This window comes from Helianthus annuus, chromosome 1 (assembly GCF_002127325.2).
Source record: "Helianthus annuus cultivar XRQ/B chromosome 1, HanXRQr2.0-SUNRISE, whole genome shotgun sequence".
NCBI lineage: Eukaryota > Viridiplantae > Streptophyta > Magnoliopsida > Asterales > Asteraceae > Helianthus > Helianthus annuus.
Window position 1 is genome coordinate 90256030 of NC_035433.2, and position 72089 is coordinate 90328118.

The 72089-nt window shown below is 37.6% G+C and overlaps 1 protein-coding gene, 8 long non-coding RNA genes and 1 other non-coding gene across 18 annotated transcripts in view; 2 read left to right on the forward strand and 8 right to left on the reverse strand.

Annotated features, from left to right (window-relative positions):
• LOC110871876 overlaps nt 1-2509 on the reverse strand; it is a 3461-nt gene extending 952 nt beyond the window's left edge. The window contains exons 1-2 of the long non-coding RNA XR_002553988.2: nt 2155-2509; nt 1037-1125 (exon numbers count right to left, since the gene is read on the reverse strand). This is a non-coding gene — a long non-coding RNA (uncharacterized LOC110871876). The remainder of the gene's footprint in view (nt 1-1036; nt 1126-2154) is intronic.
• A 1836-nt stretch (nt 2510-4345) lies between these two features.
• LOC110871883 lies at nt 4346-7715 on the reverse strand. Its single transcript, XR_002553990.2, has 3 exons — nt 7361-7715; nt 6243-6331; nt 4346-4456 (listed from the first exon to the last, which is right to left on the reverse strand). It is a non-coding gene; the product is annotated as an uncharacterized LOC110871883 (long non-coding RNA).
• A 1916-nt stretch (nt 7716-9631) lies between these two features.
• On the reverse strand, nt 9632-12955 carry LOC118479554. Its single transcript, XR_004859719.1, has 3 exons — nt 12658-12955; nt 11540-11628; nt 9632-9662 (listed from the first exon to the last, which is right to left on the reverse strand). It is a non-coding gene; the product is annotated as an uncharacterized LOC118479554 (long non-coding RNA).
• Nucleotides 12956-14845: 1890 nt separating this feature from the next.
• On the reverse strand, nt 14846-18296 carry LOC110871865. The gene is made up of 3 exons (XR_002553984.2): nt 17942-18296; nt 16824-16912; nt 14846-14956 (listed from the first exon to the last, which is right to left on the reverse strand). It is a non-coding gene; the product is annotated as an uncharacterized LOC110871865 (long non-coding RNA).
• A 1916-nt stretch (nt 18297-20212) lies between these two features.
• Nucleotides 20213-23593, reverse strand: LOC110871859. Its single transcript, XR_002553974.2, has 3 exons — nt 23239-23593; nt 22121-22209; nt 20213-20243 (listed from the first exon to the last, which is right to left on the reverse strand). It is a non-coding gene; the product is annotated as an uncharacterized LOC110871859 (long non-coding RNA).
• Nucleotides 23594-25463: 1870 nt separating this feature from the next.
• Nucleotides 25464-28890, reverse strand: LOC110871851. The gene is made up of 3 exons (XR_002553969.2): nt 28536-28890; nt 27418-27506; nt 25464-25540 (listed from the first exon to the last, which is right to left on the reverse strand). It is a non-coding gene; the product is annotated as an uncharacterized LOC110871851 (long non-coding RNA).
• Nucleotides 28891-30726: 1836 nt separating this feature from the next.
• On the reverse strand, nt 30727-34179 carry LOC110871844. Its single transcript, XR_002553968.2, has 3 exons — nt 33829-34179; nt 32711-32799; nt 30727-30837 (listed from the first exon to the last, which is right to left on the reverse strand). It is a non-coding gene; the product is annotated as an uncharacterized LOC110871844 (long non-coding RNA).
• An 11699-nt stretch (nt 34180-45878) lies between these two features.
• LOC110871823 (GTP cyclohydrolase 1) lies at nt 45879-48909 on the forward strand. Of its 2 annotated transcripts, XM_022120590.2 has the most exons (3): nt 45879-46040; nt 46247-46498; nt 47455-48909. In XM_022120590.2, the coding sequence occupies exons 2-3, from the start codon at nt 46291-46293 to the stop codon at nt 48606-48608; spliced, it is 1362 nt and encodes a 453-aa protein (XP_021976282.1). In that variant the 5' UTR covers nt 45879-46040; nt 46247-46290; the 3' UTR covers nt 48609-48909. The 2 variants fall into 2 exon arrangements, with proteins under 2 accessions (XP_021976282.1, XP_021976269.1); XM_022120577.2 differs by having other exon boundaries at nt 45879-46498.
• Nucleotides 48910-54641: 5732 nt separating this feature from the next.
• On the reverse strand, nt 54642-54744 carry LOC118483026. The gene has a single exon (XR_004869479.1). It is a non-coding gene; the product is annotated as a U6 spliceosomal RNA (small nuclear RNA).
• A 16733-nt stretch (nt 54745-71477) lies between these two features.
• Nucleotides 71478-72089, forward strand: part of LOC110871811 — a 4556-nt gene continuing 3944 nt past the window's right edge. For 2 of the 8 annotated variants that reach the window (XR_002553954.2, XR_004859743.1), the window contains exon 1: nt 71478-71939. This is a non-coding gene — a long non-coding RNA (uncharacterized LOC110871811). The other 6 variants (XR_004859742.1, XR_004859741.1, XR_004859728.1 and 3 more) reach the window with 4 other exon arrangements.

The following is a 72089-nucleotide window of genomic DNA, read 5'->3' on the forward strand; positions in this document are numbered from 1 at the left end:
AGACTTAGCTTTATAGCTCATAAACATCTAAGGAACCATCAAAATCATGTTTGGAAGGTCCGCCGTAGACCACGGATGACAAACCGAAGCCTACGATACATAAAATAACTTAAATAACAAGATTTCAGCTTTTGGAACTTGGGGAGGCCGTCGCCGACGCCCCTAGGGCCGTCGGCGACGGGCCTTGCATTTACCCGTAGCCCAAAAACCCGTAGACAGGAGATTAACCCGTCAGCACAAAAATTCACTTTCTGGAGCCCGTCGGCGACGCCCCCATACCCGTCGGCGACGCCCTCTAGAAACTGCAGTTTTCTGCAGTTCCGTTTCGTCGTCCGTACGCACTAAAACGCGCATAACTTTTGAACCGTTTACCCGTTTAACCTCCCGTTTCTTCCTACATGCTTGTAAATTCACATTCTATCATATTAACTTAAAATCCTACCTCCGGAATAAGGAATTTCTTAACTTACGTGCATTCGACATATTACCCTTTTCTAACTATTTGACCCGTTCGTGCATTTATCAACATAATCTGATTACTTAACCTCGACTCCTCATGAACCTTTTAATATCAACGTCATTTATCATAGAGGATTAAATTCTTGGATGTCTTACCTATTTTTAACATATTTTTGGTCAGAAGCTTACCTTGACCCGTTATGGGTATTTATGCATTAAGTAGTTTATGACATACAAAAACATACTCCACATTTTCATGCTTGACCAAAGTATTATACTAATCGAATATCTTGATTCCAAACAACTTCTAAGGTCGTTTGCTCGATATACCTATCAAGGGCATTTTAGTCAATTATGCTATATCCTTAATAACAAAGGAATTTCTTGCATGAGTAACCAATCTCACTACTTAGCTACAATTTCTTAATCACACCTGCCTAGCTTGGTTCAAACTAAGATCCGTTTAATACTTTATTGACATCATACAACTCATTCCTATTTGACCTCAATTATCACATATAATTAGATTGCATATAACATTACATAACAACTAAGAAGTGATTGCGGAATCACTTACCTTAAGCGTCCGTGTTCAAGCTTGCTTCCTCACCTCCTCATGACCCGTTAACGTTCCGTTCTTGAGTCCATGCTAATGTGATCCCTCTCCTTTCATGTCATTACAATCACATTATGGTTAGCACAAATGCTCATTCATACTAACATTCATTTCCTTCCATTCATATATTACTTGCATTTTTATTAACCAAATACCACATACATAAGGCATAGACTAAAAGTTACCTTGTTCCACATTCACGCATCTCAATCATCATCGTACACGACATGTAGATCATCTAGTACATAACACATTACTTCTCTACTATTATAATTGTGTCCGAAAGGCTAACCATGTTATTCATTCATTGTTAACTTTCAAAAAGTCAACTGTCTTACTTACACACTTTCAACTTATGAACATGTATCCATCTTAATATGGTAGAGCATAGTATTAACATTATACGCATTTCATGATCGTATTATATGACATATTAAACTACATGATCACCTAATTATATACACATGTACATACATAATCCTTTTCTTCCACACCAACGTTTTCATATCTTCACAACTAACACCTTAACTCATACTTAGCTAACCCAACATCCTTTCAACATAGCCTCCGCATGAACTATATCTAAAACGCACTTCTCATGTTAGTTTACTATCAAATACATTATTATCACGTTCTATATATAATTACCTATTACTTGCATACAATTTCACACATCATTTCCATTTAGACATTTCATCAAACACTTGGTGTGCGTACAACTTTCTAAGCCTAATGTACAAGTATTTTATGCATAATATTACATGTTCATGTCAAGATCATCAAGTTCCACTAGAATCATAAAATTCTCATAATATACCCAAATTAACTAACAATTACTCATTACATACAACATCATACATGAATTTTACACAACAATTAAACATGTATAATTATCCATATCATCATCTTCACTACTACAAGTGGGTTTCATCCAAAATCATCAAATTACTTAGAATCTTGCATAGTTCATGTTCTATATAGTGATTCTAACACATGTACATGATCAATTTCGTACAATTTCATGGATTGTTCATAACCCACTTCATAGCAAGATCATTAAATCGTAAATTACAACTTACCACATGTTTAATAGGGCTAGATCATCAAGAAAACGTGTTCATGCATTAGTTTAGGCTGAAATCCTTCTTCAATTTGATGGTTTCTTGAGGGTTAGGGTTTACACCCCTCACTCCCTTCTCCTGATCGTTCTCACGCACACACACACCTTGTGTGTGTGAGATTTTTGTTTTAATTAAATTCACTTTCAACTTTGGCAATCCTAGTCCCTCAAGTTTATTACCCATCATAGTTACCACAAGTTTCAATCCTTTACTTAATTTGCTAGACATTTAACTAGGTTTACTAACCTAGTTATTATACCCCCTTTTGTTAAACATGATAACAAACTAGCAAATTAATAATTCGGTTTTGGGGCGTTACAAGTCTACCCCCCTTAAATGAGGTTTCGTCCCCGAAACCTTTCTCACTTCCATTTATACATACACCTATCATGTTTGACTTCTTCTTAACAAATCTATACTTCCCATGCCATACTTCCACGTAACCTTCTCATTTCCTTGACCGGTTAGTAATAGTTCATCGTCCCTATATATTCAAACCTATATTAATGCTTACTTATAAAGGCATTCATTACATCCTTTTATGTTTTAAATCCGTCCCACGGATTTAAACGTAACATCCATACCCTTCATTCCTTCTATGTTTGAATCCATCTAGCGGTTTCAAACATGTCATTCTTACCTTTTCTTTCTTACATGTGTTTAACAAAAACTTAAAGTTTTACCTACCTTCAGCAACAAGGTTTTAAGGTTAGTCATCTTAGTTGTCGAATCATAATTACTTCATTTTAGTTCTATTCATATAGGAGCTTTCTTCTTTCTTACACATTCAACTACCCAAGTAAATGGGGTTCGGCATAAACGCTCTCAATGAGAGTTAAGCATACACATTCGACTACCCAAATAATTGGGTTTCGGCATAAACACTCTCAACGAGAGTTAAGCATACACATTCCACTACCCAAATAACTGGGTTTGGCATAAACACTCTCAACGAGAGTTAAGCATACACATTCCACTACCCAAATAACTGGGTTTGGCATAAACACTCTCAACGAGAGTTAAGCATACACATTCCACTACCCAAATAACTGGGTTTGGCATAAACACTCTCAACGAGAGTTAAGCATACATATTCCACTACCCAAATAACTGGGTTTGGCATAAACACTCTCAACGAGAGTTAAGCATACACATTCCACTACCCAAATAACTGGGTTTGGCATAAACACTCTCAACGAGAGTTAAGCATACATATTCCACTACCCAAATAATTGGGTCTTTCGCTTTTAATCATAACTTCTTCTTTCAATCTGTATAACGGATTAAGCTTCTAGCATTCATTAGAGCATTCAAAATCACCCGTTCAAAACGGATGGTAGCTTATTCTTATTCGACTTGTTCGCTAGAACCGGTCGACTCGCATAACTTTTCATAACCTTCGTTAGCATAACCAAATCCGCAATGGATTTGCTTTTTCGCATTCGCTACAACATAGCGCCCACCTGCTACCCAGTTCTACCGGACATACCTGCAATAATTGCCACGGTCTCACGAACGTCATATGCTTCTTGCGTACTGGCCAGGTGCGCAATTCACACACTAGTTTCGTGCCTTCGTGTAATCATCGCCTTATGCCAGAGAAATGGGTTTCAGTTTCGTGCATATTTCTAAAACTTCCCCAAGACCACATCATTGTCTTTCGTTTAATAATTACCCTCCCAAGGAGACCCCTTCCTTTTTCTTTTGACATCGGTACTCATACATGTTAGTAGTGTGTACCTGGGGTTAATTTGCCTATTTGCACCTTTGCCCGCCTTAGCGTTCATCCTATTCTGCATTCACGGATCATCCTCTTCAAACTCTTAAGCTTACCTTGCACATAACATACTATTAGTTTCCTTCAAATACATAATCTAATACATACTTACATTTGCTTTTGCATTTAGGCCTCGATCGAGTCTTGGATTGTACGGGTTCTTGATTACGAGAGCACACCGGTTTGAGTTCAAGCATTTACTTTATATTACTTGATTCTCTCAAACCAGGGCTCTGATACCAACTTGTTACGCCCTAATTCGTATTTGTCAAAAGTCGCAGCGGAAATTCGTACCATAAAATTTCTTTCATTACAAACGTCTTGACTTACTTGAAAGTTCGTTTTAAAAATGTATCTTTTACAAAGATAAAATATAAGTCATGTTTACTAATAGTACATACTTAATTATTCCCGTACAATCTATCTCGTGACTCGGTCTTCGATCTCTAATTCTTGTGATAATCCGCCCGTTATCCGTATAACCTGCACTCACCACATACATTCATAACATTAGTACACATTATATAAACAAGATTCATTCGCGTACACTTCACATTTCGTCATCTTTCAAACTTTAAGCATTTCATATGCGTATCCATTTCCTGGTGAGGCTTCAATAATGTACCTGCATTACTTTTCATTCTCAAGGTGCACCATTAATAACGTTAGCCCTCAACGTGACTAAATTATGCATACATGCGTAATTACATACATACATACACATCTACATACGTACATATCTTCCCTACAATTTTACATACGTGTATACTCTCATACATGTCTTATTACATACATACATATACTTCTACATACGTACGTACCTTTCCTACATCTTTACATACATGCATACGCTCGTACATATCTTTATACATACATACATGCACATCTATATACGTACAAACCTTTCCTACATCATTACATACATGCATACACTCGTACATATCTTTTTACATACATACATGCACATCTATATACGTACAAACCTTTCCTACATCATTACATACATGCATACACTCGTACATATCTTTATACATACATACATGCACATCTATATACGTACAAACCTTTCCTACATCATTACATACATGCATACACTCGTACATATCTTTATACATACATACATACACATCTACATTTGTTCATACCCTTCCTACGTCATTACCTACATGCATACCTTTATGTACACGTGCTAGATCACGCGTACCTCTTACATAATCATACATTATTTACATGGGTCTTAGACTTAGCTTTATAGCTCATAAACATCTAAGGAACCATCAAAATCATGTTTGGAAGGTCCGCCGTAGACCACGGATGACAAACCGAAGCCTACGATACATAAAATAACTTAAATAACAAGATTTCAGCTTTTGGAACTTGGGGAGGCCGTCGCCGACGCCCCTAGGGCCGTCGGCGACGGGCCTTGCATTTACCCGTAGCCCAAAAACCCGTAGACAGGAGATTAACCCGTCAGCACAAAAATTCACTTTCTGGAGCCCGTCGGCGACGCCCCCATACCCGTCGGCGACGCCCTCTAGAAACTGCAGTTTTCTGCAGTTCCGTTTCGTCGTCCGTACGCACTAAAACGCGCATAACTTTTGAACCGTTTACCCGTTTAACCTCCCGTTTCTTCCTACATGCTTGTAAATTCACATTCTATCATATTAACTTAAAATCCTACCTCCGGAATAAGGAATTTCTTAACTTACGTGCATTCGACATATTACCCTTTTCTAACTATTTGACCCGTTCGTGCATTTATCAACATAATCTGATTACTTAACCTCGACTCCTCATGAACCTTTTAATATCAACGTCATTTATCATAGAGGATTAAATTCTTGGATGTCTTACCTATTTTTAACATGGTCAGAAGCTTACCTTGACCCGTTATGGGTATTTATGCATTAAGTAGTTTATGACATACAAAAACATACTCCACATTTTCATGCTTGACCAAAGTATTATACTAATCGAATATCTTGATTCCAAACAACTTCTAAGGTCGTTTGCTCGATATACCTATCAAGGGCATTTTAGTCAATTATGCTATATCCTTAATAACAAAGGAATTTCTTGCATGAGTAACCAATCTCACTACTTAGCTACAATTTCTTAATCACACCTGCCTAGCTTGGTTCAAACTAAGATCCGTTTAATACTTTATTGACATCATACAACTCATTCCTATTTGACCTCAATTATCACATATAATTAGATTGCATATAACATTACATAACAACTAAGAAGTGATTGCGGAATCACTTACCTTAAGCGTCCGTGTTCAAGCTTGCTTCCTCACCTCCTCATGACCCGTTAACGTTCCGTTCTTGAGTCCATGCTAATGTGATCCCTCTCCTTTCATGTCATTACAATCACATTATGGTTAGCACAAATGCTCATTCATACTAACATTCATTTCCTTCCATTCATATATTACTTGCATTTTTATTAACCAAATACCACATACATAAGGCATAGACTAAAAGTTACCTTGTTCCACATTCACGCATCTCAATCATCATCGTACACGACATGTAGATCATCTAGTACATAACACATTACTTCTCTACTATTATAATTGTGTCCGAAAGGCTAACCATGTTATTCATTCATTGTTGACTTTCAAAACGTCAACTGTCTTACTTACACACTTTCAACTTATGAACATGTATCCATCTTAATATGGTAGAGCATAGTATTAACATTATACGCATTTCATGATCGTATTATATGACATACTAAACTACATGATCACCTAATTATATACACATGTACATACATAATCCTTTTCTTCCACACCAACGTTTTCATATCTTCACAACTAACACCTTAACTCATACTTAGCTAACCCAACATCCTTTCAACATAGCCTCCGCATGAACTATATCTAAAACGCACTTCTCATGTTAGTTTACTATCAAATACATTATTATCACGTTCTATATATAATTACCTATTACTTGCATACAATTTCACACATCATTTCCATTTAGACATTTCATCAAACACTTGGTGTGCGTACAACTTTCTAAGCCTAATGTACAAGTATTTTATGCATAATATTACATGTTCATGTCAAGATCATCAAGTTCCACTAGAATCATAAAATTCTCATAATATACCCAAATTAACTAACAATTACTCATTACATACAACATCATACATGAATTTTACACAACAATTAAACATGTATAATTATCCATATCATCATCTTCACTACTACAAGTGGGTTTCATCCAAAATCATCAAATTACTTAGAATCTTGCATAGTTCATGTTCTATATAGTGATTCTAACACATGTACATGATCAATTTCGTACAATTTCATGGATTGTTCATAACCCACTTCATAGCAAGATCATTAAATCGTAAATTACAACTTACCACATGTTTAATAGGGCTAGATCATCAAGAAAACGTGTTCATGCATTAGTTTAGGTTGAAATCCTTCTTCAATTTGATGGTTTCTTGAGGGTTAGGGTTTACACCCCTCACTCCCTTCTCCTGATCGTTCTCATGCACACACACACCTTGTGTGTGTGAGATTTTTGTTTTAATTAAATTCACTTTCAACTTTGGCAATCCTAGTCCCTCAAGTTTATTACCCATCATAGTTACCACAAGTTTCAATCCTTTACTTAATTTGCTAGACATTTAACTAGGTTTACTAACCTAGTTATTATACCCCCTTTTGTTAAACATGATAACAAACTAGCAAATTAATAATTCGGTTTTGGGGCGTTACAAGTCTACCCCCCTTAAATGAGGTTTCGTCCCCGAAACCTTTCTCACTTCCATTTATACATACACCTATCATGTTTGACTTCTTCTTAACAAATCTATACTTCCCATGCCATACTTCCACGTAACCTTCTCATTTCCTTGACCGGTTAGTAATAGTTCATCGTCCCTATATATTCAAACCTATATTAATGCTTACTTATAAAGGCATTCATTACATCCTTTTATGTTTTAAATCCGTCCCACGGATTTAAACGTAACATCCATACCCTTCATTCCTTCTATGTTTGAATCCATCTAGCGGTTTCAAACATGTCATTCTTACCTTTTCTTTCTTACATGTGTTTAACAAAAACTTAAAGTTTTACCTACCTTCAGCAACAAGGTTTTAAGGTTAGTCATCTTAGTTGTCGAATCATAATTACTTCATTTTAGTTCTATTCATATAGGAGCTTTCTTCTTTCTTACACATTCAACTACCCAAGTAAATGGGGTTCGGCATAAACGCTCTCAATGAGAGTTAAGCATACACATTCGACTACCCAAATAATTGGGTTTCGGCATAAACACTCTCAACGAGAGTTAAGCATACACATTCCACTACCCAAATAACTGGGTTTGGCATAAACACTCTCAACGAGAGTTAAGCATACACATTCCACTACCCAAATAACTGGGTTTGGCATAAACACTCTCAACGAGAGTTAAGCATACACATTCCACTACCCAAATAACTGGGTTTGGCATAAACACTCTCAACGAGAGTTAAGCATACATATTCCACTACCCAAATAACTGGGTTTGGCATAAACACTCTCAACGAGAGTTAAGCATACACATTCCACTACCCAAATAACTGGGTTTGGCATAAACACTCTCAACGAGAGTTAAGCATACATATTCCACTACCCAAATAATTGGGTCTTTCGCTTTTAATCATAACTTCTTCTTTCAATCTGTATAACGGATTAAGCTTCTAGCATTCATTAGAGCATTCAAAATCACCCGTTCAAAACGGATGGTAGCTTATTCTTATTCGACTTGTTCGCTAGAACCGGTCGACTCGCATAACTTTTCATAACCTTCGTTAGCATAACCAAATCCGCAATGGATTTGCTTTTTCGCATTCGCTACAACATAGCGCCCACCTGCTACCCAGTTCTACCGGACATACCTGCAATAATTGCCACGGTCTCACGAACGTCATATGCTTCTTGCGTACTGGCCAGGTGCGCAATTCACACACTAGTTTCGTGCCTTCGTGTAATCATCGCCTTATGCCAGAGAAATGGGTTTCAGTTTCGTGCATATTTCTAAAACTTCCCCAAGACCACATCATTGTCTTTCGTTTAATAATTACCCTCCCAAGGAGACCCCTTCCTTTTTCTTTTGACATCGGTACTCATACATGTTAGTAGTGTGTACCTGGGGTTAATTTGCCTATTTGCACCTTTGCCCGCCTTAGCGTTCATCCTATTCTGCATTCACGGATCATCCTCTTCAAACTCTTAAGCTTACCTTGCACATAACATACTATTAGTTTCCTTCAAATACATAATCTAATATATACTTACATTTGCTTTTGCATTTAGGCCTCGATCGAGTCTTGGATTGTACGGGTTCTTGATTACGAGAGCACACCGGTTTGAGTTCAAGCATTTACTTTATATTACTTGATTCTCTCAAACCAGGGCTCTGATACCAACTTGTTACGCCCTAATTCGTATTTGTCAAAAGTCGCAGCGGAAATTCGTACCATAAAATTTCTTTCATTACAAACGTCTTGACTTACTTGAAAGTTCGTTTTAAAAATGTATCTTTTACAAAGATAAAATATAAGTCATGTTTACTAATAGTACATACTTAATTATTCCCGTACAATCTATCTCGTGACTCGGTCTTCGATCTCTAATTTTTGTGATAATCCGCCCGTTATCCGTATAACCTGCACTCACCACATACATTCATAACATTAGTACACATTATATAAACAAGATTCATTCGCGTACACTTCACATTTCGTCATCTTTCAAACTTTAAGCATTTCATATGCGTATCCATTTCCTGGTGAGGCTTCAATAATGTACCTGCATTACTTTTCATTCTCAAGGTGCACCATTAATAACGTTAGCCCTCAACGTGACTAAATTATGCATACATGCGTAATTACATACATACATACACATCTACATACGTACATATCTTCCCTACAATTTTACATACGTGTATACTCTCATACATGTCTTATTACATACATACATATACTTCTACATACGTACGTACCTTTCCTACATCTTTACATACATACATGCATACGCTCGTACATATCTTTATACATACATACATGCACATCTATATACGTACAAACCTTTCCTACATCATTACATACATGCATACACTCGTACATATCTTTTTACATACATACATGCACATCTATATACGTACAAACCTTTCCTACATCATTACATACATGCATACACTCGTACATATCTTTATACATACATACATGCACATCTATATACGTACAAACCTTTCCTACATCATTACATACATGCATACACTCGTACATATCTTTATACATACATACATGCACATCTATATACGTACAAACCTTTCCTACATCATTACATACATGCATACACTCGTACATATCTTTATACATACATACATACACATCTACATTTGTTCATACCCTTCCTACGTCATTACCTACATGCATACCTTTATGTACACGTGCTAGATCACGCGTACCTCTTACATAATCATACATTATTTACATGGGTCTTAGACTTAGCTTTATAGCTCATAAACATCTAAGGAACCATCAAAATCATGTTTGGAAGGTCCGCCGTAGACCACGGATGACAAACCGAAGCCTACGATACATAAAATAACTTAAATAACAAGATTTCAGCTTTTGGAACTTGGGGAGGCCGTCGCCGACGCCCCTAGGGCCGTCGGCGACGGGCCTTGCATTTACCCGTAGCCCAAAAACCCGTAGACAGGAGATTAACCCGTCAGCACAAAAATTCACTTTCTGGAGCCCGTCGGCGACGCCCCCATACCCGTCGGCGACGCCCTCTAGAAACTGCAGTTTTCTGCAGTTCTGTTTCGTCGTCCGTACGCACTAAAACGCGCATAACTTTTGAACCGTTTACCCGTTTAACCTCCCGTTTCTTCCTACATGCTTGTAAATTCACATTCTATCATATTAACTTAAAATCCTACCTCCGGAATAAGGAATTTCTTAACTTACGTGCATTCGACATATTACCCTTTTCTAACTATTTGACCCGTTCGTGCATTTATCAACATAATCTGATTACTTAACCTCGACTCCTCATGAACCTTTTAATATCAACGTCATTTATCATAGAGGATTAAATTCTTGGATGTCTTACCTATTTTTAACATATTTTTGGTCAGAAGCTTACCTTGACCCGTTATGGGTATTTATGCATTAAGTAGTTTATGACATACAAAAACATACTCCACATTTTCATGCTTGACCAAAGTATTATACTAATCGAATATCTTGATTCCAAACAACTTCTAAGGTCGTTTGCTCGATATACCTATCAAGGGCATTTTAGTCAATTATGCTATATCCTTAATAACAAAGGAATTTCTTGCATGAGTAACCAATCTCACTACTTAGCTACAATTTCTTAATCACACCTGCCTAGCTTGGTTCAAACTAAGATCCGTTTAATACTTTATTGACATCATACAACTCATTCCTATTTGACCTCAATTATCACATATAATTAGATTGCATATAACATTACATAACAACTAAGAAGTGATTGCGGAATCACTTACCTTAAGCGTCCGTGTTCAAGCTTGCTTCCTCACCTCCTCATGACCCGTTAACGTTCCGTTCTTGAGTCCATGCTAATGTGATCCCTCTCCTTTCATGTCATTACAATCACATTATGGTTAGCACAAATGCTCATTCATACTAACATTCATTTCCTTCCATTCATATATTACTTGCATTTTTATTAACCAAATACCACATACATAAGGCATAGACTAAAAGTTACCTTGTTCCACATTCACGCATCTCAATCATCATCGTACACGACATGTAGATCATCTAGTACATAACACATTACTTCTCTACTATTATAATTGTGTCCGAAAGGCTAACCATGTTATTCATTCATTGTTAACTTTCAAAAAGTCAACTGTCTTACTTACACACTTTCAACTTATGAACATGTATCCATCTTAATATGGTAGAGCATAGTATTAACATTATACGCATTTCATGATCGTATTATATGACATATTAAACTACATGATCACCTAATTATATACACATGTACATACATAATCCTTTTCTTCCACACCAACGTTTTCATATCTTCACAACTAACACCTTAACTCATACTTAGCTAACCCAACATCCTTTCAACATAGCCTCCGCATGAACTATATCTAAAACGCACTTCTCATGTTAGTTTACTATCAATACATTATTATCACGTTCTATATATAATTACCTATTACTTGCATACAATTTCACACATCATTTCCATTTAGACATTTCATCAAACACTTGGTGTGCGTACAACTTTCTAAGCCTAATGTACAAGTATTTTAATGCATAATATTACATGTTCATGTCAAGATCATCAAGTTCCACTAGAATCATAAAATTCTCATAATATACCCAAATTAACTAACAATTACTCATTACATACAACATCATACATGAATTTTACACAACAATTAAACATGTATAATTATCCATATCATCATCTTCACTACTACAAGTGGGTTTCATCCAAAATCATCAAATTACTTAGAATCTTGCATAGTTCATGTTCTATATAGTGATTCTAACACATGTACATGATCAATTTCGTACAATTTCATGGATTGTTCATAACCCACTTCATAGCAAGATCATTAAATCGTAAATTACAACTTACCACATGTTTAATAGGGCTAGATCATCAAGAAAACGTGTTCATGCATTAGTTTAGGCTGAAATCCTTCTTCAATTTGATGGTTTCTTGAGGGTTAGGGTTTACACCCCTCACTCCCTTCTCCTGATCGTTCTCACGCACACACACACCTTGTGTGTGTGAGATTTTTGTTTTAATTAAATTCACTTTCAACTTTGGCAATCCTAGTCCCTCAAGTTTATTACCCATCATAGTTACCACAAGTTTCAATCCTTTACTTAATTTGCTAGACATTTAACTAGGTTTACTAACCTAGTTATTATACCCCTTTTGTTAAACATGATAACAAACTAGCAAATTAATAATTCGGTTTTGGGGCGTTACAAGTCTACCCCCTTAAATGAGGTTTCGTCCCCGAAACCTTTCTCACTTCCATTTATACATACACCTATCATGTTTGACTTCTTCTTAACAAATCTATACTTCCCATGCCATACTTCCACGTAACCTTCTCATTTCCTTGACCGGTTAGTAATAGTTCATCGTCCCTATATATTCAAACCTATATTAATGCTTACTTATAAAGGCATTCATTACATCCTTTTATGTTTTAAATCCGTCCCACGGATTTAAACGTAACATCCATACCCTTCATTCCTTCTATGTTTGAATCCATCTAGCGGTTTCAAACATGTCATTCTTACCTTTTCTTTCTTACATGTGTTTAACAAAAACTTAAAGTTTTACCTACCTTCAGCAACAAGGTTTTAAGGTTAGTCATCTTAGTTGTCGAATCATAATTACTTCATTTTAGTTCTATTCATATAGGAGCTTTCTTCTTTCTTACACATTCAACTACCCAAGTAAATGGGGTTCGGCATAAACGCTCTCAATGAGAGTTAAGCATACACATTCGACTACCCAAATAATTGGGTTTCGGCATAAACACTCTCAACGAGAGTTAAGCATACACATTCCACTACCCAAATAACTGGGTTTGGCATAAACACTCTCAACGAGAGTTAAGCATACACATTCCACTACCCAAATAACTGGGTTTGGCATAAACACTCTCAACGAGAGTTAAGCATACACATTCCACTACCCAAATAACTGGGTTTGGCATAAACACTCTCAACGAGAGTTAAGCATACATATTCCACTACCCAAATAACTGGGTTTGGCATAAACACTCTCAACGAGAGTTAAGCATACACATTCCACTACCCAAATAACTGGGTTTGGCATAAACACTCTCAACGAGAGTTAAGCATACATATTCCACTACCCAAATAATTGGGTCTTTCGCTTTTAATCATAACTTCTTCTTTCAATCTGTATAACGGATTAAGCTTCTAGCATTCATTAGAGCATTCAAAATCACCCGTTCAAAACGGATGGTAGCTTATTCTTATTCGACTTGTTCGCTAGAACCGGTCGACTCGCATAACTTTTCATAACCTTCGTTAGCATAACCAAATCCGCAATGGATTTGCTTTTTCGCATTCGCTACAACATAGCGCCCACCTGCTACCCAGTTCTACCGGACATACCTGCAATAATTGCCACGGTCTCACGAACGTCATATGCTTCTTGCGTACTGGCCAGGTGCGCAATTCACACACTAGTTTCGTGCCTTCGTGTAATCATCGCCTTATGCCAGAGAAATGGGTTTCAGTTTCGTGCATATTTCTAAAACTTCCCCAAGACCACATCATTGTCTTTCGTTTAATAATTACCCTCCAAGGAGACCCCTTCCTTTTTCTTTTGACATCGGTACTCATACATGTTAGTAGTGTGTACCTGGGGTTAATTTGCCTATTTGCACCTTTGCCCGCCTTAGCGTTCATCCTATTCTGCATTCACGGATCATCCTCTTCAAACTCTTAAGCTTACCTTGCACATAACATACTATTAGTTTCCTTCAAATACATAATCTAATACATACTTACATTTGCTTTTGCATTTAGGCCTCGATCGAGTCTTGGATTGTACGGGTTCTTGATTACGAGAGCACACCGGTTTGAGTTCAAGCATTTACTTTATATTACTTGATTCTCTCAAACCAGGGCTCTGATACCAACTTGTTACGCCCTAATTCGTATTTGTCAAAAGTCGCAGCGGAAATTCGTACCATAAAATTTCTTTCATTACAAACGTCTTGACTTACTTGAAAGTTCGTTTTAAAAATGTATCTTTTACAAAGATAAAATATAAGTCATGTTTACTAATAGTACATACTTAATTATTCCCGTACAATCTATCTCGTGACTCGGTCTTCGATCTCTAATTCTTGTGATAATCCGCCCGTTATCCGTATAACCTGCACTCACCACATACATTCATAACATTAGTACACATTATATAAACAAGATTCATTCGCGTACACTTCACATTTCGTCATCTTTCAAACTTTAAGCATTTCATATGCGTATCCATTTCCTGGTGAGGCTTCAATAATGTACCTGCATTACTTTTCATTCTCAAGGTGCACCATTAATAACGTTAGCCCTCAACGTGACTAAATTATGCATACATGCGTAATTACATACATACATACACATCTACATACGTACATATCTTCCCTACAATTTTACATACGTGTATACTCTCATACATGTCTTATTACATACATACATATACTTCTACATACGTACGTACCTTTCCTACATCTTTACATACATGCATACGCTCGTACATATCTTTATACATACATACATGCACATCTATATACGTACAAACCTTTCCTACATCATTACATACATGCATACACTCGTACATATCTTTTTACATACATACATGCACATCTATATACGTACAAACCTTTCCTACATCATTACATACATGCATACACTCGTACATATCTTTATACATACATACATGCACATCTATATACGTACAAACCTTTCCTACATCATTACATACATGCATACACTCGTACATATCTTTATACATACATACATGCACATCTATATACGTACAAACCTTTCCTACATCATTACATACATGCATACACTCGTACATATCTTTATACATACATACATACACATCTACATTTGTTCATACCCTTCCTACGTCATTACCTACATGCATACCTTTATGTACACGTGCTAGATCACGCGTACCTCTTACATAATCATACATTATTTACATGGGTCTTAGACTTAGCTTTATAGCTCATAAACATCTAAGGAACCATCAAAATCATGTTTGGAAGGTCCGCCGTAGACCACGGATGACAAACCGAAGCCTACGATACATAAAATAACTTAAATAACAAGATTTCAGCTTTTGGAACTTGGGGAGGCCGTCGCCGACGCCCCTAGGGCCGTCGGCGACGGGCCTTGCATTTACCCGTAGCCCAAAAACCCGTAGACAGGAGATTAACCCGTCAGCACAAAAATTCACTTTCTGGAGCCCGTCGGCGACGCCCCCATACCCGTCGGCGACGCCCTCTAGAAACTGCAGTTTTCTGCAGTTCCGTTTCGTCGTCCGTACGCACTAAAACGCGCATAACTTTTGAACCGTTTACCCGTTTAACCTCCCGTTTCTTCCTACATGCTTGTAAATTCACATTCTATCATATTAACTTAAAATCCTACCTCCGGAATAAGGAATTTCTTAACTTACGTGCATTCGACATATTACCCTTTTCTAACTATTTGACCCGTTCGTGCATTTATCAACATAATCTGATTACTTAACCTCGACTCCTCATGAACCTTTTAATATCAACGTCATTTATCATAGAGGATTAAATTCTTGGATGTCTTACCTATTTTTAACATGGTCAGAAGCTTACCTTGACCCGTTATGGGTATTTATGCATTAAGTAGTTTATGACATACAAAAACATACTCCACATTTTCATGCTTGACCAAAGTATTATACTAATCGAATATCTTGATTCCAAACAACTTCTAAGGTCGTTTGCTCGATATACCTATCAAGGGCATTTTAGTCAATTATGCTATATCCTTAATAACAAAGGAATTTCTTGCATGAGTAACCAATCTCACTACTTAGCTACAATTTCTTAATCACACCTGCCTAGCTTGGTTCAAACTAAGATCCGTTTAATACTTTATTGACATCATACAACTCATTCCTATTTGACCTCAATTATCACATATAATTAGATTGCATATAACATTACATAACAACTAAGAAGTGATTGCGGAATCACTTACCTTAAGCGTCCGTGTTCAAGCTTGCTTCCTCACCTCCTCATGACCCGTTAACGTTCCGTTCTTGAGTCCATGCTAATGTGATCCCTCTCCTTTCATGTCATTACAATCACATTATGGTTAGCACAAATGCTCATTCATACTAACATTCATTTCCTTCCATTCATATATTACTTGCATTTTTATTAACCAAATACCACATACATAAGGCATAGACTAAAAGTTACCTTGTTCCACATTCACGCATCTCAATCATCATCGTACACGACATGTAGATCATCTAGTACATAACACATTACTTCTCTACTATTATAATTGTGTCCGAAAGGCTAACCATGTTATTCATTCATTGTTGACTTTCAAAACGTCAACTGTCTTACTTACACACTTTCAACTTATGAACATGTATCCATCTTAATATGGTAGAGCATAGTATTAACATTATACGCATTTCATGATCGTATTATATGACATACTAAACTACATGATCACCTAATTATATACACATGTACATACATAATCCTTTTCTTCCACACCAACGTTTTCATATCTTCACAACTAACACCTTAACTCATACTTAGCTAACCCAACATCCTTTCAACATAGCCTCCGCATGAACTATATCTAAAACGCACTTCTCATGTTAGTTTACTATCAAATACATTATTATCACGTTCTATATATAATTACCTATTACTTGCATACAATTTCACACATCATTTCCATTTAGACATTTCATCAAACACTTGGTGTGCGTACAACTTTCTAAGCCTAATGTACAAGTATTTTATGCATAATATTACATGTTCATGTCAAGATCATCAAGTTCCACTAGAATCATAAAATTCTCATAATATACCCAAATTAACTAACAATTACTCATTACATACAACATCATACATGAATTTTACACAACAATTAAACATGTATAATTATCCATATCATCATCTTCACTACTACAAGTGGGTTTCATCCAAAATCATCAAATTACTTAGAATCTTGCATAGTTCATGTTCTATATAGTGATTCTAACACATGTACATGATCAATTTCGTACAATTTCATGGATTGTTCATAACCCACTTCATAGCAAGATCATTAAATCGTAAATTACAACTTACCACATGTTTAATAGGGCTAGATCATCAAGAAAACGTGTTCATGCATTAGTTTAGGTTGAAATCCTTCTTCAATTTGATGGTTTCTTGAGGGTTAGGGTTTACACCCCTCACTCCCTTCTCCTGATCGTTCTCATGCACACACACACCTTGTGTGTGTGAGATTTTTGTTTTAATTAAATTCACTTTCAACTTTGGCAATCCTAGTCCCTCAAGTTTATTACCCATCATAGTTACCACAAGTTTCAATCCTTTACTTAATTTGCTAGACATTTAACTAGGTTTACTAACCTAGTTATTATACCCCCTTTTGTTAAACATGATAACAAACTAGCAAATTAATAATTCGGTTTTGGGGCGTTACAAGTCTACCCCCCTTAAATGAGGTTTCGTCCCCGAAACCTTTCTCACTTCCATTTATACATACACCTATCATGTTTGACTTCTTCTTAACAAATCTATACTTCCCATGCCATACTTCCACGTAACCTTCTCATTTCCTTGACCGGTTAGTAATAGTTCATCGTCCCTATATATTCAAACCTATATTAATGCTTACTTATAAAGGCATTCATTACATCCTTTTATGTTTTAAATCCGTCCCACGGATTTAAACGTAACATCCATACCCTTCATTCCTTCTATGTTTGAATCCATCTAGCGGTTTCAAACATGTCATTCTTACCTTTTCTTTCTTACATGTGTTTAACAAAAACTTAAAGTTTTACCTACCTTCAGCAACAAGGTTTTAAGGTTAGTCATCTTAGTTGTCGAATCATAATTACTTCATTTTAGTTCTATTCATATAGGAGCTTTCTTCTTTCTTACACATTCAACTACCCAAGTAAATGGGGTTCGGCATAAACGCTCTCAATGAGAGTTAAGCATACACATTCGACTACCCAAATAATTGGGTTTCGGCATAAACACTCTCAACGAGAGTTAAGCATACACATTCCACTACCCAAATAACTGGGTTTGGCATAAACACTCTCAACGAGAGTTAAGCATACACATTCCACTACCCAAATAACTGGGTTTGGCATAAACACTCTCAACGAGAGTTAAGCATACACATTCCACTACCCAAATAACTGGGTTTGGCATAAACACTCTCAACGAGAGTTAAGCATACATATTCCACTACCCAAATAACTGGGTTTGGCATAAACACTCTCAACGAGAGTTAAGCATACACATTCCACTACCCAAATAACTGGGTTTGGCATAAACACTCTCAACGAGAGTTAAGCATACATATTCCACTACCCAAATAATTGGGTCTTTCGCTTTTAATCATAACTTCTTCTTTCAATCTGTATAACGGATTAAGCTTCTAGCATTCATTAGAGCATTCAAAATCACCCGTTCAAAACGGATGGTAGCTTATTCTTATTCGACTTGTTCGCTAGAACCGGTCGACTCGCATAACTTTTCATAACCTTCGTTAGCATAACCAAATCCGCAATGGATTTGCTTTTTCGCATTCGCTACAACATAGCGCCCACCTGCTACCCAGTTCTACCGGACATACCTGCAATAATTGCCACGGTCTCACGAACGTCATATGCTTCTTGCGTACTGGCCAGGTGCGCAATTCACACACTAGTTTCGTGCCTTCGTGTAATCATCGCCTTATGCCAGAGAAATGGGTTTCAGTTTCGTGCATATTTCTAAAACTTCCCCAAGACCACATCATTGTCTTTCGTTTAATAATTACCCTCCCAAGGAGACCCCTTCCTTTTTCTTTTGACATCGGTACTCATACATGTTAGTAGTGTGTACCTGGGGTTAATTTGCCTATTTGCACCTTTGCCCGCCTTAGCGTTCATCCTATTCTGCATTCACGGATCATCCTCTTCAAACTCTTAAGCTTACCTTGCACATAACATACTATTAGTTTCCTTCAAATACATAATCTAATATATACTTACATTTGCTTTTGCATTTAGGCCTCGATCGAGTCTTGGATTGTACGGGTTCTTGATTACGAGAGCACACCGGTTTGAGTTCAAGCATTTACTTTATATTACTTGATTCTCTCAAACCAGGGCTCTGATACCAACTTGTTACGCCCTAATTCGTATTTGTCAAAAGTCGCAGCGGAAATTCGTACCATAAAATTTCTTTCATTACAAACGTCTTGACTTACTTGAAAGTTCGTTTTAAAAATGTATCTTTTACAAAGATAAAATATAAGTCATGTTTACTAATAGTACATACTTAATTATTCCCGTACAATCTATCTCGTGACTCGGTCTTCGATCTCTAATTTTTGTGATAATCCGCCCGTTATCCGTATAACCTGCACTCACCACATACATTCATAACATTAGTACACATTATATAAACAAGATTCATTCGCGTACACTTCACATTTCGTCATCTTTCAAACTTTAAGCATTTCATATGCGTATCCATTTCCTGGTGAGGCTTCAATAATGTACCTGCATTACTTTTCATTCTCAAGGTGCACCATTAATAACGTTAGCCCTCAACGTGACTAAATTATGCATACATGCGTAATTACATACATACATACACATCTACATACGTACATATCTTCCCTACAATTTTACATACGTGTATACTCTCATACATGTCTTATTACATACATACATATACTTCTACATACGTACGTACCTTTCCTACATCTTTACATACATACATGCATACGCTCGTACATATCTTTATACATACATACATGCACATCTATATACGTACAAACCTTTCCTACATCATTACATACATGCATACACTCGTACATATCTTTTTACATACATACATGCACATCTATATACGTACAAACCTTTCCTACATCATTACATACATGCATACACTCGTACATATCTTTATACATACATACATGCACATCTATATACGTACAAACCTTTCCTACATCATTACATACATGCATACACTCGTACATATCTTTATACATACATACATGCACATCTATATACGTACAAACCTTTCCTACATCATTACATACATGCATACACTCGTACATATCTTTATACATACATACATACACATCTACATTTGTTCATACCCTTCCTACGTCATTACCTACATGCATACCTTTATGTACACGTGCTAGATCACGCGTACCTCTTACATAATCATACATTATTTACATGGGTCTTAGACTTAGCTTTATAGCTCATAAACATCTAAGGAACCATCAAAATCATGTTTGGAAGGTCCGCCGTAGACCACGGATGACAAACCGAAGCCTACGATACATAAAATAACTTAAATAACAAGATTTCAGCTTTTGGAACTTGGGGAGGCCGTCGCCGACGCCCCTAGGGCCGTCGGCGACGGGCCTTGCATTTACCCGTAGCCCAAAAACCCGTAGACAGGAGATTAACCCGTCAGCACAAAAATTCACTTTCTGGAGCCCGTCGGCGACGCCCCCATACCCGTCGGCGACGCCCTCTAGAAACTGCAGTTTTCTGCAGTTCTGTTTCGTCGTCCGTACGCACTAAAACGCGCATAACTTTTGAACCGTTTACCCGTTTAACCTCCCGTTTCTTCCTACATGCTTGTAAATTCACATTCTATCATATTAACTTAAAATCCTACCTCCGGAATAAGGAATTTCTTAACTTACGTGCATTCGACATATTACCCTTTTCTAACTATTTGACCCGTTCGTGCATTTATCAACATAATCTGATTACTTAACCTCGACTCCTCATGAACCTTTTAATATCAACGTCATTTATCATAGATGATTAAATTCTTGGATGTCTTACCTATTTTTAACATATTTTTGGTCAGAAGCTTACCTTGACCCGTTATGGGTATTTATGCATTAAGTAGTTTATGACATACAAAAACATACTCCACATTTTCATGCTTGACCAAAGTATTATACTAATCGAATATCTTGATTCCAAACAACTTCTAAGGTCGTTTGCTCGATATACCTATCAAGGGCATTTTAGTCAATTATGCTATATCCTTAATAACAAAGGAATTTCTTGCATGAGTAACCAATCTCACTACTTAGCTACAATTTCTTAATCACACCTGCCTAGCTTGGTTCAAACTAAGATCCGTTTAATACTTTATTGACATCATACAACTCATTCCTATTTGACCTCAATTATCACATATAATTAGATTGCATATAACATTACATAACAACTAAGAAGTGATTGCGGAATCACTTACCTTAAGCGTCCGTGTTCAAGCTTGCTTCCTCACCTCCTCATGACCCGTTAACGTTCCGTTCTTGAGTCCATGCTAATGTGATCCCTCTCCTTTCATGTCATTACAATCACATTATGGTTAGCACAAATGCTCATTCATACTAACATTCATTTCCTTCCATTCATATATTACTTGCATTTTTATTAACCAAATACCACATACATAAGGCATAGACTAAAAGTTACCTTGTTCCACATTCACGCATCTCAATCATCATCGTACACGACATGTAGATCATCTAGTACATAACACATTACTTCTCTACTATTATAATTGTGTCCGAAAGGCTAACCATGTTATTCATTCATTGTTAACTTTCAAAAAGTCAACTGTCTTACTTACACACTTTCAACTTATGAACATGTATCCATCTTAATATGGTAGAGCATAGTATTAACATTATACGCATTTCATGATCGTATTATATGACATATTAAACTACATGATCACCTAATTATATACACATGTACATACATAATCCTTTTCTTCCACACCAACGTTTTCATATCTTCACAACTAACACCTTAACTCATACTTAGCTAACCCAACATCCTTTCAACATAGCCTCCGCATGAACTATATCTAAAACGCACTTCTCATGTTAGTTTACTATCAAATACATTATTATCACGTTCTATATATAATTACCTATTACTTGCATACAATTTCACACATCATTTCCATTTAGACATTTCATCAAACACTTGGTGTGCGTACAACTTTCTAAGCCTAATGTACAAGTATTTTATGCATAATATTACATGTTCATGTCAAGATCATCAAGTTCCACTAGAATCATAAAATTCTCATAATATACCCAAATTAACTAACAATTACTCATTACATACAACATCATACATGAATTTTACACAACAATTAAACATGTATAATTATCCATATCATCATCTTCACTACTACAAGTGGGTTTCATCCAAAATCATCAAATTACTTAGAATCTTGCATAGTTCATGTTCTATATAGTGATTCTAACACATGTACATGATCAATTTCGTACAATTTCATGGATTGTTCATAACCCACTTCATAGCAAGATCATTAAATCGTAAATTACAACTTACCACATGTTTAATAGGGCTAGATCATCAAGAAAACGTGTTCATGCATTAGTTTAGGCTGAAATCCTTCTTCAATTTGATGGTTTCTTGAGGGTTAGGGTTTACACCCCTCACTCCCTTCTCCTGATCGTTCTCACGCACACACACACCTTGTGTGTGTGAGATTTTTGTTTTAATTAAATTCACTTTTAACTTTGGCAATCCTAGTCCTTCAAGTTTATTACCCATCATAGTTACCACAAGTTTCAATCCTTTACTTAATTTGCTAGACATTTAACTAGGTTTACTAACCTAGTTATTATACCCCCTTTTGTTAAACATGATAACAAACTAGCAAATTAATAATTCGGTTTTGGGGCGTTACAAGTCTACCCCCCTTAAATGAGGTTTCGTCCCCGAAACCTTTCTCACTTCCATTTATACATACACCTATCATGTTTGACTTCTTCTTAACAAATCTATACTTCCCATGCCATACTTCCACGTAACCTTCTCATTTCCTTGACCGGTTAGTAATAGTTCATCGTCCCTATATATTCAAACCTATATTAATGCTTACTTATAAAGGCATTCATTACATCCTTTTATGTTTTAAATCCGTCCCACGGATTTAAACGTAACATCCATACCCTTCATTCCTTCTATGTTTGAATCCATCTAGCGGTTTCAAACATGTCATTCTTACCTTTTCTTTCTTACATGTGTTTAACAAAAACTTAAAGTTTTACCTACCTTCAGCAACAAGGTTTTAAGGTTAGTCATCTTAGTTGTCGAATCATAATTACTTCATTTTAGTTCTATTCATATAGGAGCTTTCTTCTTTCTTACACATTCAACTACCCAAGTAAATGGGGTTCGGCATAAACGCTCTCAATGAGAGTTAAGCATACACATTCGACTACCCAAATAATTGGGTTTCGGCATAAACACTCTCAACGAGAGTTAAGCATACACATTCCACTACCCAAATAACTGGGTTTGGCATAAACACTCTCAACGAGAGTTAAGCATACACATTCCACTACCCAAATAACTGGGTTTGGCATAAACACTCTCAACGAGAGTTAAGCATACACATTCCACTACCCAAATAACTGGGTTTGGCATAAACACTCTCAACGAGAGTTAAGCATACATATTCCACTACCCAAATAACTGGGTTTGGCATAAACACTCTCAACGAGAGTTAAGCATACACATTCCACTACCCAAATAACTGGGTTTGGCATAAACACTCTCAACGAGAGTTAAGCATACATATTCCACTACCCAAATAATTGGGTCTTTCGCTTTTAATCATAACTTCTTCTTTCAATCTGTATAACGGATTAAGCTTCTAGCATTCATTAGAGCATTCAAAATCACCCGTTCAAAACGGATGGTAGCTTATTCTTATTCGACTTGTTCGCTAGAACCGGTCGACTCGCATAACTTTTCATAACCTTCGTTAGCATAACCAAATCCGCAATGGATTTGCTTTTTCGCATTCGCTACAACATAGCGCCCACCTGCTACCCAGTTCTACCGGACATACCTGCAATAATTGCCACGGTCTCACGAACGTCATATGCTTCTTGCGTACTGGCCAGGTGCGCAATTCACACACTAGTTTCGTGCCTTCGTGTAATCATCGCCTTATGCCAGAGAAATGGGTTTCAGTTTCGTGCATATTTCTAAAACTTCCCCAAGACCACATCATTGTCTTTCGTTTAATAATTACCCTCCCAAGGAGACCCCTTCCTTTTTCTTTTGACATCGGTACTCATACATGTTAGTAGTGTGTACCTGGGGTTAATTTGCCTATTTGCACCTTTGCCCGCCTTAGCGTTCATCCTATTCTGCATTCACGGATCATCCTCTTCAAACTCTTAAGCTTACCTGGCACATAACATACTATTAGTTTCCTTCAAATACATAATCTAATACATACTTACATTTGCTTTTGCATTTAGGCCTCGATCGAGTCTTGGATTGTACGGGTTCTTGATTACGAGAGCACACCGGTTTGAGTTCAAGCATTTACTTTATATTACTTGATTATCTCAAACCAGGGCTCTGATACCAACTTGTTACGCCCTAATTCGTATTTGTCAAAAGTCGCAGCAGAAATTCGTACCATAAAATTTCTTTCATTACAAACGTCTTGACTTACTTGAAAGTTCGTTTTAAAAATGTATCTTTTACAAAGACAAAATATAAGTCATGTTTACTAATAGTACATACTTAATTATTCCCGTACAATCTATCTCGTGACTCGGTCTTCGATCTCTAATTCTTGTGATAATCCGCCCGTTATCCGTATAACCTGCACTCACCACATACATTCATAACATTAGTACACATTATATAAACAAGATTCATTCGCGTATACTTCACATTTCGTCATCTTTCAAACTTTAAGCATTTCATATGCGTATCCATTTCCTGGTGAGGCTTCAATAATGTACCTGCATTACTTTTCATTCTCAAGGTGCACCATTAATAACGTTAGCCCTCAACGTGACTAAATTATGCATACATGCGTAATTACATACATACATACACATCTACATACGTACATATCTTCCCTACAATTTTACATACGTGTATACTCTCATACATGTCTTATTACATACATACATATACTTCTACATACGTACGTACCTTTCCTACATCTTTACATACATACATGCATACGCTCGTACATATCTTTATACATACATACATGCACATCTATATACGTACAAACCTTTCCTACATCATTACATACATGCATACACTCGTACATATCTTTTTACATACATACATGCACATCTATATACGTACAAACCTTTCCTACATCATTACATACATGCATACACTCGTACATATCTTTATACATACATACATGCACATCTATATACGTACAAACCTTTCCTACATCATTACATACATGCATACACTCGTACATATCTTTATACATACATACATGCACATCTATATACGTACAAACCTTTCCTACATCATTACATACATGCATACACTCGTACATATCTTTATACATACATACATACACATCTACATTTGTTCATACCCTTCCTACGTCATTACCTACATGCATACCTTTATGTACACGTGCTAGATCACGCGTACCTCTTACATAATCATACATTATTTACATGGGTCTTAGACTTAGCTTTATAGCTCATAAACATCTAAGGAACCATCAAAATCATGTTTGGAAGGTCCGCCGTAGACCACGGATGACAAACCGAAGCCTACGATACATAAAATAACTTAAATAACAAGATTTCAGCTTTTGGAACTTGGGGAGGCCGTCGCCGACGCCCCTAGGGCCGTCGGCGACGGGCCTTGCATTTACCCGTAGCCCAAAAACCCGTAGACAGGAGATTAACCCGTCAGCACAAAAATTCACTTTCTGGAGCCCGTCGGCGACGCCCCCATACCCGTCGGCGACGCCCTCTAGAAACTGCAGTTTTCTGCAGTTCCGTTTCGTCGTCCGTACGCACTAAAACGCGCATAACTTTTGAACCGTTTACCCGTTTAACCTCCCGTTTCTTCCTACATGCTTGTAAATTCACATTCTATCATATTAACTTAAAATCCTACCTCCGGAATAAGGAATTTCTTAACTTACGTGCATTCGACATATTACCCTTTTCTAACTATTTGACCCGTTCGTGCATTTATCAACATAATCTGATTACTTAACCTCGACTCCTCATGAACCTTTTAATATCAACGTCATTTATCATAGATGATTAAATTCTTGGATGTCTTACCTATTTTTAACATATTTTTGGTCAGAAGCTTACCTTGACCCGTTATGGGTATTTATGCATTAAGTAGTTTATGACATACAAAAACATACTCCACATTTTCATGCTTGACCAAAGTATTATACTAATCGAATATCTTGATTCCAAACAACTTCTAAGGTCGTTTGCTCGATATACCTATCAAGGGCATTTTAGTCAATTATGCTATATCCTTAATAACAAAGGAATTTCTTGCATGAGTAACCAATCTCACTACTTAGCTACAATTTCTTAATCACACCTGCCTAGCTTGGTTCAAACTAAGATCCGTTTAATACTTTATTGACATCATACAACTCATTCCTATTTGACCTCAATTATCACATATAATTAGATTGCATATAACATTACATAACAACTAAGAAGTGATTGCGGAATCACTTACCTTAAGCGTCCGTGTTCAAGCTTGCTTCCTCACCTCCTCATGACCCGTTAACGTTCCGTTCTTGAGTCCATGCTAATGTGATCCCTCTCCTTTCATGTCATTACAATCACATTATGGTTAGCACAAATGCTCATTCATACTAACATTCATTTCCTTCCATTCATATATTACTTGCATTTTTATTAACCAAATACCACATACATAAGGCATAGACTAAAAGTTACCTTGTTCCACATTCACGCATCTCAATCATCATCGTACACGACATGTAGATCATCTAGTACATAACACATTACTTCTCTACTATTATAATTGTGTCCGAAAGGCTAACCATGTTATTCATTCATTGTTAACTTTCAAAAAGTCAACTGTCTTACTTACACACTTTCAACTTATGAACATGTATCCATCTTAATATGGTAGAGCATAGTATTAACATTATACGCATTTCATGATCGTATTATATGACATATTAAACTACATGATCACCTAATTATATACACATGTACATACATAATCCTTTTCTTCCACACCAACGTTTTCATATCTTCACAACTAACACCTTAACTCATACTTAGCTAACCCAACATCCTTTCAACATAGCCTCCGCATGAACTATATCTAAAACGCACTTCTCATGTTAGTTTACTATCAAATACATTATTATCACGTTCTATATATAATTACCTATTACTTGCATACAATTTCACACATCATTTCCATTTAGACATTTCATCAAACACTTGGTGTGCGTACAACTTTCTAAGCCTAATGTACAAGTATTTTATGCATAATATTACATGTTCATGTCAAGATCATCAAGTTCCACTAGAATCATAAAATTCTCATAATATACCCAAATTAACTAACAATTACTCATTACATACAACATCATACATGAATTTTACACAACAATTAAACATGTATAATTATCCATATCATCATCTTCACTACTACAAGTGGGTTTCATCCAAAATCATCAAATTACTTAGAATCTTGCATAGTTCATGTTCTATATAGTGATTCTAACACATGTACATGATCAATTTCGTACAATTTCATGGATTGTTCATAACCCACTTCATAGCAAGATCATTAAATCGTAAATTACAACTTACCACATGTTTAATAGGGCTAGATCATCAAGAAAACGTGTTCATGCATTAGTTTAGGCTGAAATCCTTCTTCAATTTGATGGTTTCTTGAGGGTTAGGGTTTACACCCCTCACTCCCTTCTCCTGATCGTTCTCACGCACACACACACCTTGTGTGTGTGAGATTTTTGTTTTAATTAAATTCACTTTCAACTTTGGCAATCCTAGTCCCTCAAGTTTATTACCCATCATAGTTACCACAAGTTTCAATCCTTTACTTAATTTGCTAGACATTTAACTAGGTTTACTAACCTAGTTATTATACCCCCTTTTGTTAAACATGATAACAAACTAGCAAATTAATAATTCGGTTTTGGGGCGTTACAAGTCTACCCCCCTTAAATGAGGTTTCGTCCCCGAAACCTTTCTCACTTCCATTTATACATACACCTATCATGTTTGACTTCTTCTTAACAAATCTATACTTCCCATGCCATACTTCCACGTAACCTTCTCATTTCCTTGACCGGTTAGTAATAGTTCATCGTCCCTATATATTCAAACCTATATTAATGCTTACTTATAAAGGCATTCATTACATCCTTTTATGTTTTAAATCCGTCCCACGGATTTAAACGTAACATCCATACCCTTCATTCCTTCTATGTTTGAATCCATCTAGCGGTTTCAAACATGTCATTCTTACCTTTTCTTTCTTACATGTGTTTAACAAAAACTTAAAGTTTTACCTACCTTCAGCAACAAGGTTTTAAGGTTAGTCATCTTAGTTGTCGAATCATAATTACTTCATTTTAGTTCTATTCATATAGGAGCTTTCTTCTTTCTTACACATTCAACTACCCAAGTAAATGGGGTTCGGCATAAACGCTCTCAATGAGAGTTAAGCATACACATTCGACTACCCAAATAATTGGGTTTCGGCATAAACACTCTCAACGAGAGTTAAGCATACACATTCCACTACCCAAATAACTGGGTTTGGCATAAACACTCTCAACGAGAGTTAAGCATACACATTCCACTACCCAAATAACTGGGTTTGGCATAAACACTCTCAACGAGAGTTAAGCATACACATTCCACTACCCAAATAACTGGGTTTGGCATAAACACTCTCAACGAGAGTTAAGCATACATATTCCACTACCCAAATAACTGGGTTTGGCATAAACACTCTCAACGAGAGTTAAGCATACACATTCCACTACCCAAATAACTGGGTTTGGCATAAACACTCTCAACGAGAGTTAAGCATACATATTCCACTACCCAAATAATTGGGTCTTTCGCTTTTAATCATAACTTCTTCTTTCAATCTGTATAACGGATTAAGCTTCTAGCATTCATTAGAGCATTCAAAATCACCCGTTCAAAACGGATGGTAGCTTATTCTTATTCGACTTGTTCGCTAGAACCGGTCGACTCGCATAACTTTTCATAACCTTCGTTAGCATAACCAAATCCGCAATGGATTTGCTTTTTCGCATTCGCTACAACATAGCGCCCACCTGCTACCCAGTTCTACCGGACATACCTGCAATAATTGCCACGGTCTCACGAACGTCATATGCTTCTTGCGTACTGGCCAGGTGCGCAATTCACACACTAGTTTCGTGCCTTCGTGTAATCATCGCCTTATGCCAGAGAAATGGGTTTCAGTTTCGTGCATATTTCTAAAACTTCCCCAAGACCACATCATTGTCTTTCGTTTAATAATTACCCTCCCAAGGAGACCCCTTCCTTTTTCTTTTGACATCGGTACTCATACATGTTAGTAGTGTGTACCTGGGGTTAATTTGCCTATTTGCACCTTTGCCCGCCTTAGCGTTCATCCTATTCTGCATTCACGGATCATCCTCTTCAAACTCTTAAGCTTACCTGGCACATAACATACTATTAGTTTCCTTCAAATACATAATCTAATACATACTTACATTTGCTTTTGCATTTAGGCCTCGATCGAGTCTTGGATTGTACGGGTTCTTGATTACGAGAGCACACCGGTTTGAGTTCAAGCATTTACTTTATATTACTTGATTATCTCAAACCAGGGCTCTGATACCAACTTGTTACGCCCTAATTCGTATTTGTCAAAAGTCGCAGCAGAAATTCGTACCATAAAATTTCTTTCATTACAAACGTCTTGACTTACTTGAAAGTTCGTTTTAAAAATGTATCTTTTACAAAGATAAAATATAAGTCATGTTTACTAATAGTACATACTTAATTATTCCCGTACAATCTATCTCGTGACTCGGTCTTCGATCTCTAATTCTTGTGATAATCCGCCCGTTATCCGTATAACCTGCACTCACCACATACATTCATAACATTAGTACACATTATATAAACAAGATTCATTCGCGTATACTTCACATTTCGTCATCTTTCAAACTTTAAGCATTTCATATGCGTATCCATTTCCTGGTGAGGCTTCAATAATGTACCTGCATTACTTTTCATTCTCAAGGTGCACCATTAATAACGTTAGCCCTTAACGTGACTAAATTATGCATACATGCGTAATTACATACATACATACACATCTACATACGTACATATCTTCCCTACAATTTTACATACGTGTATACTCTCATACATGTCTTATTACATACATACATATACTTCTACATACGTACGTACCTTTCCTACATCTTTACATACATGCATACGCTCGTACATATCTTTATACATACATACATGCACATCTATATACGTACAAACCTTTCCTACATCATTACATACATGCATACACTCGTACATATCTTTTTACATACATACATGCACATCTATATACGTACAAACCTTTCCTACATCATTACATACATGCATACACTCGTACATATCTTTATACATACATACATGCACATCTATATACGTACAAACCTTTCCTACATCATTACATACATGCATACACTCGTACATATCTTTATACATACATACATGCACATCTATATACGTACAAACCTTTCCTACATCATTACATACATGCATACACTCGTACATATCTTTATACATACATACATACACATCTACATTTGTTCATACCCTTCCTACGTCATTACCTACATGCATACCTTTATGTACACGTGCTAGATCACGCGTACCTCTTACATAATCATACATTATTTACATGGGTCTTAGACTTAGCTTTATAGCTCATAAACATCTAAGGAACCATCAAAATCATGTTTGGAAGGTCCGCCGTAGACCACGGATGACAAACCGAAGCCTACGATACATAAAATAACTTAAATAACAAGATTTCAGCTTTTGGAACTTGGGGAGGCCGTCGCCGACGCCCCTAGGGCCGTCGGCGACGGGCCTTGCATTTACCCGTAGCCCAAAAACCCGTAGACAGGAGATTAACCCGTCAGCACAAAAATTCACTTTCTGGAGCCCGTCGGCGACGCCCCCATACCCGTCGGCGACGCCCTCTAGAAACTGCAGTTTTCTGCAGTTCCGTTTCGTCGTCCGTACGCACTAAAACGCGCATAACTTTTGAACCGTTTACCCGTTTAACCTCCCGTTTCTTCCTACATGCTTGTAAATTCACATTCTATCATATTAACTTAAAATCCTACCTCCGGAATAAGGAATTTCTTAACTTACGTGCATTCGACATATTACCCTTTTCTAACTATTTGACCCGTTCGTGCATTTATCAACATAATCTGATTACTTAACCTCGACTCCTCATGAACCTTTTAATATCAACGTCATTTATCATAGAGGATTAAATTCTTGGATGTCTTACCTATTTTTAACATATTTTTGGTCAGAAGCTTACCTTGACCCGTTATGGGTATTTATGCATTAAGTAGTTTATGACATACAAAAACATACTCCACATTTTCATGCTTGACCAAAGTATTATACTAATCGAATATCTTGATTCCAAACAACTTCTAAGGTCGTTTGCTCGATATACCTATCAAGGGCATTTTAGTCAATTATGCTATATCCTTAATAACAAAGGAATTTCTTGCATGAGTAACCAATCTCACTACTTAGCTACAATTTCTTAATCACACCTGCCTAGCTTGGTTCAAACTAAGATCCGTTTAATACTTTATTGACATCATACAACTCATTCCTATTTGACCTCAATTATCACATATAATTAGATTGCATATAACATTACATAACAACTAAGAAGTGATTGCGGAATCACTTACCTTAAGCGTCCGTGTTCAAGCTTGCTTCCTCACCTCCTCATGACCCGTTAACGTTCCGTTCTTGAGTCCATGCTAATGTGATCCCTCTCCTTTCATGTCATTACAATCACATTATGGTTAGCACAAATGCTCATTCATACTAACATTCATTTCCTTCCATTCATATATTACTTGCATTTTTATTAACCAAATACCACATACATAAGGCATAGACTAAAAGTTACCTTGTTCCACATTCACGCATCTCAATCATCATCGTACACGACATGTAGATCATCTAGTACATAACACATTACTTCTCTACTATTATAATTGTGTCCGAAAGGCTAACCATGTTATTCATTCATTGTTGACTTTCAAAACGTCAACTGTCTTACTTACACACTTTCAACTTATGAACATGTATCCATCTTAATATGGTAGAGCATAGTATTAACATTATACGCATTTCATGATCGTATTATATGACATATTAAACTACATGATCACCTAATTATATACACATGTACATACATAATCCTTTTCTTCCACACCAACGTTTTCATATCTTCACAACTAACATCTTAACTCATACTTAGCTAACCCAACATCCTTTCAACATAGCCTCCGCATGAACTATATCTAAAACGCACTTCTCATGTTAGTTTACTATCAAATACATTATTATCACGTTCTATATATAATTACCTATTACTTGCATACAATTTCACACATCATTTCCATTTAGACATTTCATCAAACACTTGGTGTGCGTACAACTTTCTAAGCCTAATGTACAAGTATTTTATGCATAATATTACATGTTCATGTCAAGATCATCAAGTTCCACTAGAATCATAAAATTCTCATAATATACCCAAATTAACTAACAATTACTCATTACATACAACATCATACATGAATTTTACACAACAATTAAACATGTATAATTATTCATATCATCATCTTCACTACTACAAGTGGGTTTCATCCAAAATCATCAAATTACTTAGAATCTTGCATAGTTCATGTTCTATATAGTGATTCTAACACATGTACATGATCAATTTCGTACAATTTCATGGATTGTTCATAACCCACTTCATAGCAAGATCATTAAATCGTAAATTACAACTTACCACATGTTTAATAGGGCTAGATCATCAAGAAAACGTGTTCATGCATTAGTTTAGGCTGAAATCCTTCTTCAATTTGATGGTTTCTTGAGGGTTAGGGTTTACACCCCTCACTCCCTTCTCCTGATCGTTCTCACGCACACACACACCTTGTGTGTGTGAGATTTTTGTTTTAATTAAATTCACTTTCAACTTTGGCAATCCTAGTCCCTCAAGTTTATTACCCATCATAGTTACCATAAGTTTCAATCCTTTACTTAATTTGCTAGACATTTAACTAGGTTTACTAACCTAGTTATTATACCCCCTTTTGTTAAACATGATAACAAACTAGCAAATTAATAATTCGGTTTTGGGGCGTTACAACCAATAACTTGAAACCATGAAATATATGGTTTTACCAGCATAAATTCCGGGAGACCGTGAATAACTGCTTGAACAATAATTATTTACGCTACCGAAATTTATTTTTCTCCATGACTCACGACGTCGTGAGTAAACAGGAGCAGTAGCCACATTACGGTAACATCTGATATGAAGCACGTTTAGATCATTGGATTGATCAAAATAAATTACACCTGTATCAGTGTTTCGATCACGAATATAATTTAAGTAGTCGTCAGACAAAAACTTATAGCGCCTGGTAGTTGGATTCCAAAGGATTAGCTCACAGCAAATCCCTTCACTGCAAACTAACAACAACCCACTAAATGACGATAGAATACGTAAGAAGGTAGGGTGGACGTTGTTAGGAAAATTTAAGGTTTTGCTTGTAACGACATCCAAATTACCAGATACTATGTTGTCAACGACAATTGACGTGTCTTTAAAGGAGAGTAGTTTCTTTTGTAGTGAATCTCCACTTCGGAGAGCATGCATCATCTCAAATGCATGACTTGACAGTTCCCTATAAAAATTTTTGGATAGACATTTCAAATGACCAATATCTTCTGTAGGGAGCCTTGTGAAAATTTCGTCAACAATCATTTGAAACCCAATGTTTTCCATTTTGCAGTAAACAAATGCGTGTTTGAAAGCCAAAGAAATTGTAATGATATTGATAAACAAAACACTTTGAAGATGATTGAGTAGATGGATGAAAGCGGTAATGATGAAAGCAGTTTCCTAATGTATTTTATATACCCAATGAAGGCGGTTATGACTAAATACATCGTCAGACTAACTTACTGTTAAAGAATATGATGCGACGATCGTTAGGAATTTAATGCAAAACATTTCAAAAGTGCGTTTCCATGGGAAAAGTATAAAATTAAATATCAAGAAATCCAAAGGACAAATTTTAAACCTTAAAAAAAACAGGTTATCATAATTACAATTAACCTCTTCATTTACCATAAGATGCATTTACCATAAGACAGAAGTGAGTGAGTGACATGCATTAATTGCAATTTACATCTCCCTAGGCATTTTTAATTTGAAATTACCGGCAATTTCAAAACATCTGCTAAGTTATACGTTTGCCAAAGGAAGGACTTTCAACCTATGCTGGCTTTAAAGGATAGATATGGGCAGAGGTTTTGAGATGAGGCAGACTTTTAGATAGATTTTAAAATGATTATATATATATAAGGCTTTATGATGCAGTAATGACATAAGAAAAGCATTGTTGGACAGCCTCTCTGGCTGCCACATCAGCTTTTCTTATGCCACATCGAGATTATTTACCATTATCCGCATTTCAAAACTTCAACAACTGTCTTTTAAAACCTCTGTTGAGCAGGATCTATTGAATATCATCTATTGTTCTTTAAGATCTGTTGACCCATAGCAGACCTTTGCTTTTTCAAACTTTCTTAAGACTATGTCTTTATCAGCAGAGGATCACTTGAAACAAATGTTCTCTTTGGGCAGAGTTTACCTCTGAAAGACATTTAGAGGAGCAGATGTTGTGTATTTGTAATTGAGAGGAAATTCTTCAAAAAAAACTATTGACTTACCAAATAATAAAAAAATAATAAAATTTCAAACTCTGGCATAAAAAAATAATAAAAAAATCTCTTCATTTAAAGACCGACAATACTCTACATAGTAAACACATGCTTCTACAACTCCAGTAGACAAAGATGTTGCGAACCTCTGTTAGGCAACAACAGATGTTTCCAACAGTACTCTTCATTTAAAGACCAACAATACTTACATAGCAAACACATGCTTCTACAACTTCAGCAGACACGGATGTTGAGAACTTCTGTTAGGCAACAACAGATGTTGGCAACAGTAGCAAGTCAAACAACCGTTAGATTAGCAGAGGATCACTACTAAACAAATGTTCTGTTTGGGCAGACTTTACCTTTGACAGAGATTTAAAGTAACAGATGTTGAGTATTTACAATTGAGATGAGAAAATTCTTCAAAAAGCTCTGTTAGGCAACAACAGATGTTGGCAACAGTAGCAAGTCAAACAGCCGTTAGATCAGCAGATGATGATTTCGAGCAGATATTCTCTTTTGGCAAACTTTAACTTTGATAGTTTTATACAGTAACATGAATTGATTCTTTGTAATTTTTCAAAAAATTGTTCAAGCACAATTCAACATCAACATAATCTAAATCAAACTCAGAGACAATTTCACATATACATCAATATCGATCTGCAATACTCAGATGATATTAAAAATTACATAATAATACTTATGCACCTTAAAAATAGTAAAAATAAAATGCTCCACAAACATTAATAGGATTAAAATTTAACTATGAGATTAAAAGATCAACAATTACATCGAGTACTGAACAACGAAACTTTAAAATCTAACAACAACACCAAGAAATTTAAGAATCTAACAACAAAAATTAAGTGCTTTTAGCTTCAACTCCATCGAGTACTGAACCTCTCAATGTATATCTTTGACAATCGCCATGAACTCCACGGAAGTTGAAGGCATCACCATCAGGTTTCTGGAAACCTGATCTCTCATGAACAGACCAAGATGCAGTCCATCAAAACACCTCTTTAGCTCTTGAAGAGTAGCCCTATCCTCATATACTTAATCCTCAACTTGCTTGATAAAAGCTGCTTTAAATCATCGGAGCCTGTAGAAGTGTACGCATCTTATATGTATACATTCTATACATCAAAATTCCAAAGTTTATGCATCTTTTAATACAAAAAAGGCAGGAAAGAACAAACTGAATCTACTTATATATCTTATTGAATAAAATCTTATCTTACAGCAGAAGCAGATCCTTTCTTGCGTTTAGTAGGAACCACTGTAGATTTTACATCATCATCATCTGCCCAAGTCATTCATAATCATCATTTAGTCATAACCCAAATTAATTTAACTGTACATTTAATAATCTTTCTTTGTGTTTAATTTAATACCATCAATATCCATATTAACATATTCTAAAACCATTATGGCTCCACAAATACTTCTACCACTGGTCGCTCCAAGAGAACAGAGCTAGAATATATCAACAGTTTAAAATCCACAAACCTAAAATAACCCGCAGATGATTGTATGAATTTCAAACAACTGTAATTAGACTGAAATATAAAGGGAGAATTAAAGTAGATCAGTTCAAAATTCAAAATTCAAAATTACAAAAAAAAACATACTTTCAACGATGTTGGAACAATGATGCTCGAAACAACTGTAAAACAATCATCTTCATCATCTGCTCAAATCATTCACAGTCATAATTTAGTCATAACTCAGATAAAAAAACAAATACGAAAATCAAAAACCAAAACAAACATAATTATAATATGACATTACCATCATCAAGGCAAACCACATATCCCCAAAATTTATTCTGAAAGTGGGTCAGAGAGAGCTTCCGTTTTCTCTTATCCTTTATGAACAAATGTTGAGTATTGAGAAGAAGGGATTTGAGGGAGAGATACATTGGAAGTGTGATACAAAAGCAGAGAACACGAGAGTGTAAATATGAAAAGTGAAATGAGAAAAAAAAACTTTATATAAGAAGATGATTGACAGAAGTGAGTGAGTGACATGCATTAATTGCAAATTACATATCCCCAGGCATTTTGAATTTGAAATTACCGGAAATTTCAAAACATCTGCTAAGTTATACGTTTGCCAAAGGAAAGACTTTCAACCTCTGCTGGCTTTAAAGAATAGATATGGGCAGAGGTTTTGGGATGAGGCGGACTTTTAGATAGATTTTAAAATGATTTTATATATATTAGGCTTTATGATGCAGTAATGACATAAGAAAAACATTGTTTGACAGCCTCTCTAGCTGCCACATCAGCTTTTCTTATGTCATTGGTAGGGGCGTTCAAAAAACTCGTGGCTCGCAGCTCGCTCGAAACTCGCTCGAAGAAAGCTCGGCTCGAAATTGGCTCGGTTGTCAACGAGCTAGCTCGGCTCGGCTCGGTTTGTAAACGAGCCGAGCTCGAGCTTGGCCTGGCTCGGCTCGTGAGCTGGCTCGATAAGGTTTACATCCTTCATTTTTTTGTCCCACATCGCTTGGAAAACAAAAACTAAGGGAATATCTCCCCTATAAAAGAAGGTAAAGACAATGTACAAAGTAAATTAACTATTTATACTTGCATAATTAGCCATATGGTTAAATTAAATGGCAATTATGACCCTTAGTCTATGAAGAAATTCATTTTAAGGGCTTTTTAAGTAGTAAATTTTGCGGTTTTTTGTAAGTTCGAGCTAGATCGAGCCGAGCCGAGCTAGCTCGAATTATATCGAGTCGAGCTCGAGCCTCAAATCTCAGCTCGATTTGAAATTCGAGCTCGAGCCGAGCCAGCTCGAATCGAGTTCGAGCCGAGCTCGAGCTGGGTCTAGCTCGGCTCGACTCAGCTCGTTTACAGCCTAGTCATTGGGATTTCTCCTTATATAGAAAGTATTGATAGATTTTGTAGTTAATTTACGTTTCTAACCCTGGAATTTAATATCATTATCATACGATCCCTAAACACTAATGATTCTTTTTTTTCTTTTATAAACGATTTACATTTATACCCCTAAACTCTAATATATTTGTATACAGAAGTTTAATAATAATTCTTTTTCTAATAAGTGATTCACATTTCAACTCCCAAACTTTAATAAAGTTATCATATGACTCTTAAAGTTTAATAAAGTTATTTTTTCTTATTTTTTTAAGTTTTATTCTTTTTATATGAATTATTATTTATTCAACTCATTATAATTAAAGTTAACATTTAATTCTAGACATGTTTACTTTATTGTGTGCTTGCTTATTGTTATCATCATTTAGATTAAAGTCTACATTACCTTAGGGGAGTGGGGGTGGTCACAAGTGATGGAATTCTATCTCTGACAAGCATCCAATCATGTCTCACCATATCACCAACCACTATTCTATCACTCACAAGCATTTTTTAGTGGCGGTGGTCATCACTAGTGATGGAATTCCATCACTCACAATTTTTTTTTAATTTTTTTTTAAATTAGAAATTAACAATAAAACACTAAAATTATAAATTTTATTAAAATTAAAACATACTAGTTCAATTTAACATACTAGAAATATTTTAGGCTACAATTAAAGAAATATACTAAACAAACTCTACTCCTCGTCCTACTCATGAAACTCCAAACCTAAAGAACCTACTAGTTCGGTTAAATCGTATCTCAACCGAAGGTGAGTTTCTTCGTCAAGCAAGTCTTGTTGGATATTTTCTGGAACTTGAACTTGTGTAGGAGGATCCGTTACCCAATCCGGAGATATTGCACGTCCGTCTTCTTTGATTATCATATTGTGCAATATGATACATGCATATACTATGCTATGTATGGATTTCTTGTTCATCGCACGAACCGGTCGGTGTAGTATACCCCATCTACCCTTTAAAACACCAAAAGCCCTCTCAACACTTTTTCTTGTCGATTCTTGCAATTTTTTGAACACGATTTCTTTAGCCTCGACAAGAAATGAAGGAGCTTTCACAAAAACAGACCATGAAGGGTAGATACCATCCACAAGAAAAAAGCCTCGTCTGTAATATCGTCTGTTAACATAGAATGGAGAGAAGGGTGCGGTACCATCCGTTACGGTTTGAAACAACGACGACGTGTGCAACACATTGATGTCGTTGTTTGAACCTGGAACACCGAAATATGAATGCCAAATCCATAAATCATTCAACGCCACCGCTTCTAGTATGATGGTTGGTCTTTTGATGTCACCCCTAACATACGCCCCTTGCAACTCTCTTGGACAATTTTTCCACTCGATATGTGTATAGTCGATGCTACCGAGCATCCCTGGAAATACCATCTAGCCTCATGTGCGGCGTAAATACGTGAGATGTCGTGGCTCGTCGGTTTACGTAAAAACTCTTTACCATACAACTTAATGACCGCGTTGCAAAAAAATTGCAGACATTCACGGGAAGTTCTGGACGCCATAGCTAGATATTCATCATATTGATCGGGAGGGTTACCTGTCGCTAGTTGGCGAAAGGCGGACGTGCATTTTTGTATCGGCGTGAAACTTGGTTTGCCCCTCGCATCGTAACGTTCTTGAAACCATTCCTCGCTTGCTTCGATGTCTCCAACAATCTTTAAAAATAATTGTTTTGGTAAACGAAAATGATCTTTAAACGTTTCGGCATTGTAGAGCGGATTCTCCACAAAATAATCGTTCATTAACACTTCGTTGGCACCTATACGATCACGGTCTACCATCTTCTTCTTTGGGCGGGACGAACTAGTATCAAGTTCGTTATACACCGACACAAAATATTTTAGCGTCTCATTGTCGGAAGACGACTGGGTATCGCCATCGCTGTCCATCGGAAACGTCGAATCCGTAGGAAACTCCATTTGAGAAAGATGTAGATTGTGTGAAATGTGTTTGTGTTTTGGTGTCGGTGAAATGGTTTAAAATGGAGAAGGATATATAAAATGTTTAAAGGGTTTTTTTTTATTTTTTTAATATAGTTTACCGTTGAAAAAGGTCAAAAAACCAAGCCCCAACGTTCAAATTTGCCAAAGTTCCACGCGTGATTAGTTCAACGCCTTATTTTATCCACGCGTGGTGTATATGGTGGCGGCGTGCTAAAAAAACAACGAGTGATGGGAAGCCATCACGCTCCCACCCCACTCCCCTTATTATAGTTAAAGCTATCTTTAAATTCTAGACATGTTTACTTAACCGTGTTGATTGCTTAGTTTTACCATCGTGTAGGTTAAAGTTTGCATGGTTTATAATATATCATCAATATCATCAGAGCCGTTCCTATGTTTTTGGAGACCCTAAGTGAACTAAGAAGTGGAGGCCCTTTTGAAAAATTATCTTTTTCAACATATTTAGTAACAAAACCCTCCTCCTTTACCTGGGATTGGGACCGACAGTTATAAACTATAAAGTTTATAGTTGGTGAAGTTAAATTTTCGTTCTTGAAAGTTATATGTATTGTATATACAGTGTTTGTTTAAATAAAATTTATTTTTCTAGCTTTGGGATGAGGTCGAATGGTCGATGGTTGTTGCAGTTATGTCTATACTTTAATTTTGAATGTGGGCGTTTTTCCTAAACAAATTTTATCTAAGCTCCTATAATAAAAAATGGTTTAATTTTGATTTTTATTTGGGCCTAAAACATATACAATATATAAAATTTTTAAAAATTGGAGGCCCTTGATTTTTGGTGGGCCTAAGCCCGTGCCTAGGTTGTAAAGCCTAACGGGCCGGCCCTGAATATCATGTAACAAATACATACTCACTAGCACCCTTCTACGACCCTGCCGCAAAGCATGGGCTCCAGTCCTAGTTTCCAACAATATTATTGTCAAATTTTGATTTGAGAAGTTATTGTAGCTCTCTTTAGGTTGGTGGGTGATTAAAGATACTATTGACTATATATAAAAACGTGGAGGATTTTGAAACATTAAGTACAAAACTCGTCAGTTTTAGCATTAAATCAGTGGCGAAGCTTGAAAAAAGAGTTCGGGGGGTCGGAAGGTAACGGACCTAAAAAAATTTCTATCGCGTAGTTTCGAGGTGTATGTTCGGGTCGGACGTCGGTGATTCGATTCGGGTCGGGTCGGGTCGGGTCAAATATTAATATCAAATAAAAAACGTTCTCAAACATTAAAAAAGAAGTTATCATTTTATTCTTCCTAATAGCACAATTTAATAACAAAACAAGTTAACAAATCACCCTAAATTTCAAACTCTAATTTCTATCTAAATCAAATCACAATAAGATTAAACAAATAAAATTAGACATAGTTACAGAAAGATTCAACAAGTTTAGGGCAAAAATTCGGACCTATTTCACCCCTAATTTCAACCTAAATCACATATATTGCAGCCCGAAATTAAACCTAAAGATAAAAAACACATACCTTTAACCTTATGAAGATTGAAGAAGTCGAACAAGTACAAGACCACAACAACGAGCAGCGTTTTGGCTTCTATTATCGAACAAGAAGCTGAAGTCGAACAGTTCTTGAACCTGCGTTTTCCCCCCTTCTGTAGTTCTGGCTTGTGGCTTCTGTTCTTCTGGTCGATGTCCCAAAGTAAACGAATTTGGGTTTTTTATAGGGTGGGCTTTTAATTTGGGCTATATACTGATTTGATTTGGGTTATATAATATACATTCTAGTATTCTACCAAATATAATGATTTGGTCTATAATATTTGGGCTAATTAAAATTTTCATTTGGGCTATATAAATAAAAAATAAAACCGGGGGGGTCGAAAACGTATATATCTACAAAATCCTATACGAAACATACATATATAACACTACTGACCGAAAAGTTCGGGGAGTCAGACGCCCCTCCCGGCCCCTTGAATCTTGCGCCCCTGCATTAAATGACACCACCTGAAAAAAGGTATTAACAAAAAAGACAAAACTTGTAATTTACTCATTTTTATGGTTGCATCTTGTTAGGTTTACTAATTTAGTTATTTTAAAAAGAGGAGGGTGGTTGAAAAAGCACAAAAGATTTATCGGCACAGATACTAAAATTCACCTTAGGTTATGAGTTGTGGATGGAGTTCCATGGGGCTTTATCAAGTTCACATAGGATCCATGTTAGCTATGGAGCCCCCCTTTAATTTGAAGGGTGTGGATGGAGCCCCTATTAAACAAAATTAAAAAAAAAAACATTTGATTGGTTTAAAACTAGTGGGCCCCACCGGAATATGTGCATATGGGCGCTACCGGGTGTTACCATGATGGAGCCCCATCAATGGCGCCCCCCTCTTCACTTGAGAGGTGTGGTGATGGATGGTGACGTGGCAGGGATAGAGCCCCATAGAGCCCCCACACCTCATAGCCTTACCATATGACCATCTTAGTCGGCTCTATTACATTTTCTATGTATTATGCTGAAAGCCTGAAACATACTAGATTTCATCATTAATATAAAGAGGCTAATTTCGGATATAGTTTTTCTTTAATGGCCAACGAATCCTTCAAATAGGCTACTGGCGAAATTCACCATATTGGAATACACTCGCCCGAAGGCACGTGCAGTAAGGTAAAAGTCACTCGGTTCAAGGATCGAACTAGCGATCACTCCTAGTCTCCCATCATCACCAGGTGCCGTAGAAACTAATAGGGAGGAAAGGAATCGAACATGGGTCATTAATAACTAAATTGTCTTTAAAATATATAAATAATAAAAATCGACTATTTTCCTAACTATATTCTCAAATAAGTTTGAATCTAACCACAAAACAGTACTTTGTACAGGGATACAATAATTTTTAGTTATGTGCCATGTGTGTGAACAGAACTTGGATTGTAATGGCCCATGGGTGGGTCGTCGGTGGGTTGGGAGTGAATCGGTTACAAGAGCAAGTGGGCAACTTTATTGAACCGGCTGGTGGTAGGCCAAAAGCAGGTCCTAAAGGAGGTGTTTTGTCGGGTCAAATGAATATAATAATCTAGATAAAGCTCGCACGAATTCTCCTCCACAATAAACAAGTCGAGCTGAGTTGACTCGTTTAGCTTGCGAGTCCAGCTCAAGCTAAGATGAGCTTGCTCGTTAACTTATCCATTTGACTCGGCCAAATTAAGCAAGCCATTTAAGAAGTACATTATTATAGGAAAAAAAACTTGTCACGTCTTCATTTCTGTTATATTCTTCTAAGTTTAATAAATATTATTTTTTGTTTTTACATGTATCTGTATGTATAAGTGATACAAAACTTTTAAAATTTAAATGGATAAACAAGCTGACTCGAGTTGGATCTAAACCGAGCTCGAAAGTAAATTTCAAATGGTTAATATTTTCAGACCAAGTCGAGATCTTATATGACAACAATTTTTTACTTCTAAATATTAACCTAGTCAATTGCACTTGCAGTAATTTAAACCACCACCACTTTTACAATGGACAAATCATGATTTCCACTAAACCACTAGGTTATGGGCTAAGTCGAGCCAAGATAACTCATTAACTTTCGAAGCTCAAGTCGGGCTTGCTCATTAAGCAACCCTATGATGTGTTAGTAAAAACACAATGTATTTGTATAAGTCTTGTACACGTTTTCGTAGTTTTAACGCGTCATTTTGTATCGATTTGTTGTACTTATGATGTGTCCGGTTTATAGGTTAGACGTGTGCTAAATGATGAGAAATGAACATAATCGAAGAAATTTGAAATGCGCAGGTCAAACGATGACTAGAAAACAAAGTTCTGGAAACAGGTCTCCCCCGAGCCACGCACGGGAACACAGGGGATCGTGCCCGTGTCCGGGGGGCACGCAACGAGGTAATGGGTGTCGTGTGTGTGTCGTATGAGCACCCTGACAATGATAATTGAGTTTTGACCTAATTTAGCCTAATAGATAACACATTATGCTTCATTCTTCTTCCTACGAATCCAGAGCAGAGAAAAGACGATTTTCGGGTATTTTTCACCATAATCTTCTCGTTTCTTCATGTTTGTTCAATTCGAATCAAAATCTGAAGCTGTGATGAGGAGCATGCGAGGCTAAAACCCCTGTGACTTCCCTCGGATGAACGATTGCTAGGTTTTGCACAATTAACTTGTTTTTCTGATTCTTATAAGTGATACGTCTTGATCACTTGTGTTAATTTTGGTAAACGTTATTTATATTTGAACTATTTTTCTATTATCAAGCGTATTGGCGATTTTCTTGCATCGTTAGCGAGATGGTAATTTGGTGGGTAGTTGGTATACTTTAACGGATTGTTAGGTTGTATGGTTATTATTAAAAATTGTCCCTAATCGTTAATCAACGTCATTAATTCCAAGACCATGTCTATGTGGTGTTTGAATTTGTAAATGGGTTTGTTTTTTGTTATATTTATAATCGGGAATCCGGGTAGGGGTTACTTCTTATCAATCTGATAACACTTCCTTCAACAATTTGCAAGTTTTCTCTAATCAATCAAACAAATCCCCAATCTAGGCAATAGTAGTAAATTAGTTAATTCACTAAAGTAAACACTTACCACAAATTCTCTGTGCATACGGCCTTACTTACCCATACTCATATAGGTATTTAAGTAAAAATACTTGTTTTTTATTAGCTCACGACAGCTACATTACCCTACTCTAAATTTTGTTTTTTAGAGTGGACGGAGAATAACCTATGTAAACACCACAACCCGAGTGCCACATTTGTAATCTGGCAACTACGCATTGGAACTCGCTCCCATCGGCGACAGTGTTCCCGTCTACCTGCAACTCTCTCTTTCTCTCTCACCTCCACACTCAAACGCAACCCCCTTTCTCTCTTTTCAATTGTGACTAACACTTGATTCCACTTCTTGCATACCGGTGACTATACACCCCTGCTTTTTATAATTATACACAAAAGGTTTGACTTTTTATATAACATTTTTATTATTATATGACAAAATACACTCATTAGATGTTTATAGGCGAGCATTTTTGAGATCTGGAATCTTTAGGGATAAAAAATATTCCAAATTTCAATGAAGTCCATTTTCATGGTAGGTTGGTAGCGTCATCATCTCATCATGTCATATTCTTGACCCGACCCGTTTACGCATACGGATCCCAACATGCGGTGGGTGAGTCCTAAACTCTAAAACCCTACTTGACCACCACCACCAACACCAACACCAACACCAACACCAATACATACACACACTCGTGTATCTATACATCCCACACGCACCAACAGTGCGAAAACGATAGCTTTCCTACCCAGATCTTGCAACCCGGTCCCACAGAAAAAGACACAGCCGCCGATAACCCTAATTACCACCAACGACCTTAAAGATCCAAGGTTGGGATTGGATCTATTATTATTTTCTTCATTTTATTATTATTATTTTCATTTTAATAATAATCCATACCCTCCATCTCTATATAATTCACACAATTTGCTTACATTTTTGCAGCCCCATCTCCCATATCTCTAACCAGTGGCCACTTTTCTTTTATCTTTTTCATAAAAAAATTCATTCTTTTGGGGCTTTTCTTTAATCATAGGGTGTGATTTTGAAGATCTAGTTTTGTGTGGTGGGCTTCTTTCAATGGGAGCTTTAGATGATGGACACTATTGTGTGGTGCTTGAAAATGGTGTGAAGTTGCTTGATGGGGGGTTTGAGCATGAACCAGAAACTGTGGCGATTGAAGATGCTGTGAAGGTTTTGTTGCAGGGTTTGGGTGAAGATGTTAATAGAGAAGGGCTTAGGAAGACCCCTCTTCGTGTTGCTAAAGCCCTTCGTGAAGGAACTAGAGGTATTCTTTCATTCCTTGCTTATAAGATTTATGTTTGTTTGTTTGTGCTCGTTTACGTAAGGTGAAATATTTTGGCACGTTTTACTTGGGCTGTTACGCTTTTATTTGGGTTGTTGATTATAGGTAGGGGTAGTTGTTGGGATGTGTACTTGCAAGTCAGGTGGATGTTGATTTAGGGGTGGGGATTTGACCCGTTTACTTATGAGTGGGTTGATCCGGGTATGCTTTATTGCTAACGGGTCTAGGTCGGAAAGTAAATAAATAGCTGAATAGGAAATTGGTTAAATGGGTCGAAAGTCATTCGAACTGTATTTCGAATGTTTAAAAGGCTCCTAAATAGTTATATAGTCTTTGTAATCATTTAACTTTTTGATTGTTGGTAAAAACAAAAATGTTTTCAACCAGTCCTGCCTGATCTGGCCTGTTTCAACCCAAGTAACCATCTTGATCTGTTTGAGGTTTCTTTGGATATTGATCTGGAGGTGGGATTTTGACCCATTTACCTATAAATGAGTTGATTGTGGTAATATAAGTCATCATCATTATACTCTGTATATCCCACCAATAGCAAAGCGAAGGTAGGGTCTGAGGAGGGTAGGATGTAGACAGCCTTACTTCTACCCCGTAGGAATAGAGAGACTGCTTCTAGTGAGACCCTCGGCTCGATGGTAGTTTTGCATCAAACCTTGGACATAAGGCACATAACACTCGGCAATTAAGACAAAGGCCAATTAGTGCATGCACTCCCTTGTCTTTCGGCTATCAACGGACAACGCCACCACATGATGCATGATTAACCATCCCCCTCTTTTAACATTATTTTCACGAAATTAGTAAAAGAACGTTAAAATTAGTGCACTTTCACTTTTGCCCCACGAGCGCCCACACATATATACATTATATGCGCATACTGCAAGCTAATCTAATAATTTATTGTGTTATTTGGTCTTATCCAGGGTATAAACAGAACGTAAAAGATATAGTTCAAGGTGCGTTATTCCCGGAAGTGGGTGTAGAAAATGGAACCGGGCTTGCTGGAGGATCGGGCGGGCTGGTTCTCGTTAGAGACATTGATCTCTTCTCATACTGCGAGTCTTGTTTACTCCCTTTCCAGGTCAAATGCCACGTAGGCTATATTCCATCCGGCCAACGCGTTGTGGGCCTTAGCAAACTCTCTCGAGTCGCCGATATTTTCGCTAAACGTCTCCAAGATCCACAACAACTAGCAGACGATATTTGTTTCGGTTTACATCACGGAATCAACCCAACGGGTGTTGCCGTTGTTCTTCAATGCTCACACATTCATTTCCCCAATTTCCAATCCGCTTTTCTTGATTCGAACCACAAACGATTGAGTAACGTTACGGTCGGATCCGGTTTGGGAACTTTTGAAAATCACGATTCCGCGAATTGGGTTGACTTTTTCGGTCTCTTAAGATGCCGAGACATAAGTTTAGATAATGTCCGTTCAAGAAACTCGTTTAAAGATTCTTGGTGCCCGTCACGGTCCCAGAAAGTGGACCTCAGTGGTAATCCCGACATGGAGACAGCCGTTGCGACGATCGTACGGTCATTGGGTCAAGACCTGTGTAGAAAAGAACTTGTGGGTACGCCTAAGCGGTTTGTAAAATGGCTCATGAACTTTAAAGATTCGAACTTGGAGATGAAACTAAACGGGTTCGCCACCATGCCGTTGAAAACCGTTGGGGTCGCTAATTATAAAGATAACATTAGATCAGAGGTTAATCTATCTTTATGGTCGCTTTGTGAACACCATTTACTTCCGTTTTACGGGTTAGTTCATATCGGTTACATATCCGGTGAAGAGATGAACCCTGTCGGGAAATCGTTACTGCAGTCGATTGTGCATTTTCATGGTTTTAAACTTCAAGTTCAAGAACGACTAACTCGACAAATTGCGGAAACCGTGTCGCCGTTGTTGGGTGGAGATATAATGGTCGTTGTGGAAGCGAATCACACTTGTATGATCTCGAGAGGGATTGAAAAATTCGGGAGTAATACCGCTACGATTGCGGTTTTGGGTCGGTTTTCAAACGACCCGTTAGCGAGATCGAAGTTTTTACAGATGATTCCGAGCTATTCTTTATAGACGTTGGGAAGATGATATTTGATCCGAATTCCTACGCTTTTCGTTGTTTTTTGTATGAATTTCAAGAAAAAAAAGCATGGCTCATGAAAGATCGAGTTCAGGTTCGTTTATGTGGTGATCATTCATGTTTGTATCGTTATTTTCTGGGAATTTTTGTTGAATTGATAGGGTAAGTGTTTTTGGTACGATTCGAAATGCTATGATATGATACATTTTTCCATCTGTGGGTAGAGGGATGTTCATTTGTAATTAGCTCGGTTAAAGCTCTCACGTAATTCAACTCGAGTTACTTAATGTCGTATTCGGGTATTTGATGGATCCAATGGGTTAACCCAGCAGCGAATTAGTGGAGTGGTTGGGTGTAATCCACGGTCCAACTTCCAGGAGCAGTTAGGGGATCGCATACGTTATTAGCAGGCATTTGTTTCTTTTGTATTTTTCATTCGGAAAATTTGATTATCTTGTTTGTATTTGGAGAGATTGCCCTTCTCGAATTGGCCCGTTTTAATTCAGGTAATCGTTTTGCCTGCTAACGATTGGCGTTGTGATTATGGGTCAGCATGAAACTGTAACTGGTCAGCGTTGTGATTATGGGTTGGGAGAGTTGACACCACAGTGTTGTGATTTGGGGCAAATTTCAGATCCAATTCTTGACGTTTAGCGTTTCTACCCTCGGTCTTCACTTGGGTCTGGCCCGAACCCAGGCCCTAATTCACCAAAAAATAAAACATAAGATATAACAACAATAACCTAACTTAAATGAAAAGCAATTCTATTTTTTATAATCATCAGATCAATAACCACAAGAACAATCCAGAAAACCAACTACGTCTCAAAGAAATCGACCTAATCAAGAAAAAGGATCAAGCTCGTTTTTTTTTCTGAAGAGCTTAACGAACCAAAGCTCGGCTTGAGCTAGGTTCTGCTACGATTAGTCCAAAACGTCTCCGTAATGCAGATAAAAATGATGTATAATCTAGAGAAATAACCAAACGTAAACGAACGTTGCGACTTCTCAATAGCCCATAGCCACTTGAAAGTGAAACAGCAAACAACAATATAAACATTGCAATATGTCAACAAGTTTTAAGCAACAACAGTTGGAAGAAGCATCCCGAGATTTAAATTCTTAAACGATAACAGGTGATAAGCGGGACACACAATTATTGACTACTAACAAGGATTTCATGAAGTCTGACAAGACAATATTTTATATTCCTACCAAAATTCATAATAAGCAGTAAGTATAAGGGGAGGAGGGGTGGTTCACTAGTGATAGATAGGGGTGTAAACAAGCCCAGAGGCTCGAGAGCTACTCGTGATCGGCTCGGTTAAAAGCTCGAACGAGCCGAGCCTTAACGAGCCCGAGCCCGAGCTCGAGCCTGAAATAGAGCTCGTTTTGTTATCGAGCCCGAGCTCGAGCCTGAAATACAAAGCTTGTTTCGGCTCGCGAGCCTAAACGAGCCCATACAAAATTTTAATTTTTTTATATATAATATATTAATAATGATGATAACATTGATGAGCCGAGCTCGAGCCGAGCTTTGCCTTGTTTAAGCGATGTTGAGGTGAGCTCGAGTCGAGCTTTTAGCTCATTTAAGGTTGTTCTCAAAATAGTTCGAGCCGAGCTCGAGCTTTGGGATTTACTAGCGAGCCGAGCTCGAGCTCAAAGAAGTAGGCTCGAACCGAGCCGAGCTCGAGCTCGAGCTTCATAAAAACCTAACGAGCCGAGCTCGAGCCTGGTCGAGCTCGGGTTCAGCTTGGCTCGTTTACACCCCTAGTGATAGATTCTATCACTCCCACTGTCCAATAAAATCATGCCATGTCATCAACCAAATTTCTATCACTAGTGATAGAAATGTAGGAGGGGTGGAATCACTACTAATGGAATTCTATCACTCCCAATTTTTTTAATTTTCATTTTAAAATTAGAAATTAAAAATAAAACACTAAATTATAAATTTCATTAAACTTTAAAAATAAATTACATAGCCAAATAAAAAAACAACTAAACGGGTGGCATCTCCCAACCCCACTTTGCGCAAATCCCGCGCTTTTGTTGAATGACAGTTGACTTGAACGGTTCGTCGAGATGGCCGTGCTTTTCACACAAGATTTTTAAATCATTTTGTCTTTCAATCGTTTTCAAGTGTTCCTTGTACGCCTGCTCGCGTTCAACTTTTAGAGACATAATTGTTTCTTTTCTTCGTTCGGCCTTCTTGAATTGGCTCATTTTCTCCTCTTCGATTCTAAAGATCGACTCCGCCACCGCTTCCTTACCTTTGCTTGACGATTCACCACCTCCTCTGCGTCGTGGCCTTGTGGGTGTATCTTCTTCAACGGGGTTGTCAACGGGTTGATCGGGTTCGTCAAGGGGGTCGTCGTTTAAGTTCATTTCGGGCAAGTTATCCGACGCGGAAGTCGTGTAGTTCCCCGAATCGGATGTCTTTGATCTTTTCGAACCGCCTCGTTTTTTTGGAGCCGTAGGACCACGCATGTCAACCAACTCAACGGGGACCCACTTCGGGTGATGTCTCGCAACTTCCCATGCCCCCACGTGTGGAAAAGTTCTCTTTTGTACACTCGGCACTACTCTTCGGTGGCTTGTTGCATGATCGTCGCCTCACCCGCTCCACTTTGTGGGTTTCGGTTCTACAAAAAATATAAAATGTTATGTTTTTTTTTTAAATTCTTTTTTTTAAACTGTTTTTTTATTTAATTTAAAAAACTGTTACTGTTTTATTTTAATTAAAAAGTGTTTCTGTTTTTTTTTTCAAAAAAAAAAAAACTGTTTTTTTTTTAAAAAAAAAAAAAACTGTTTTTTTATAAAACTGTTTCTGTTTTTTTTTTAAACTGTTTTTTATAAAACTGTTTCTGTAATTTTTTTTATTAAAAAAAACTGTTTTTTTTATAAAACTGTTTCTGTTTTATTTAAAAAAAAACTGTTTTTTATAAAACTGTTTCTGTAATTTTTTTTATTAAAAAAAAACTGTTTCTGTTTTATTTTAATTAAAAACTGTTTCTGTTTTTTTTAAAACTGTTTTTTTATAAAACTGTTTTTTATTAAACTTTAATAAAAAACATACCTTTTGAATGAAACAAGCGTTGAACTTGCTAATTTTCCCGTTCAAATCCGTCCACTTCGACGTCATTTGGTCCATGTTTCGTATCCTTGCATCGGGAAGTTGCCTAAAATGATTAATGACCCGTCTCCAAAATGCATCCTTTCTTTGCTCGTTCCCATGTTTCCTACTCTCCGAGATGTGCAAATACGCCTTCACCAATGTAACACCTCGAAATTTTGCGTCCAATAATGTGTTGACACGTGTCTTGAGTTTACACGTGGTATTAAATACAGAATAAAGGACTAAAGTTGAAAAACATTGAAAGTATGTAAATTCGAGGGTTAAAAATGTCAACGAGGGATAAGTATACTGTACAGTAACCCTAAATGATGCTCGTACCTTCAAACGGATAAATCATGGATCGTACGGAACGAAATGCGGAAGAAAGTGAGAGATTACAAACTACAGGGGTTAATTGTGTCAACATGTTTAAGTTATACCTCTGAGTGACTCTTTAACATACCCGAGGCTTTGTAACAGTAAATTACGCTCACTAGAATATACGATATAAATTTTGCGAAGTTCCGTTTTAAAACGAGAAAGTTATGATCAATTTCGTATGCGAGGGGTTAGAAGCGTCAACAATGAAAGTTAAGGCTTTTCGGATAGTAATTAAACTAACCGGGGGCTTAACGGCGCGGGTAAAAGTCACGAGGCCCTTATTCGTAAATAATCGAGGCCCAAATCGCAAAGTTACCCATTCGGAACCGAAAGGTAAGGCTAATAGTGGCAAAAGATTTGAAAATCTTGAATTACAGGCCTCAGGCGGGCCGCGTTAGAGAAACAAGGAAGCTCATGCGGGCCGCAAGCCATGTGAAGATCCGGTTCCCGACATAAGGATTCAGGCGGCCCGCGTAAGGGTAGCCTGATCCTTAATGCGGGCCGCGTCAAGGTGCCAGATGCAGAAAACATGCACAGATTCACTGTTTGATGTTTTAACCGACCTTGGGTGCAATTATGGCAGCATGGGCGCCCCCTACACGTCCCCTAGCACTCAGGGACAGCTGCTGATCATCCATGAGCAATTATAGACTTAGTTGTGATGATCTTGTGCATAATTTTTCACTATAAAAGGCCATGTAATGCACACATTTGAAACACACCTCAAACCTGCTTTCTTGATCACTTCTGGAGCTCAAGAGCATTCTTCTAACATCTCTGGTCGTGCACCAAGCTTCCGTAAGTTTGCCTAACCCTTTGTGGTTTAGTTTTTACATAGTTTTAGCTTAAAAGTCAATCCGTCGTAATTAACGGTTGACTTAACGATAAATCACAAATGGTCCAGTGGTTTGTCGAATCAAAAGTAGTTATATGTTGGTAATCATGTGGGCATTAAACCCCTAAAAGGGCACCCTCTGATTCCCACTCTAACTAGTCCGAATGTCGAGTCAAACTTGCTTAGAAAAAGTCAACAGAATGCTATTTTGCGATTTTATGCATAATCAGTAATGTAGATGGCGTGTAACCTGTTTTAACACTCATATAACATGATAATAAGTATATTAACTAGTCTAAGCTTGTTTGATCCGACCATTTACTGTTTTGACCCGGTTCGGAACCGAAAGTCGCAAAACTTTGACTTTTGCTTAGACTTCAGTTCTGACCCGTTATGGTATGGTTTAGATATGCCTTAGGACTCTCTTAGGACCAGGTTACATGATGGTATAACCCTCTGTGACCGGTTCGTTGTTTGTCCAAGTCTTTAGCACATTTCCGTTAAATGCTTAAAAGTTGACCGTAACGCCCTTTTTTTTACTTTAAAACGAGAATTTTGAATATGTGAAAGGACAATAACCTTAGTCACTGATTTCTAAGCATGTCCCTAAAATTTCACGTCAATCCGAGGTCTAGAATAGGAGTTATGCTAAATAGCGCAATTACGGAAACTTTAGTAATTAAACGGCGCATTTAGCATAAAGCCTATCTAAACCCGAATTTCGGCACCAAACCTTTTACACACTGATGTAAAATAATATTTTGGAATTTTTAAAGATTTTTAATTATTTTTAACCTGCTCATAACCTGCGGTTATGGCATCGGTTCGGTAAATACCGAATATACCCTTTTCGAGCATAACTTGAGTTCTACAAGGTATTTTGACCCGATTCCAGTTGCTACTGATTTTAAATAATAAATAGAGCATTTTATTGAATTGATAGGGTAAGTGTTTTTGGTACGATTCGAAATGCTATGATATGATACATTTTTCCATCTGTGGGTAGAGGGATGTTCATTTGTAATTAGCTCGGTTAAAGCTCTCACGTAATTCAACTCGAGTTACTTAATGTCGTATTCGGGTATTTGATGGATCCAATGGGTCAACCCAGCAGCGAATTAGTGGAGTGGTTGGGTGTAATCCACGATCCAACTTCCAGGAGCCGTTAGGGGATCGCATACGTTATTAGCAGGCGTTTGTTTCTTTTGTATTTTTCATTCAGAAAATTTGATTATCTTGTTTGTATTTGGAGAGATTGCCCTTCTTGAATTGGCCCGTTTTAGTTCAAGTAATCGTTTTGCCTGCTAACGATTAGTGTTGTGATTATGGGTCAGCGTGAAACTGTAACTGGTCCGCGTTGTGATTATGGGTTGGGAGAGTTGACACCACAGTGTTGTGATTTGGGTCAAATTTCAGATCCAATTCTTGATGTTTAGCGTTTCTACTCTCGGTCTTCACTTGGGTGTGGCCCGAACCCAGGCCCTAATTCACCAAAAAATAAAACATAAGATATAACAACAATAACCTAACTTAAATGAAAAGCAATTCTATTTTTTTTATAATCATCAGATCAATAACTACTAGAACACTCCAGAAAACCAACTACGTCTCAAAGAAATCGACCTAATCACGAAAAAGGATCAAGCTCGTTTTTTTCTGAAGAGCTTAACGAGCCGAGCAATCAGACATAAAAAAAATTTGGACCATTTCTCGATTTGTGCGTGTCATCCTTGCGCAGGGGCCATGCTAATCTTCTCTGTATCGTTCCAATTTTATCGGATGTCCCCGAAGGGACGATATTCATCTTCGGCCACCGTCATATAAACCAAAAGGAGGTTTCTCTTCTGGTCGATGTGGGACGAAACTGTAACAGTTCTGGTGTAACTTAACTACAAGTATTTTCATTTCTTTTCTTACTTTATTTTTCCTTGTAACTAAAGCTTTGGGTTTTTTCTTTTTCAATGTTTAGCTATAAGGAATATACAACGTTTCCCCTTGTTAATCCATTCCGCTGAAACAATATAAAAATTCATATTATTAATACAAACTTTATGAGCTTTCTTTACCCCAAAAAAAAACTTTATGAGCTTTAGAACTATATCATACGAAATACAAATCATAGTTGCGAGATGAAGAGGATCGACATATGTAGCATGAATTTGTAGTTTTGAACATGCAATAAAATCTATTGAACTAAGAAAGGAACTCACAGGAGAGTTGGTTCGTTGGAGAGACCTGCATATAGAATTGTGCAAGACCATTTTAGGAAGCACGAAAAGATCATGATATTCAGAGACTCTATCCTTATTTCCACACCTCCCAAAGCGTAGTGTTTAGGGTTGCTTTTCAGACAAAATGTGATGTGACAGTGAAACGAGGTTATATAGCGCGGCGTTTAGGGTTCTTTCTACAGACAAAAGGTGATGTGACAGTGATACGAGGTTATATTCTGTACGAGGTTGCAGAAGTGTCACGCGTAACCCTAAACGCCGCGCTTTGGCCAAAGCGCGACACTTCGACCCCAATTTCTGGTGCATTTAAGAGGGAGGCCATGCATTCTGTTTACATATTCAAAATTCGAAATCGCGAATCGTGTTTCATTTTTTTTCGGGTGTTTTTGTTGTTTTCGTAGCGTTTCTTCAAAATACGATGTCGTGGTTTAGTAACTACCTATTCGGTGAATACTCTGAGTAGTCCGTTGTTCCAGATTCTTACGAGTGAATTGCTATCTCTGCTTCGTACGATAAACTGATCCCTTCCAACACGAGGGAGGAGGGGGTTGTATCTGGCATTCGTTATCGTGACAATACGGTGCAGCTGGACTTGAATATCCCTGTGGAAGACTCGTACACACAACACGACTATTCGGATTACGGATACGGAGGTGAACCATATTCTTAGGCCGAATATCCGTACGGTCAGCCAAACTATCCCGACCACGGTTATGGTTGTGAGCAGAGCTATGTACAACAAGACTATCCCGACCACGGTTACGGTGGTGAGCGGAGCTATGTACAGCAAGACCATCCTGACCAGGGAGAGGGTGGTGAGGAGGGTGAGGAATGTTCTTACCCAATTACATTTTCTTTTAATACAACCCGGACCTTTTCGTCACATGATGAGTTGGTGGATTATGTACAGAAGACGAGAAAGGACAATGGGTACGTCATTGTGATTAAAAGGTCGAATAAAAGAGGAAGTAATTTCAAGGTTTGGTTTCAGTGGAGTCTTGGTGGGGAGTACAAAAGTGTAGTTACAGTGAGGAAAACATGTAGCAAGAAAATAGGTTGCCCGTTTGAGTTAATAGGGTTTACGGGAGCAAAGGGAAGTGTTTGGAAGATAGAGGTGACGAATGCGAGGCACAACCATACTCCTATTGAAAACTTGTAGGGTCACGCGTATGCGAGAAGTCTTTCTTCGGAGGATAAAAGACTGATTTGAGCAGCTGACAGAGCAAGATATTCCAAACCATAGCATCCGGCGTACGTTGACGAAAAAGAATCCGGATAAAAAGATTATTAAAAAAGATGTACACAATGCTATTCAGAAGATCAATGCCGGAAAGAGTAGATTTTTGGTTGTGTTTTTTTTTTGTTGAAAAGTTGTAGATTTTTGTTGTGTTCTTTTTGCAGACAAAGGTGATGTGACAATCTGTACTTATGTTCACATCCCCTAAAACGTCGCGCTTTAGACAAAACATGGCGCTTTAGGGGATGTGGAAATAAAGAAAGAGTGTGTGTATATCATGATCCTTGTATTATTGTCTATTATTATTTTATTAATTATTAACGAGTTAATTGTAACACCTCGAAAATTTACGTCCAATAATGCATTGACACGTGTCATAGGCTTTGAATATGTAAAAACATACTTTAGAGGGACTAAAGTTGACAAAAAGTGAAAACTATGGAATATAAGGGTCCGAAGTGTCAACAATGGATAAATAGACTCTACAATAACCCTACATGGTGTTTATAACCCTAAACGGATAGATCATGGATCATACGAAACGGAAAATGCACGAAAGTGAGGAATTACAAACTACAGGGACTAAAAGTGTCAACATGTTGAGTTTATACCTCTGAGTGATCTTTTGGCAGCCCCGAAGCTTTGTAATGATAAAATATACTCACTAGAATATGTGGTAAAAATTTCATGAAGTTTCGTTATCGTATGAGAAAGTTATGGCCAAAACCGTACTTGAAGGGTTAAAAGCGTCAACGTCGAATTTCATGGCTTTTCGGGTGAGCGCAAAGTTAACCGAGGACTTTACCATGTTGGTAAAAGTCCCAAGGTTCCTAAAAATCAAGTTTGAGGGTTTACGTGTCAAGATAAACGGCAAAAACCTCGCGTGCGAAGAACAGGGACCAAAACTGCAACATTTAACAAATGTTTGGGAGCTGCAGACCCCAGGCGGCCCGCCTGGGCTGCCTTACGCGGGCCGCGACCCGTGCCCAGCTGCAGAACTCGCGAACAGGGGCTGTTTTAGTCCGATTTTTGAGTTGAGGACAGCTTGCATCACCTCCCAAATGCTCCAATCAACTTCCATGCATGTAAGGACACCTGGGGACTTCTCACAACACCTGAAACCACTTTAAATCTGATCAAAATCACTACAATTGAGGTCTTGTGTTAGAACAAGAACACTAGCAACCTTCAAAAATTCACAAGGCATCTCCAGGAGCTTTCTGATCGACAAGGTTACTACAAAGTGCTATCTAAGCTCCATTAGGACTCTTGTAAGCATCCATAACTTCCTCTAATTCGTTCTAGCATAGATTATTAGCCAAAAGTCAATCCGTAGTAAATATAGTTTGACTTTTCGATTAAACGAAGATGACTCTGTCATTTCTCAAATTGAAACTACTTACAAGTTGGTATTTATGTGGGAAACAAACCCTCAAAAGGGTATTCTCTGATTCCCACTCTAAGCATGCTATTTGTCGAGTCAAAGTTGTTCTTAAAAAGTCAACAGGAAGTGTTTTTGCAAAATATAGCATAAATGGTAATGTAGATGACATGCAATCAGTTTGATCATCAAAAATAACTTTGTAATGAATGTAAGAATATGTTTTATCATGATCAACTCGACAATCTTGGGTATAAACTCGGATCGGAACCGAAAGTCTTATAAAATGACTTTTTCTTTGACTCTCGATTCGGATCCGTGCATGCATGTTTGAGATCTGCATTAGAGCTTATTTTGAACCATTTATATTTATGATTAACCCTCTGGAATTTTACAACTTGATTCCATGCTTAACGGATTCATATGCATGTTTCCGATTTATGCTTAAAGTTGACTATTTTGCCCTTTTTGTTATAAAACGTGATTTTTGGAAAAATGAAAGAGTAGAAACCTTTATTACTGATTTATAAACTTGCGCCGAAAATTTGATATCAGTTGGAGGTCCGGATTTAGAGTTATGGCCGATATCGTAAAACTATAGCTTTATGTTAAATAAACGGCGCATTTAGCATATAACCTATTTAAGGCCACTTTTTGATATAAAACTTTTTAACCACTGATGTTATATAATATTTTGGGATTTTTGAAGATTTTTATTTAATTTTTGGCTGATCGTATCATAGGTCTCTAAATTTGATTCGGTTAATACCGGTTTTGACCTTTTAAGCCATAAAATGAGTTTTATGCATCCTTTTGACCCCAAACCTTTTTCTACTGATTTTATTTGTTAAATAAATTATTTTGAGCATTCTGGAAATATAAAAATCTCAGCTTTCTTTTGAAAACCCGGAAACGGCTCTAAATCGCCTTTCTAAGCGTTTTTAACGCATAGTATGCGTTATACCCATATTAAACATATAAGGATTATACCTACTGATGTATTTAGCATATTTTTATAAAATAACAGTAAGTATAAGTTTTTGAACTCAGATTTTCAGTTTTGACATTTTTAGCCCTTGTGAAATTACTAAAATACCCCTACGGTGCATAGTTTGATTTTAAATGATAAGTTTTGTATATGGGTCATACCCTACTGTTATAATATGTCAAATTAAGTATATTTACTGTATAAATCAGACCTGTAACTCAGATTTCCAATTTAACTCGTTTATAATCTTTTAAATGACCAAAATGCCCTTATAAGGCATAAATTGAGTTTAAATTTATTCGGGACATAATAGAACATAACTTGCTGATATTATATCATATTTAAAGCATATTATCTCAGGGAACTTGCATATGACTCTTTTGGTTACCCGTAACGCTCTTTTAGCGTTCGGTTCGGTTTATGTAACTAGTTTGCATAAATTGACCGAAACGGGTCAAACGTTATCATTTTTGTCTCAAAATCCAGAATGTATTTAGTATACCCATATTATACAAGTATTCAAACTTGTCGGGTCTAAATCACATTCTATCCGGTCTTCGCTTAATCGTGCGCTTGAACCGTATCGTCCTTAAAACTAACCGGTCAAGCTTAGGCTTAAATAAAAGACCCTTTAGGAATCTAATAGGTTATTATAAACCTTTGTTCCAGAATAGGAGGCCCAGTAAAAGCTACCCTCACTTGCCAATTGTGATTCATACTTACTCAGGTAAATACTTTTAACTTATTTTCCCTATACGGGCTTGGGTTACGGTATATAGAATACCGCTTGATCGAGCGTACAAATCTTGCACCCTTGGGTGTTCAATTGAATAATTTGATCGGCTCGTTTAAACAGTCTTGTTTTACTTAAAGCCTTTGGGGGGTTAATGACCATGTCCCGGATATCCTTGGCATCATCTTACGAGATGGCCACGACCAGAGCACGAGGTGTAGGCGTACACCTGTCAGTGAATAACTCTTTAATGTGGTGTGTCTATTGATCTTTAACCCGGACAAGATCCGGGCTACTGAACGCACAAGTAACATGTAATTCGTTCACAAGATTATATTGCATAATTATCCCAAGTTATAAAAATATTTTATGCCATGTGCATTTAAATCAATTTTCAATCATTTTCAAAATGAGTCAGTTAATTTGTATTTACCAGTGTAAACTGACGTATTTTCCCAAAAGGTTAAGTGCAGGTACTACACGTACTAGGCTGGCTGTCTCCTAGAGCGTCCACAATAGTCTCGCAAGCTCGGACGACAATAAAACTGTTGAACAATTATCTTATTTTATTTGATCCGCCTGTGGATCCGTTTCAACTACTCGTGATATTTAATATTACATTTTATTTAAAGTTGAAATGAATCTATTTCTGCTTCCGCTGTGCATTATTATATTGTGTTGTTTGTCTATGATGATGCCAACTACGTCACCATACCCCCACCGGGCCCACCGGTGACACGTGGAAATTCGGGGTGTGACAGGTTGGTATCAGAGCCAACCCTGAGTGAATTAAACACTAGCCTTTGTGTTTAATCTCAGTTACACAATTGCACATTCCTCGATTTTCGAGTCTAGACAAAGAACTTAGGAAATGTTCAAATTCCTTTTTATTTTTTTTTCTTTCTAACTTTGTCTTATATATATATTTTGTTGTGCCACTTGTTTGATTTTTGACAGGTTCAAAATGCCGCCACGTGTAAGAGGAAGGGGACGAGGAGCATTCGCAACCTCTCATGACCATGAAGCTGGACCGTCGCATAGGCGAACCCCTTCAGGACCCCAAAACACTGATGCCCGAGATCTTTGGAGATCGTTCGCTGAACCCGCCAGGCACTCAGCATCACTGAGTACCTCACTTTCCCTACCACACTCTTTTGGGCCTCATTCTGAAAATGAGCCCCACAACTCCCACCAATCCTACATTCCTCTTCACCAGTCACCTTATGATTACCCAGCACCTGTCTATCAGGGCCTGTACAACCCGGATGATTACTTGGGAGAACCAGTGGGTCATAACCCACTTGGACCTGAAGACCACTTCCCGGGTGGCAACGAGATGGAGGTCGATGAGGATACCGATCCTTCCATGCCACCGTCCGGTACACCGAACCACCCCATCGAGATATCCGATGGGTAACCGTTTTTGGGATCACCTTACAATGGTCCCGACAGTTTCGAGGAGAGATTCAAGCAGCACGACTGGGTTTTTACCCCTAGTTACCATAACTCTCCCATGCACCAGTCCTACCATAACTCTCCCCTGCACTCCCAGCAGCAGTCTCAGCAGCAGGATCCTTCAGAGGGTTTCTGGCGCGACGTGGTCACTCCGCCGCCGCCACCACCTCCGGTTTTGCCTCCTCCGCCTCAGAGGCGAAGGGGAAGGAACGCCCGGATGTCCACACGAGGAGGGATACGCATCGGCACCCCTCCACATTCAGGTAGCAGCCGATACTCGCCTCTTCATGAGGAGCCAGAGACGGGAGAATCTTCGCATCCCGTCTCAGAGGTAACATCTGCGCCAATCGCGCCACCACCACCACAGGATTTTGGGAACCCAATCCCCGCTTATGCTAGCGCGGCCGCATTTAATCCCTTCGAGCCGACTTTTCCCCCAGGTTATGACTATACAGGGGATCCCTACTGGAGAGCTTCGGGCTACAACCCTCTCAACCAGGAGGGTGCTTTTGGAGGTCCCTGGGCTACGGGACAATCAGCTTTTGGATACTTATCGCATGGATACCAGCAGCCGCAGCCTCCTCAACCACCGCAGTATCCGCCACCGCCGCAGGCGCCGATGATGTCGCCACCGCAAGTGCAAGAAATCCTCCAGGGGATAAACGATGTGCGACGTGAATTGCGACATGAAATGCGGGAAGATCGCCGACATAACCGCGGGATGTTTAAGAAGATGGTTGACTTGATCAAGGGTAAAGGCAAGAAGGATTATTAAATCCTTTGTTTGTTAGCTTATTCACTCATGTCCCTGTGAGGACATTTATTCCTGTATTCTACCCCTGCGTGGGTATATCTCTTTCCTGTTCTACCCCTGCGTGGGTATGTTTGTTTCTGTTTAACCCCTGCGTGGGTTTGTTTGTTGTTTATTTGGTTTAGCCCCTGCGTGGGCATGTTATTTGAGTAAAAGTCCCGTTTAGGGCAAACTGGTACTAGTCTATTTTATTTAAAATGATTAATTTAAGTTTTTTCATTTTATCTATATGCATGAACATAATATACAAATAAATGAAAAATATCAATCATTATTTTAATTTACCATTTTAATAAGAATCTTAAGAAGGTAAAACCTAGCTTGAATGTCTTATTAAAAGGCCTGGCCAATATGGTAAAACCTGGTTAAAAAGATTCAAATCTCTGTTAACATCTGTAAACATGTTAACATTCTTGGCTAGCGTGATTTGTAAAATCACACAAGTCACCCTTTTAATAAATTATCGAAAGATTATATTTGTATATATATCTGATTGTGACTTGATGCCTACGGGTTATAACTAATGTCATATAAAACAAAAAGGCAGCCGTGGTTTATAGACTCCCTGCCAAGCAAAGGATTATTTGTTTTAATTATACAATTCTAATCCTATAAAGAATTCTAAATTTAAAATTTAGAAGTTTGTCCAAGTGACTAGGCCTATTGTGCCAATATATATATATTTCATTCTATGATAAAGTTGCTAATAAAAGTGCTGAATGAAATTAAATAAATTAACTAATATGGCTTTTATTACCATGGTTAATAAATCGTCAAGAACGATAATACTGTTAGGTTCCTAAATAGACCTTGTCCTTACTTTTATGTAGCTCCTAAAGCTACATGGCCAAGTCGGAAGAAACAAACAGTCATTCTGAGGAAAACCCAGATAATACTAAGATTCGTGTAACTGGTGCGGAGCTACAAGCACTGGTAGAAAATGCTGTTGCCAAGGCCATTGATAGGCAATTCAGGGAATCGAGCGGGACTCGAAGTAGGACCCGAACCGTACCACATTCCAAATCCAAGAATCATTCAGAGGCTCATAGCAAGCCGCCCTCTAAGAATGATGTATCAAAGAAAGATGAGCCAAAGAAGAATGATGAGGATAATCACTCCTCTACCCACAGCAGTGTTCCGAAAAAGGAGATTAAGCAGAAGCATGAAACGCACAACAAGTCCTGTACGTATAAATATTTCGTTTCATGCAAACCCCGGGACTTTACTGGGGAGAAAGGAGCGGTCGACTGTATGACCTGGTTAGATGAGATGGATACAGTTGTTGATATCAGCGGGTGTGCTGATCGGGACGTAGTGAAGTACGTGTCCCAATCATTCAAAGGGGATGCTCTGGCGTGGTGGAAATCTCTCTTACAAGCTGCCGGAAAGGCCACACTTTACAGTATGTCATGGGATCAGTTTGTAGCCCTGATCAAAGAAAATTTCTGCCCACAACACGAAGTTGAAAGGATTGAGTCAGACTTCGTATCCCTGGTGATGAAGAACCTCGACTGCCAGGCATATCTCACCACCTTCAATACTCTATCTCGATTGGTTCCATATTTGGTAACCCCAGAGCCGAGAAGGATTGCCCGTTTTATTGGGGGTTTGGCACCTGAGATTAAGGCAAGTGTTAAGGCATCGAGGCCTACAACGTTCAGATCAGTAGCTGATCTATCTCTCTCTCTCTCACCCAGGATGTAGTCAGGTTGAGAGCTCTTAAGAACTCTGAGGAGAATAAGAGGAAACGTGAGGACGACACCTCACGAAGATCGGAGAAAAGACACCGAGGGAATAACGACCACAGGAAAGGGTCGGGATTTAAGAGAGATGGGCAACAATCAGGAGAGAAGCCCAGATGCAAAACTTGCAGGAAGAACCACTTTGGGAAGTGTCGATTTGAGTCGAAATCCCAGTCTCACGCAAAACAATGTGGAATCTGCAAATCCACAGACCATAAAACCTTGGAGTGCAAGAAGCTAAAGGATGCAACTTGTTATGGTTGCAATGAGAAAGGGCACATCCGACCTAATTGCCCAAAGAACGCTAAGAAAGCCGATGATGGAAAGAAGACCAATGCAAGAGTCTTCAAGATGGACGCTAAGGAAGCGGTTCAAGATGACAACGTCATTACAGGTACTTTTCTTGTAAATGATGTTTTTGCTAGAGTATTATTTGATTCAGGAGCAGATAAGTCATTCGTAGATGATAAGTTCTGTAAGTTGTTAAACCTACCTGTTAAGACCTTAAATGTGAAGTATGAGGTGGAATTAGCCGATGGAACCAGAGAAACCACCTCAACTGTTTTAGATGGATGTGTTATATCCATTAGGAATCATTCTTTCCCATTATCCTTACTTCCCTTTAAGCTAGCCGGTTTTGATGTAGTGATAGGTATGGATTGGTTGTCACACAACCAAGCCCAGATTGTGTGCAACAGAAAGCAAGTAGTAGTTAAAACTCCGTCCGGTGAGTCACTCACTATCCAAGGAGATACCTAGCATGGGTTGCCTGAGCAAGTGTCCATGCTCAAGGCATCCAGATGTCTGCAGAAGGGTTGTGTCATTTATATGGCACAAGTCACTATTGATGAGCCAAAACCAAGGATTGAAGACATCCCTGTCATCTCAGAATACCCTGAAGTGTTTCCGAAAGAACTACCTGGCTTACCGCTGGATAGGCAAGTGGAGTTCCGAATTGACATCATTCCGGGTGCAGCGCCTGTAGCAAGAGCACCATATAGGTTGGCACCGACGGAAATGAAGGAGTTAAGGACGCAGTTAGATGATCTGTTAGCTAAAGGTTTTATTAGACCTAGCTCGTCTCCTTGGGGAGCGCCAATCTTGTTCGTTAAAAAGAAGGATGGATCGATGCGTCTGTGCATCGATTACCGAGAGCTTAATAAAGTCACTATTAAGAATAGATATCCGTTACCCAGGATCGACGACCTGTTCGATCAGTTGCAAGGAGCAAGCTACTTTTCAAAGATCGACCTGAGGTCAGGCTATCACCAGTTGAAGGTCAAGGATGAAGATGTGCACAAGACAGCGTTTAGGACTTGTTATGGACATTACGAGTTCCTAGTGATGCCTTTTGGGCTCACTAACGCACCAGCCGCATTCATGGATCTCATGAATCGCGTCTGCAAGCCTTATCTAGATAAATTCGTTATCGTCTTTATTGACGACATCCTTATCTACTCGAAGAACCAAGCTGACCACGAGAAACACCTTCGTTGTATTCTCAAACTTCTACATCATGAGAAACTTTATGCCAAATTTACGAAGTGTGAATTTTGGCTCCGAGAAGTCCAATTCCTTGGACATGTGGTAAGTGAGCGTGGTATCCAAGTAGATCCCGCTAAGGTAGAAGCAATTATGAATTGGCAAGAGCCAAAGACTCCTACAGAAATTCGCAGTTTCCTAGGATTAGCAGGATACTATAGGCGATTCATCGAGAATTTTTCAAGGATTGCTGCGCCCCTAACTTCGTTGACTCGTAAGAAGATTAAGTTTGATTGGGGCCCTAAGCAGCAGGAATCCTTTGACGTTCTGAAGAAGAAGTTGAGCAATGCACCAGTGTTAACACTGCCCGATGGTATAGAAGAATTCGTGGTGTATTGCGATGCGTCACACACTGGTATGGGTTGTGTACTCATGCAGAGAGGCAAGGTCATTGCCTACGCTTCGCGTCAATTAAAGGTGCACGAGAAGAACTACACCACCCACGACTTGGAATTGGGTGCCGTTGTATTTGCATTGAAACTGTGGAGACACTATTTGTACGGAACCAAGTGCGTGATCTATTCGGATCACAAGAGCCTTCAGCACTTGTTCAATCAGAAGGAATTGAACATGCGACAAAGACGATGGATGGAAACTTTGAATGATTACGACTGTGAGATAAGATACCATCCAGGCAAGGCAAATGTAGTTGCCGACGCCTTAAGCAGAAAAGAAAGAGTGAAACCGATCAGAATCAATGCTAAGCGCATTGAAATAAGGAATAATTTGAACGAAAGGGTGTTAGCTGCACAGAAGGAAGCTGTGTTGGAAGCTAACTATCCTGAAGAGAAGTTAGGAGTAACTGAGGAGCAGTTATCCTACGACAAAGATGGAATGCTAAGACTGAACGGACGAATATGGGTTCCAGTTTATGGAGGACTTCGGGATGTTATCCTCCAGGAAGCCCACAGCTCTAAATATTCCGTTCATCCTGGAGCTGATAAGATGTACCAGGATTTAAAAGCAAACTACTGGTGGATTGGTTTGAAGAAGTCTGTAGCTGAGCATGTAGCTAAATGTCTGACTTGTGCGCAAGTCAAAGCCGAGCACCAGAAGCTGTCAGGTTTGCTTCAACAACCTGAAATTCCCACATGGAAATGGGAAATGGTGACAATGGATTTCATCACCAAGTTTCCAAAGACGAGAAAGGGAAATGATACCATATGGGTCATAGTAGATAGACTGACGAAGTCAGCTCATTTTCTACCCATCAAGGAGACGTATAGCTCCGATATGTTAGCTCAATTATACGTTGATAAGATTGTAGCGTTGCATGGTATACCTGTATCTATTATCTCTGATAGAGATACTAGATATACGTCGCATTTTTGGAAGAGTTTCCAACAATCTTTGGGCACTCGTTTGAATTTTAGTACGGCCTATCATCCTCAGACCGATGGTCAGAGTGAGCGTACTATTCAAACTTGGGAAGACATGCTCCGTGCATGTGCGATCGATTTGGGTGGTAGTTGGGATAAGAACCTACCACTAATTGAATTCTCTTACACCAATAACTACCATTCCAGCATAAAAGCTGCGCCTTTTGAGGCCTTATACGGTAGAAAGTGTAGATCGCCCATTTGTTGGGCAGAAGTTGGAGATGTCCAACTATCAGGACCAGAAATCGTTTTTGAGACGACGGACAAGATCGTTCAGATTCACGATCGTTCGAAAGCTGCCAGGGATAGGCAGAAGAGTTATGCGGATCCTAAGCGCAAAGATTTTCACTTCGATGTAGGTGATAAAGTGTTGCTTAAAGTATCGCCCTGGAAAGGGGTGATGCGATTTGGTAAGAAAGGCAAGTTAAGCCCGAGATATATAGGACCTTTCGAGATTGTCGAACGTGTCGGGTCAGTTGCTTATAAGTTAAACTTGCCTGAAGAACTTAGCGCTATACATAATGTGTTCCACATCTGTAATCTGAAGAAGTGTTTCGCTGACGAATCACTGGTCATACCGCATACAGATATACACATAGATGAGAGTTTAAAGTTCGTGGAAAAACCATTGTCGATTGAGGATCGACAGGTTAAGAAGCTCCGAAGAAAGTACATACCTATTGTTAAGGTCAAGTGGGATGCCCGTAGAGGTCCCGAATACACATGGGAAGTGGAATCCACGATGAAGGAAAAATACCCTCATTTGTTTCAGTAAATCTCGAGGTCGAGATTTCTTTTAAGGGGGTGAGGATGTAACACCTCGAAAATTTACGTCCAATAATGCATTGACACGTGTCATAGGCTTTGAATATGTAAAAACATACTTTAGAGGGACTAAAGTTGACAAAAAGTGAAAACTATGGAATATAAGGGTCCGAAGTGTCAACAATGGATAAATAGACTCTACAATAACACTACATGGTGTTTATAACCCTAAACGGATAGATCATGGATCATACGAAGCGGAAAATGCACGAAAGTGAGGAATTACAAACTACAGGGACTAAAAGTGTCAACATGTTGAATTTATACCTCTGAGTGATCTTTTGGCAGCCCCGAAGCTTTGTAATGATAAAATATACTCACTAGAATATGTGGTAAAAATTTCATGAAGTTTCGTTATCGTATGAGAAAGTTATGGCCAAAACCGTACTTGAAGGGTTAAAAGCGTCAACGTCGAATTTCATGGCTTTTCGGGTGAGCGCAAAGTTAACCGAGGACTTTACCATGTTGGTAAAAGTCCCAAGGTTCCTAAAAATCAAATTTGAGGGTTTACGAGTCAAGATAAACGGCAAAAACCTCGCGTGCGAAGAACAGGGACCAAAACTGCAACATTTAACAAATGTTTGGGAGCTGCAGACCCCAGGCGGCCCGCCTGGGCTGCCTTACGCGGGCCGCGACCCGTGCCCAGCTGCAGAACTCGCGAACAGGGGCTGTTTTAGCCCGATTTTTGAGTTGAGGACAGCTTGCATCACCTCCCAAATGCTCCAATCAACTTCCATGCATGTAAGGACACCTGGGGACTTCTCACAACACCTGAAACCACTTTAAATCTGATCAAAATCACTACAATTGAGGTCTTGTGTTAGAAACAAGAACACTAGCAACCTTCAAAAATTCACAAGGCATCTCCAGGAGCTTTCTGATCGACAAGGTTACTACAAAGTGCTATCTAAGCTCCATTAGGACTCTTGTAAGCATCCATAACTTCCTCTAATTCGTTCTAGCATAGATTATTAGCCAAAAGTCAATCCGTAGTAAATATAGTTTGACTTTTCGATTAAACGAAGATGACTCTGTCATTTCTCAAATTGAAACTACTTACAAGTTGGTATTTATGTGGGAAACAAACCCTCAAAAGGGTATTCTCTGATTCCCACTCTAAGCATGCTATTTGTCGAGTCAAAGTTGTTCTTAAAAAGTCAACAGGAAGTGTTTTTGCAAAATATAGCATAAATGGTAATGTAGATGACATGCAATCAGTTTGATCATCAAAAATAACTTTGTAATGAATGTAAGAATATGTTTTATCATGATCAACTCGACAATCTTGGGTATAAACTCGGATCGGAACCGAAAGTCTTATAAAATGACTTTTTCTTTGACTCTCGATTCGGATCCGTGCATGCATGTTTGAGATCTGCATTAGAGCTTATTTTGAACCATTTATATTTATGATTAACCCTCTGGAATTTTACAACTTGATTCCATGCTTAACCGATTCATATGCATGTTTCCGATTTATGCTTAAAGTTGACTATTTTGCCCTTTTTGTTATAAAACGTGATTTTTGGAAAAATGAAAGAGTAGAAACCTTTATTACTGATTTATAAACTTGCACCGAAAATTTGATATCAGTTGGAGGTCCGGATTTAGAGTTATGGCCGATATCGTAAAACTATAGCTTTATGTTAAATAAACGGCGCATTTAGCATATAACCTATTTAAGGCCACTTTTTGATATAAAAATTTTTAACCACTGATGTTATATAATATTTTGGGATTTTTGAAGATTTTTATTTAATTTTTGGCTGATCGTATCATAGGTCTCTAAATTTGATTCGGTTAATACCGGTTTTGACCTTTTAAGCCATAAAATGAGTTTTATGCATCCTTTTGACCCCAAACCTTTTTCTACTGATTTTATTTGTTAAATAAATTATTTTGAGCATTCTGGAAATATAAAAATCTCAGCTTTCTTTTGAAAACCCGGAAACGGCTCTAAATCGCCTTTCTAAGCGTTTTTAACGCATAGTATGCGTTATACCCATATTAAACATATAAGGATTATACCTACTGATGTATTTAGCATATTTTTATAAAATAACAGTAAGTATAAGTTTTTGAACTCAGATTTTCAGTTTTGACATTTTTAGCCCTTGTGAAATTACTAAAATACCCCTACGGTGCATAGTTTGATTTTAAATGATAAGTTTTGTATATGGGTCATACCCTACTGTTATAATATGTCAAATTAAGTATATTTACTGTATAAATCAGACCTGTAACTCAGATTTCCAATTTAACTCGTTTATAATCTTTTAAATGACCAAAATGCCCTTATAAGGCATAAATTGAGTTTAAATTTATTCGGGGCATAATAGAACATAACTTGCTGATATTATATCATATTTAAAGCATATTATCTCAGGGAACTTGCATATGACTCTTTTGGTTACCCGTAACGCTCTTTTAGCGTTCGGTTCGGTTTATGTAACTAGTTTGCATAAATTGACCGAAACGGGTCAAACGTTATCATTTTTGTCTCAAAATACAGAATGTATTTAGTATACCCATATTATACAAGTATTCAAACTTGTCGGGTCTAAATCACATTCTATCCGGTCTTCGCTTAATCGTGCGCTTGAACCGTATCGTCCTTAAAACTAACCGGTCAAGCTTAGGCTTAAATAAAAGACCCGTTAGGAATCTAATAGGTTATTATAAACCTTTGTTCCAGAATAGGAGGCCCAGTAAAAGCTACCCTCACTTGCCAATTGTGATTCATACTTACTCAGGTAAATACTTTTAACTTATTTTCCCTATACGGGCTTGGGTTACGGTATATAGAATACCGCTTGATCGAGCGTACAAATCTTGCACCCTTGGGTGTTCAATTGAATAATTTGATCGGCTCGTTTAAACAGTCTTGTTTTACTTAAAGCCTTTGGGGGGTTAATGACCATGTCCCGGATATCCTTGGCATCATCTTACGAGATGGCCACGACCAGAGCACGAGGTGTAGGCGTACACCTGTCAGTGAATAACTCTTTAATGTGGTGTGTCTATTGATCTTTAACCCGGACAAGATCCGGGCTACTGAACGCACAAGTAACATGTAATTCGTTCACAAGATTATATTGCATAATTATCCCAAGTTATAAAAATATTTTATGCCATGTGCATTTAAATCAATTTTCAATCATTTTCAAAATGAGTCAGTTAATTTGTATTTACCAGTGTAAACTGACGTATTTTCCCAAAAGGTTAAGTGCAGGTACTACACGTACTAGGCTGGCTGTCTCCTAGAGCGTCCACAATAGTCTCGCAAGCTCGGACGACAATAAAACTGTTGAACAATTATCTTATTTTATTTGATCCGCCTGTGGATCCGTTTCAACTACTCGTGATATTTAATATTACATTTTATTTAAAGTTGAAATGAATCTATTTCTGCTTCCACTGTGCATTATTATATTGTGTTGTTTGTCTATAATGATGCCAACTACGTCACCATACCCCCACCGGGCCCACCGGTGACACGTGGAAATTCGGGGTGTGACATTAATGCTACCCGCGCGTAGCGGGGTGTTAATTATTATGTAGGTTTGTAAAGCCAATTTAATAACATTTTAACCTTATTAAATCAAAGCAAAATATAATACACATAATATTGTTAACATTCTAAAATTACACATACTATTGACATTCTAAACTTTGATATTATTTTTTGACATATATCTAACAAAATGCTTAAAACAAAGCCTCGCAAATACAAAAAAATGAATGTCCAAATATGAAGTTTTGGCAGATTACTAAATAATTAATCTTTATTTAGAAGAAAAAAACATTAAAAGGAATGATAACATGAATAGTGAAGGGTTTGCAGAAATATGTGTAGCCAAGGACCTCATTATCCCAAAACTGATATAAAGAAATCTTATAAATTGGAAAATATATTAGGATTGTATGCGTGTAACTAAGAACATCATGGTTTCTAAAATGAAGTGAAGAAATGCTACAAATAGGAAAACATGCATATTTAATCGTTGAATTTGCTAGAAACACCAATATTAAAAAAAGTAACTTTCATTCCTCATTCAAAATCTCTTTAAACCCGTTACATCTTTCCACATAATACCTTTAAATGTGTATATCTATCTACTATACTAAAAGAATACATCTTAGTCACATGGCATATTTTTAGCCAATCATTTTATTGATGTGGACACCCTCTTAATCAAGATAATTCATTCTAGGCGCCAAACTCTTTTCCTCCATTCTCCTTTTATCACATTCGTTCCTTCTCTCACACGCTCTTTTCTAACCCTAATTTATGATCTGTATCATCATGTCTCATACTTCTCATCTTCTTCTTGAATTCTCACCCAAATCTAACACTAATTTTTGTATTGCTTTTCTATTCGTGTTTCCTAATCCCTAGAGGCTGGAAACAAACCCTAGAACTCTTCCGGTTGCATCGCAAGCAAGAATGATGGCTTTTTAAGTCCACCATCATTATAGAGAGCCTATTCCATTTAACACACCAGACGAAGACGGACAGTTCCTCTCTCTCTCTCTCTCTCACGGTGCTTTTGCGGCGGCGTCGCCGCCTCGACGGCAACTAGGATTTCTACAGGGTTTAGATTGGCAGGGATATTATGATTCCGACGAACCACCGTTGGTTGGTCGAAAAGTTCTGAAGAGAAAGGTTTTTTTTTGTTTTGTTTCTTTTTATTGAATTTGTATGAATATGTGTTTTTTTCTTCGAATAGGTAGGCCTTTCAATCCTACTCCCATTTTTTTTTTTTTGTAATTTGCCACATGATTGATTGTCTAATATTACATTAGCTAAATGTAA

Coding starts and splice junctions, on each gene's coding strand:
- LOC110871823 (XM_022120577.2), top strand. CDS start 46,291: ATGGGAGCTTTAGATGATGGACACTATTGTGTGGTGCTTGAAAATGGT. Junction 46,499..47,454: donor CCTTCGTGAAGGAACTAGAG/GTATTCTTTCAT, acceptor GGTCTTATCCAG/GGTATAAACAGAACGTAAAA.